The following is a 71,107-nucleotide window of genomic DNA, read 5'->3' on the forward strand; positions in this document are numbered from 1 at the left end:
AGTCCTGAGCAACCAGGCTTAGTCCCACAGCTGGCCATGSTTTGAGCAGCGGGCTGGACCTGAAGATACCTTTCAAACTCAGACATTGTATTGTTCTGAGATTTTCTACAGAAACCCCTGTTAAGTCTAATCAAAATCAGTATCTTTTTAACTGTGCCAGTTCTGATAAAAGTTACTGCCTTTACCTACAAGCTATGTCTTGCCTATAATTTCCAAGACTAAAACCCACAGACATTTCATCGAGTGGCAGCATCAAATGTTTACACCTACATGTGTCGTTACTACGAGTGGACTCATTCAATCCATCCCACAGACCTTTGGYATTTGAAGTGAACAAACTTACAGCAGGTATCATGATCAGCCTGGGTGTTCACTAAGAATGGTRGGGAATCCATGGCGGGCAAATAACCCAAAAATGCTCTGGCAAAATCAAAACCCAGCAAGTCCAAGCATTCCATGCTCTGCTCTATGTTCTGGCAGTTTTTCTAAGCTTTTCCTTTTCTGCTTTCATGAGTTCTAGTTGTGCCACTCTTTCACTTTGTTCAACTAAAGGCTGACAGCTGGAAGTTAATGTTTAACTAAAGCAACCTTTCCAGAAGAAATGTCAGTATAATGTAGTGAGAGAATTATCYAAGGTTAGATAAACTCATGGGGTTATCAGACCCAAACCTTCACTAACTCCACCATTTTCCAAAAATAGAAATGTTTGATAAATGGGTGAAYGTATCCAAAGCCTAGATCATCCTGATCAGAAGGGATGACCCAGGCTTGAAACAGACACTACAGGTGCTCTACTAGCTACAACAGAAATCAACACACCAGCAAACTGTTTTAAGAGCTATAAACTTTAATTATAACAGAGAAGTACATTCAGATGATACCTTAAATAGGGCTGATAGTACAGGACAGCCACACCTTGGGCATATCATAGCTCAGATGAAGTTTTTTAATGTGGAATTGCTAGCAGGCTCTCACTGAGGACAATTTGTTAAATCCAATGACTCTTATTACTATCTAAGTTGCACGACATTTTGCAAAGAAGTTGACATTTCATACAAAGACTCCTTTTAGGTTTCTATTCACTGTTCTTCTTCCCAATTATGTTAGCAAGCTTTCCTCCTTTTCTGGAATTCCTTCCTACACTAGATTGTCTGGYTTGCCTCACTAATGTTTTCTACTGMAGCTACCACATACCAGATGCTCTGTGAGTGCCAAGGAACCTTCTCATTCATGATCCCACACCACAAGGACACTGGAAAGCTTTCAGAATGAGGCTGTGCTTTTAAAATTATCTATGTTAAAGAGATCTAAATAAATGCTACTGGAAAACTGTGTGGTATTGCTCTGTTGCCACTGTTTGGTTGTGGCAGATATTGAGATAATTTGAGTGGGTGGTGAAAATAATTAAATAACTAGCACTGTATGGCAGAACAGGTGTAATTTTTATTTAGGTTATCTGAGTTGGGTTTTTTTTTGCCTGGATTAATTTTTGTGTTCAACTCACTGTATGGTAGTACCTGCTCCACTAGYTGGCCCACAGTAAAGAGGAGGTATGGACCCAGAAAAAATAGCAAACTGAATGAGCTTAAAATAGATTCGAAAGCACAGCTTTAAGAAAATTATTTTTACTCTGAATCAAGGCTAAGCTGTTTGTGGACTTGCAGTAACCTAGAGGGAAAAAAGGYGTATCTTGAAATACAACTGAACTCCAAAGATTCAGCTTGAGCTGAGGCAGTAAATTGGTTCTTTCACTTGTTTCTAAGGGTAAACTTCAATTTMTAAGTTACTTTTGTTGCAAAATCTTCCAGAAATCTGAGCACAAGAGTACAAAAATGCCAAACTAGTCATGTTCCCTTGGGAGCAATATGGTTCATCTTAGCCATTATCATCTCATAACTCTGTTAGCATTGCTCCTCCGAATCGTAAGTTACACTTCAAAGCAATTAACTACTGATAGAAGCTCTGAGAATTGAAGAAATATCTTGCCTTTTCCACACAGCAAATCTCTGATCCTCTGAGAACACAAACTAAGCATGAATCTACTTTACACTAGGAGATCATTTTATCTRAAGAATGTCACATTCAAGGATCAATATGTCAGATTGCTGTCTGAGCATGTAAGCTACAATTGAATATTTGTGTGAGATTTTGTACTGTAAGATTTACTTGCCTTCAGGCCACAAAGCTACAAATATTCTGTCAAAACTTCCATTTATTTGTGTAAGTATGAATGCATGTAAACTTCTCAAGGAAAATTTGTTSCAGAAAAAGCAGAGATGGCTGGGATGTAACTTCTCTGAAGTGCAATTCAGCCAAGGAGATTGGCATAGCAACTAAACTGCCACAGAGCACATGACAGTGTGATCTTGGATATCCATTAATGCATTTGTGTTTCTTAAACCACAGTTCTATGCTAAGAATGAGCTTACAACTTAGTACAAAGAATGTCACCTACTGAATGTGATTGCCAGGAATATGTAGAGTTTTTCCTTTTACCTGGGATTCCTCAGCAAAGCAMAGGTCAGGTTTGCCCCAGTTCCTGTTGTAATAATGGTCTTTATCACTGCCTCTGAGAAGAGCCRGCGAGCAAAATTGATCATTTTGGAAACCTAAAGAGAAATGTGCCCTGGTTGTTGGCAGAAAATTACTTTGAATACCTGAACCTTTTTAGTTAGTTTTAAAATTAAAGAATCAGTTTATGAAATCTGTCTGAATCTTGGTGTGAGACACATTGGCATATGTGTGTTACATAAGTAATGTTTGAAAACATAAACTGAGCTCTAAACAGGATCTTGATAATGCAGCATCTCCAGGACCCTGTACTTTTGTASTGAGTGTATTTCTCAACAAAAAAAYATTTGGACAAACTACTGGTTACAGGATATCAGTGAGTTTGCTCTCTCATATTTGTTGCCTGGCCATTTCTTCTCATCTTCTCATCTCCACTTTTCAGGAGTGGAAAAGTTGACAACGCTGAGTTGGAAGAGCTTTCAGAAACTCCTAATCGTGATACGAGAACCATGAAAAACACTGGGGTCCCTTTCCTTGCTCTGCAATTAAACTGGAGGAATAGCGTAAGCCGTCGGATAAGCCGTTAAAGCGGCAATCGTCAACGCGGGCATCTCAGTTGAGCGCCTCCAGCTCAGCATGGCACAGAGGCGAGGCGAGGCTCACCTGGTGACAGCTGACTGACCGGRGCACCTGGCCAGGCCCCGCCGCCCACACACCCGCACCGGCCGCTCGCCCACGCTGCTGGGCCACGCGTGAGCCCCGCGCCTCGGCCCGCCGTGGGGAAGCAGCTAGCTCCGAGGGGAGGGGACAGGAGGGCAGGACCTGCCCTGCACTGCCCCGCGGGGCCGAGCCGGTGCCGTGGAAAAAAGTTGAGGCGGCTTCAGAGCCGGGCGGTGAGGRCCGGGAGCGCGTGTGGGTACCTGGTAAAGCCGGCGGCTTCAGAGAAGAGCAGCCCCAGTTCAGTACTTCCTCCTGCCGATAAGATCTTCGCCAACGCTCGTCACGGGTGGCGGCCGCCGTCGCTGCCCTACTTGAATCGTTTTCAGACTCCTCCCGAGGCGAGACGGGAGCGGGAGAGCGGCGAGGCGGGCGGGAGGAGGCGATGCGCGGGGCCGCGCCGCTCCACCCGGCCTCCTCCGCCCCGCGCAGCTCCGCTCCCCGCGCTGCTGGCACGGCCGGGGAGCCGCGGCTGAAACCGGCATGGGGACCCTAGGCAAAAGGAGAGAAAACCAGTGAGTTTGCCGTGCTGTTCTATGCTCCCGTCGCCCCTCTCCCTGCGGCGGGTACCGGGGTCGCTGTCACGCCGCCGCGCCCCAGAGTGTTGCGGTGCCCGCTGGGGCGGAGGTGCGGGCGCGGCTCTGCCCGCGGTGGGGCTGGCAGRGGCTCCGTGGGGTGCAGGTACTGCGGGGACCGGCGGGGGCCCTCCCCCGCGGGACAGGGAGAGGAAAGAAGCGCGGGAGGGGGTGTGCGGGGGAGGATTTTGTTTCGTCCTTCGGGATGCCGGTGCAGGCGGGTCAGCGCGGGACGGAAGAGCCTCGCGTTACGGTGTCGGCTGAGCGGGACCCGCCCCGGCTCGGTTACCTGCGGCACGGCCGGGGGCACCGGGCGAGGGGCCGGGAACGGGGCTGTCCCCGCCTGGCCGGGGAATGGACACCTGCTCCGGCGTCAGTCCACGAGGGGACGGTCACTTATTTGTGGTGTCTTCCCCACCGCCTCAACCGTACAATGGAAATGCAGGGCGGGTGTCCACCCCTGCCCCTCAGTCCCCTTTCCTCTGTTTGCCACGTYGGCTGACTGCTCAGAGAGGATCTGTTCTGGGGAATGGCCAGAGGTGCCACCGACTCAGCTTCGCCTGTCTAGAGCGGCGAAGTCGGCCAGAGTATTACTGTCAACTTTTACTGGGGTGTGGAAACTTCAGGTTTTCTCCAGCGTGTTGTCAAGGACTGAAATATCCTCGGCCTTAGCTCCTRCTTTGTTACTACTTGCTAGGATCCTCTGCCCCGTGTTGAAGAGCCACTGGAATAAAGCTAGGAGAGGGGCTTAGGCTTGTAAAAAGAAAACACTGAAAGCTGATCATGCCCTTGTTCTTTTTATATGAGAACAGGAAGTCAGGTCACGAAACTAAGAGGGAAATTGAGAGAAGGGGGGAAGGGAAGAGAACATTTGCGTAGCTATTCTCAGCCTAACTACGGAGGTAGTTGTGATGGTTAATTAACCGGTGATGGTTAATGCTTCTGAAGGGTCAGGCATGTATTTTCGTGAATTTGAAACTACGGAGGCCTGGGATCCGTGTTGGGTTGTAAATGACACCGTGGTCAGTTTCGTGGCTTTCCCAGCATTCAAATGAGATGGGAAGGTAAGGATAAGGCTGGCCATTCACTGAGACGGAGATGAGGTAGGGTCCAGTCTGTTTTCATAAGGCATCATACTTTTAACTTCATGCAGGGGTTCCTATTTGGGGATGTTTGTGAATTTAATTCTATTTTCTGTGTGTAATATGTACACTGGGTGAATTTCTATGCCTTCCCGGGACTGTCAGCTGATTARTAGTGTCTTGCATAGTGTTCCAAGAAAAGTTGTATGAAAGCTTAAGATAGCACCTTAAAGATGCTGGAGTCACTTGTTTAGGAAGACTGTGGAGTGTCTGAAATAAACTCARAGAATCCCCGAAATTTCAGGAGTACCTGAAATAAACCCAAGTTTTATTGAAAYGGCAGTGGTTGTAGTTCTTTTGTGAACTGTATGGTTATACTTTCAAGTCAGATTTTGCAGTGGTTCCTGTTGTTTGTTGGCAAATGTGTTCCACCACTTTTCATCAATACAATATTGTTCCTATTTACTATTTCATACAAAAATATGAACTTGTATGCAAGCAGTGGATAGCTTTTAGTATTAYGTGACATTCACATTCTTGAAATATAAGGTATTACATGATCAAAACACAAGCCTAAAATTACATATGTACTTTATTTCGGTCTCATTTGCAGTTATAATTAAAGAAATTTATTTGCTATCCATACTATTTTAAAACAATGTAATAGGAAATAAGAGTATAAAATAGATGCAAATGAATGTATTTGTTTTAATTGTGAAATACTCTACTGTGAGGGTCTGCTGATACTTTGTTTACTTAATAGTGATTTTCMAAATTGAATTAATAAAGGTAGTCTGGTGTTTTTTAGTGTGTGTAATATTTGATTACAGTTGTTTTTGTTTCTGCTTTACTTTTGGTGGGCACACAAACATGTGGTGGTAGACATTGCATGGCAGTATTCCTGTTACATAGTTTGAGGGGTATTTATATTTGTGCTGAAATTATTTTGTAAACATGACTGTCCAACAAGGAGACAAGACTTCTGGTAATCTTGACAGATTATTCAGGGTGCTCTATAACCATGTGCTCTGCAACTGACATTTAGCAGAAAAAAAGTCACTTATTGAGCAGTCCCTTTGGTGTACATATTAAGTGGGAGGGTTATGTCTTTCAGCACCCTAACTAGAAGGAGTTAATTGTCCTTTAGATCTCTCCTCCTTTCTCATGCACTGTAAAATTTGCCAGTCTGTCTTGTATTTACTTCATTATTGTGCTTTCTTTTAGGCAACCTGCCCAAGCATGCAGCACTGCCCCTGAATCAGCACTGGAGCTGCAGCACACCAGCCACTGTCCCAGCCTCTCAAATCATACTCAGGTCATGATGGTACCATTGGGGCACCTAGCCAAAGGGGCCACTTTGGAAGACCTTCTTGAAACCTGCATTCAGTCTTTTGGTGAGTGTCTGGAGGTTTTTACAGTCGTATTATTTTATTTCCATTCTGTCTGTGTTTAAATCCTTTAGCAGTGAATTACATTGATTTATTGGAGGAGTAGAAAGGTGTTGACTGAGAATTGTCTGAGCTACAGGTGACTGYATTTTTGGTTGATGGATGTGTTTATGTGTGTAATATATGCCAACAGATTAGTGGGACAACTGCGTTTTCTTGAGGGAACCAGACAAATTCCAAACATCTGTACTTCTAAGAGCTGTCTTGTTGTTCCTTCAAGTACTGATTTTGTAAACTTTAGCAAGTAATCATTATATTTTGCATATTGCATTCTCATAATGTGTATAAGCAACATGTTCATATTAAACATTTTAAAACAAGAAGGGTTATTTTTTAACTAGGTGAGGTAGCACTGGATTGCTTTTCCCAAGATCAGTATAGATGTAAAGTTGCTTCTCTATAAAAGAGAAAGAATCCAAATAGAAATCACAACTGTATTTTTTGAGCCTATCCATTATCCTTTTGTCTTTTTACAATAAGACTTGAAATATGGATAAGTTAACCATTGCCCTAGTTTCCTTTTTCAACTTTTTCATTAGTAAATGTGTTTATATTTACTGTTATTAAAATATGTTACTGCTGAAGACACTGAAAGTTATTCAGAATAATTTGCTTATAAGTAGCACATCTGTTTGTTAATACTGAATCTCYCAGTGCTGTGAGCTATTCTCAAAGTATATGTGACAAAGTCTTAGTTTCAGAAGTAGTCCTTAGAAAATAAAGGTACTTGAACACCCACTCAGCTCTAAAATAATTACCTGTATAGTTAAATAGTAACACATCGTGCTGATCTACTGGTTCAATGCATAAATACTCTGTAAACAATGACTAATCTTTCACATTTGTTTGRAACGATTTTCTTTTAAATTTTAAGACTTCTAATCAGCATGTGCATAGAAATGCTTGTCTGAGAAAAGCTGGTGAAACATGTAATTGTAGGTTATGTCTTGTTTGTCTTTTGCTTCTTTTCTTCTCCAATTCATTATTGTRAAGACTCTGAACTGCTGTAAAGCCCTAATTCCTCAACAAATGTTGACTGATATTTTTGTAAGTTTCAGTTCAATAGGAGTGGGATAGACATCTAAAAYAGAAGATCTCCAGGTAGTTTTAATATTGTGACTATTTGACCAATATTAATGTCTCCATATTTATATGAAAAAAACAGTTATATAAATGTAGCATTATAAAAATCTAGCAGAATTATTAAGGTRATTGATTTAAAGTAGTGTAGGTGAAAACCTAAACAGGAGATTATTGTTGGCTAATTCTCTGTATCACARTATGGACATGCTTAGGTGCTCTCAGATTCCTGTGCATCAGTTCATTAAAAGGACTAAGGTAACAAAGAAAAGCAAATGTACCTGTCTGGTTCAGCTACATATGCCTGTGAATCCTTCTTAARAGTTTCATACCTCAGGTACAAAATTTATTGTAGTCTGGTAGAGACGTACAGTTCCTTTTCTTGAACCTTGACAAGCTGTACATAGATTGAGCAAGGTGRATTGCAGTGCATCTCCAAACATCATTATAACTCACTAAGGGCTGCTCAAATTATRTTGTGTGCTCTGGAGGTTTAGACTCTTCATTGGACAATTCTTAGTAGTGTCTTTGTTTGTACATCTTCCATGACATTATTCATGTTCCTRTGCTATGTTGGAATTTTCCATTACGGTATTTTAATAAAAATACAACTGTTAAAACTGTAGATAATCTCCATGATGAAGTTCATTAAAGAAGGCTCTTGTAGCTACCAACAAAAACAGTGCAAAATTCACTGAGTTCAAAATGGGTGCATTATTGTGGGTGCCAATAAAGAAAGAGATAAGAAACACTTTAACCTGGGATTTTGAAGAGGGGTGGGGGTAGGGAGAAAAATGGTGGGGAAAAAAGGCATAGTTTCAGAATAATTACAAGAAATCTGATTCAGCACGTTTCTTCCCATGCATACTACTGAATAATTCTATTTAGACTAGGATTATATCTTCAGTCTTGGCTGTGCTGGCCTATAGTATTTTGTAAATTATTCTATAAAGTCATTATAGTGATTTGAGCAAGTTTTATTTAAATGTTTAAAGTACAGAAACCCCCCAAAACATTGTACATTTGAAGTTTGCTTTTTAGAAAAAGCCCTTGATTCATTTTCTGTCTAGTCTTAAGGAGATCTAGCATTACACTCCACTTGCTAATACTTTGTGTACAAATACAATTTCTCTATAATGGTTGCAGCTGAATTTACATTCCTGGACTCGGTTRCACAAGTTGGGAAAAAGCAAATAGCGTGTAAGAGAGGCTGCTGTCAGCAGCAGTGTGTAAGGAGAAGTTGGCAGCCTTTTACTTTAAATGCAKAGAATATCACAAGAAGGTCTGAGCAAGAAGTATTAATTCACACTTACAGATTTGAATAACACAAGCATAAGTAATTTGTCTTACAACATGGATTAGGAGAAGAAAGGAGAAAGGAGATATGATAAACTGAAATTAAGAGTGAGACGACTAAACATTGCTGCAGTATTGTAAGTGAATTCCAAGATGTTTTGTGGAAAGATTTTATCCAGAGAGCCAAGTTAATCTAAAAGCTTAGTCAGTGCAAGTTAACTTAAATTCCTGCTTTGGGATGATTATTGTGTGCTTTTTCACCTCTCCAGCTTGGACTGATGTATGAAAGTCATGTGCCTTAGCAAAAGAAACAGTGAGGCTCACAGGAGGTGCTCTGAAGTCATGTAGATGGTCTCTACCTCTGRGAGAGTGGCATTACACCAGTATTTATTCCATAGCATGATGAGGAGATGCTAAAAATTGAGGTTTCTTCAAGTCCCATGAAAGTTTGAATCAGGATGACTAAGATCAATCATCCTGCAAATGAGTTGCCAAAAGTAAAGGCAACAAAAAAGTGAGGATGTAAGCGAAGGCAAGAGTTTGGGGGAAAAATAGCATGATGAGAGATTGAAGGTAGGGAGTGTCTTAGAAAGGAATATTGGTCCTCTCTTAAGAGAAGGTCCATGGAGACTTGAAACCACTCATCAGTTTTAAGAGAAGAGATTTGGTTATACAGGACAGTGATTCAAAACATGTTCCATGTGTCTCAAAAGACCTCACATTTTGGTTGCTACAGGATGGTGTTACTGCTATGATCTGGATTGACAAGAAGAATTGTAGAGCACAAATAAATGTATCACATGTGATTGCTTTAGAAAAGAAGGGGAAGGAAAGAGAAAGGAGGAGAGTGCATGGAGAAGAAGAGCAGGAGGTAGGGTGAAATGATCCAAAGAACTAGAAAATAGAGTAGCTGCAGAAAGGTTAGATTCAGAGCAACCTTTACATCAGAGATATTAATTCTGAACAAAAAGGTCATAAAGAAATAATTAAAAGTAGATTTTTCCATTGGCAACAAGATGGCTGAAGTTGTAAATTAAGGGATCAAAGAAATAGTTAATAGATCTTGGCTTGGAATATGACAGTTTCAGGAGRGACATAATTTATTCTGGAGGAAATCTTCATTATTGACTGTGATTCTAGAGTGTAATTTTGCATAGAACAGTGACTTTAACCCCCTGCATCCATTGTTTTTTCCGCTATGTAGTACATAAAATGCCTGGAAAAAAATGTACTTTCGACAGGCAGACAGTTCTCTGAACGTTGATATGACTTAGTCTCCTATTTTGTTGCCAGTTGTAAAGGCACTTATTGAAACCAACACAGCAGGGACTGTTTTGCTGACAGTTCAATAGAACACAGGGAGCAGAAGCTTGTAGCACAGSCCTACTTTTATGTCCAGTTCTTACAGTAATCTTTGTGAGACTGCATAAGTGCTTAAYATATATTTAGTTCAGAAGGTGTTACAGATCAGAGAGAAAAAATGTATTGGCAGAGTTCACTTCACTGGATACCTTAATTTGTTAACTTTATATCTGCTAAATGTTCATGACATTTATCACCCTAGGGTATCCTCACGCTACAGTGAACTTGAAGTTCTCACTGTGTGTTGTGAAGTCAGTTTCTAATACAGAAAATTTTCTTTCTTTTTTTTTGTAACTTCACAGTGTGTGAGTGCATGGTTAGTGCAGTGGTTAGTGCAAGAGGTCCCTGTTTCTTTCCTTTGACTCTGTCTATTTTTATCATATAAATGTATATTTTTTTAATCTAGAGTAAGGTTTAAGGACACTTATATTTTAAAACAAAGATACCTTTCAAAGATTCAATGAAATATTTTAACATGCATTCAAGCTTATAAAMCATGTAGGGTCAGAGGTCTTTTTCCTTGCCCATGCAACATGCTTGTTGAAATTATTTTTACAAATGTTTAAAGACTCCTTTTTAATCAGGAAAAGGTGTGTTCTCAGCATAGTATCAATGTAATATCTYCCTCTTTTGTATGCAGTAAAGTCCTGAAATGTTACTTAGAATCACCTAACAAACAATTCCAAGGGTGCACTTGAAAGCCATCACTTATTCAGACGCTTCTGTCTTCCTCAAAACAAATCTAAGCATTATTTAAAATCTGAGAATTCCCTAAGTGCTCAAAATGTTAATGTTATGAAGGTATTTCTGTCCTTAACCTTTGAGAGCAAGATCTTACTCTTTGCCTCTTACATTTGAGTGCTGGAAGTATGTATACTGTAGCATGTGGATGACCTATGCTTATCCTACAATTCCCTATGCTTATCCTACAATTCAGACACTTCAGTTAAAAAGAAATCAAGAAATATCATCTTCAAATGCCTGTCACAGTATAGTCTCCTTGTGTTTGGTTTCTTAAAAGAAATGTAAGTAAGGGACTTTAGGAAAGCAGCCAAAATATTTCTGAGAGCTTGTACCAYAATTCTGTGTGAAATCTCATCGAGGATAAACTGTTTGCAGTGGAGCTAATTGTTTCTACATATATGTCAGTTTTAAGCCATGGATGGCTTAAAGGGAGTTGAAAATTATAACTTCAAAGATAATCAATGTTCTTAATAGAATTTCTGTGAAACTAATGCAGTTTGCAACTTCTAATGGCCATAATAGTCATAGACAGCTAGGTCTAAGAGTAGGTTGTGATGTAAGTGGTTGTGCAGTGTTTGATCCCTGCTAAACCAGCTTGTTGCCTCAAGGTGGGATAAAGTGAATGTTTGTAAACAAACCTTAGAAACACTGCAAACTGCATTCAGACTAATCTGGATGAAAGATGCCACAGAATTGTTTTGATAGAAATCAGAAATCTCAAAAAGGTGCTGGTGGCCTATTAGGTGTAAGCTGCCTGAAATGGTACAAGTTTATCATAAATCACACTTTCTACAATAAAAAATAACTACGTWATTCACTTTTCTAATTATGTGAGTTGGTAATATTTTAATATTGCTCATATCAATATCGTGCAAAAACATATTGAGTCTTAGGAATTCTTTGAGAGACAGCTACATATCGCATCCATCTTACCAACAACATAACAGGCAAGTAAGAGTTCACTCTTTAGAGCTGTAGCCAGCTGTATTTTTCTGTATTTTATCCTCTAAAATACAGGAAAATTGAAAACTTTATCCAGTTTTCCCCATTTCAGTTGTCTGGAAAAACCCACTATGCTTATTAACATAAATACATTCTTCCAGTCCAGTTCAAATGTGAAATTAACTACTAAAACAATCACAGTTCAGTTACTGAATGTATCTTTTTATCAAATTTACCATATAATAAATTCTAATACAGAATTCTGATTCAAAGGCAGTAAATTCTTTTAAGGTGTATGCACAGAATGCAACTATGGCCATTTGCTTTTTTTCCTGTTAGGTTTGYCTGAACAATCATTGGGTTTTGTCTCATTCTGCACAAACTTGCAGGGTTCTACTCCTTGCTCTTGAAGCCTGGGCTGTATATTGAAGTCTCCAATCCCCCTCAAAGTGGTTAAATTTTATTCACAATGCTGTTCTGTATGAAAATGCTGTTGATCATTGTATGTTAAGTAATCTGAGCGCTGTTTGGTCAAATACAGTGCAGAAACCTTAGTATTGCTTGGCAACAGAAACTATGTTAATGATCAGTTAATGACATTGTGGGAACAGAAGAGTCATTACTGCTCTGTAGAATGCATGACATTGTGGGAACAGAAAAGTAGTTACTGCTCTGGAGAATTCTAAGTGCTGTTTAGCTAACTATTAAAGTTAATTGTGATTGTATCAAAATGAAAATGATTTCTCTTTTAACCTGATGTCTGTGAAAAAAATTTCCCAAAGAAAAGGAACTTTGGACACCTTTATATACATTATAAAGTTCTRTTTAGTGAATTTGACTTTTTTCGGCATAATTTTCCAAAGCCAAGAAGTAAGTAATAYGACAAAATGAAGAAAACATAGACTTCTTTCTTTGTAAAGCAGTCTCCTTTTTASTTATATTTACCACAGGAATATGACTGAAAATTCTGTCTTCATGCCTCTGAATATAACTTCAGGAAAAATCAGTATACATTTTATTTAGCAAAATATTCTGATTGGTCATCACCAGCCAGCCGATACCCAGACAGTCCCCAAGCAACAGCAGCCCTGACAAACTTGCAGCCTGTTTTAAAATGCTAAGCATTACCTGATACGACATGAAATATCCCACTGCTCAGCTGGGGTCAGCTGTCCTGGCTGTGTCGCCCCAGCCTTCTCACTGGTGGGGCAGTGTGAGAAGGCATCCCCAGCTGCTGGGTWAGAAGCCAGTTTGCCATAGTCTGTAAACACGTTCCAGAAATGTACCTGGAAGTTAAACCTAGGAAGCTTAGGTATGTAAGTGAAGCAGGAAGTCAGGAATATTAGAGCAGGACTGGAGATGGAGCTTGCAGCAGTAATGAAAATCGAGGTCAGGAACTGGGACATAAGCAACCTGCAACTTCTTCAAGTCCATGAGAGGCAAACAGCTTGGTGTCTGCTAGTCTGACAYGGTTTGAACCTTTGGATGGGACAGACTTGGTGCTTCCTTGGATGTGATGATGAGCTGCCCAGGATCCATCATGTGGTTAGAGGGAAGCTTGTTGTAAAACTGCAGCTGTGGGCTGTGTAAGGGTTAAGCACCCATCTGGGTTCAGTGGTCACAGGGTGGCCTCAGGAGTTTCTGGTTGTGTTSTGGGAGTCTGTTTTGTCCTATCCATCAGTGCTTATGCTGGCACAGCTGTGTTGCCAAGCATTGCACTTGAATTATTCAGGAGTTGCCTGCGGCTCAAAAAATGCACATGGTTCCAGTATCATGATTTAAAGCTGTGGAAAAAGTCTTCAATGCTCAAATTATGTTTTGTAGGCTTTGGAGAAAAAATACTATTTGATTAAAAAGTTTACATCTAAATTTGCTAAATCAATATTTTAAATGTGCTGTAGAACGATGTGTGGCGTGCATTCATGTGTGCAAACTTTTTATCTTCTTCTGTGTACCTCATCTGAATTTCCAAGGCTAATGGAATGCTTTCCACCCACATTGCATTTGGTTTCTCTCAAAGTACATTTTAATTTCTGCAAATCATCCCATTTCCCTTTGACAAGAGCTTTTATCTCCTTGTTTTCATATCAAAGAATTACCCACCTAGAGCTCTTTCTGCAAGATGTAGCTTTGCAAAAACTGTTTCTGAGAGAGGGTAATGGTTTTCCCTTGAGATTTTTCTCCCCTAATGTTCCCTACCCTCACACAGAACRGTCTTATTATTCTTTTTGGATGCATATTATGCTCACTTTTGTCTTGGATATATCTGCATTGTTTATGAGTATATGGAGGATCAGGAGTGGGTTCACCCTCCTCTATTCTGTAGGAAGTTTAAAGGGAGTAGACTCAAAGAAACACCAAGTTTATGTGATTTCTTCTAAAATCTGTGATTACGTTGCTTGTTTAGGGTGCTGTTAGTGCAGGATTGATCACAAAGCAGTGCAGTTCTTTCAGGAAAATACTGTTTTGTTCTAGGTTTAGTTTTGCCGTTTTTCTTCCTAAGATTAATTACTTGTGTAAATATATTTATGTATAACTCAATAGCTGAAAGCATGAATAAACAATAAGCCARTTAAAAAAGACACAAACCAAACCAAAACTGAAGTGTAGTTCCCTGAGTTTTTTTGGTGCTGTCCCCTAAACTTCATGTCATGCTTGTTGCATGAGGGGAAACACCACCATCCTGTACAGAATTAAATGTAAACTGGAGAGCTCAAGGCTCCACCTGCTTTCTGCTGCAGCTAAAATTTTAAAAAAGCATTCTATTACCTAATTACTGTGTCATCTTTGTAAGGACATTCTTATTAAGTTATATTATTTCTGGAAGATTTTAAGTACTTAAGATAATGATCTGAAATAAAGAAAAAATCACTAAGGATGTATACAAAGTTCTACTTAGAGTAATCAGCTGTAAAAACAGTATGGTAAAATCCTTCATATGCAGCACTTCTGCAGAAAGGGATCTCATTGTGAAGATGGACTTTAAAACTGAAAATGGTTTAATGATACTCTATCTCTGCAGAAATTCTTTAGTGCTTGCACAGAGGGATAGTTGTACTTTTATATTTTCTTTAGATACATTATACATTTACACTTATATTAAAATATATGTGTATATAAAGGTATTATTTAAAGGATATTAAAAATTTTGTTCTAACTCTAGTGCTAAGATCTGTTCTCAAGTACTATATTCATGTTTGCTTCATGATGGTGCAAGCTACAAAAGGTTCAGAAAACAACAGCAGAGTTGACCAGAGAGCAAGAAAACCTGGCCTCTGAGGAATAAAAAAGGGACAAATTTGTTGTTTCTTAGCTCAGAAAAGAAATTATGGAAGCAACAGAGAAAATATATTGGTAAGGGAAAGAAATTTTTTTCTGCCTGCTGGAGTTCTGTCTTCAGCAGCCCAAGTTGCCTGAAATATTTGATTTGACAGAAAGAAGAATCCTTAAATGATGGAGAAGCTCAAGTGTTGGAATAAGTCACCTACAAAAGCTGTGAAGTCCTCATGACTTTAGGATTTTAAAAACGAATTAAACTGGCTCTGAAGCATGATTTTGAGAAAGCTGATTCTGCATTGGAGCAGCAGAATAGAATATATTAGCTCCTAGCCCTGATATCTGCCATCAGCTGAGCTTTCAGCTGTCATTGAAAGGTTAGTTTGAATCTGCTTGCTGACCCTCAATAATGGAGTCATAACTGATAAGCAGAATGGTGGCTTCTTGCGAACTGGTTTCTGTCCAAATACATTCAATTTAATGAAGACAGTTAGAGGATGATCTCTGTTACACAGTATCCCATTCCAACACTGAAGTCATAAGCCTGGAGTCAGGCAGCCACCATGTGTTGCATAAGTTTTAAGCTAAAGCAGAACAGTGTTTCCTGTTTGTAAAGGGAATTTCCAGTGACTATCTACAAAATACTCATGGAAAATTTTATTTAGTTTTGGTTGCTTCTGGCCATTTGAAGGCTATCATGCAGTACTGCACTTCTCATGTGGAGCAGAGGCATTGACTTAGGGCTGAACTCTACTATGTACTCCCACATATGTCTGCGTATTTCATACATGTCTTTGAGAATTTGAGACCTTAAGAACGTAAGTTCTCTCAGTTTTCAGATCACATGTTGATTTAATAATCTTTGCAGACATTTATAGCACCATCCCCACACCATCTTCATTTAAACTACCAGAAAAAAAAATTGCTAGTTATTGGAGAATKCTATGTAGTGCATCAGAATAGCAACCCACAACTTTCAGCTTTGCACTTAACTTCTGGCAATTGCTTGGTGCTTTCTTGCACTGCATTGTTTTTGGTGCTGCTTTTTGATAACCAGTGCAACACTTAAGGGAGTTTACAAGAAGTTATTCATGTTCTGAGTAGCTTAGTCACTGATCATGTGATGTCAGTGCTCTGTGATTCACTTCTGATTAATTTCAAATTGTACTCTAGGTGATACAGTTGGAACCTGCTTATGAAATGAAGACGTTGCTTATGAAATAAAGGCCTCTTAGACCTAGAAAGTCTAACTTTTCTTTCCCGCAAAATTCAGTTTGGTTAAGACATCCTTGGCATTCTTACTATTGCCTTAGCATTGCATTCATGAGCGTGAGGGAAGGTCTCAGTAAAGAGATCTTCTCTGCTGAACATATTTTTTCTGTTAAGTGTATTTACTGTAGATTGTGGCCATCAGGACATGGTGAAAAGCAGGTAGTTTGCTCTTAAAGCCTTACTTAATGACTTTTGGGTAATTTTTTTTCTCTAAAGTATTCAAGGACCAAACGATGCTTAAGCTRTTTCTGAAACAGGGATTATGAGGAGTCACTCACTGGACCATACAGTGGAGTGGCTGATGGGCCTGGATTAGAATGTTCTTACCCTTGTGAGTTCTGAGTCCCACATAAGAAATGGAACTTCTGTAATTGTAGTTTTTCGTGGCTTTGTGTTACTACATAGATCATAAATCACTTGCCATTATCTGTCACTGGGCTTTCACTCATGGAATTAAATGCTGGAGAAATATATTCAACTCTCACTTCCTTGTCTGTTTCAGAGGATATTTATTAAAAATCTTAGTGCAATAAGGAAATTTACAGGAGAAAAATATTCAACCASTTGGTTATTTGTATTTTGCTGCAGTGAGACAAAGCTAAGGCTTAGGTAGTAATTTGCAGCTTTCTTTAAGGTAGATTGACTAACTGAAACACACCCATGGTACTTAATTTAGTATTCACCCGGTGGTTTTGCTCAGTAGGCTGTGTGGTTAGAAGCAGGTATATAAACGGAAATGAAAAGAAGTTACAGAGTTTTGAAACAAACTGCTGGGGGCTCAGGAGAATGCTACAGAGGCATTCAGAGGCACAGAGGCATTCTTGCAGCACAGTCAGGAGAGCCTTCTTACTTGCTCCACCATTTGCACAAATATGCTTTACCATAAAATTCTGTGCTGCCACAGTTCCATGCAGGCTTGCTGCTCAGTGCTCAGCTTTACTGGGAACCTTTCAATTTCTTTTTGCAGTGTGTTTGTTTTATTTTTTTAAGCCATCACTAATGCAGTGCTTTTATTTGTGAAGGTGAGCCTTTCAGTTGGATGAGAGAGCAGATAGCCCAAAACATAGTATTGCTTTAATGTGTGCAAAATGATTGCATGTCATTGTAATGAAGGCTATCTCTGTTGCAAGATAATTAGATCTGGATGTGGGGAAGCATAAATACACTTTTATTATGCAAGAAAATATCATAAATGTGTTGACCTAATTACTAACAGTAGGCAGAACATACTGTTTTTCTCTGCACCTTTGTGAAATGAAAAAGCTAAAACAGAAGAGAGACCTTCTAGAAGACAAAAATTTAATTGGGAACCTGGGACCAAGTGGTACCTGCGTTATATCATAGCAGTGGATTTTGGAATACAGTGAAAGTGCTAAGAGAGAGGGAGTGTTATTTTTTGTCTGTTGTCTGGAAATGGTCTATACTGAGCACTCAGGAGATATTCTTAATAATGCACAGACCCATTTGGCTTCCAAGTTAAGCATACACTGAACTGCTTTCCTGATTAAACAGGACCTAGTGGATGGAGTTTCTGGCAAAGTTTTGTCAAAGGATGGAAACTGATACAGGCCTCTCTGAGCAAGGCTAAAAATAATTTTACTTTTCCAGAAGACTCTCAAACAGTACAAGATGCCAGAAACTAAAGGCCTGAATAAGTATTGATTCTTGATGTCCCAGCCTTCCTCTGCAAATTTCCCACGTCTCTGGCTGAATAATTTTCTGGTTTGCCCTCAGTGCCCATACTGTAATACTTAGGCAGTTTATATCTCAGAAGGATTCTTTCAKGAAGGAGTGAAACTATGTCAGAACACAAATAAGGAACACATAAACTTGTAGCATGAGCCAAAAGGCAGATCAAGAACTTCTTGTTACTTGTGGTCTGTACTGCTCTCATTTATGAGGCTGTGGGACAGGCAGACTTTCCCCTTGCCCACATCACTGAAGGGGGATACATTTGGTGTCTTCCTGTAGAAGGGCACGGAAATTCTCGCCCAGTAACTAACGTGGATTATCTAGTTTTGCAAATGGGCTAAGATTAATGTCCCTTTCTGGTGACATGCACTTTAAAGCKCCTTCTCCGTGCCTCCCCTAGCAATGGATGCAATTTCATATGCTGCAAAGCTGCTGTTTCACATCCCTCTTCCATTTTGCCATATTGTGCTTTGCCTCTGTATCTTGTTCCTGCTATTGCTTTTTGAAGTGGTAACTCCATTTATCCTCATAGAGCTTAATCTATTTTAAATTATTCAAAAAGATAAATTTTCTTTTGTGTTTGAAAGGGTGGCAAATTTCAGTTCAAACTACTTGTGTTCTCTTATGACAAGTTGTGGAAGAACATAGTTAATGTTTACAAACACTTTCACTACTGTTTGTTGCAGAAATGGAAACTTTTTAAAGTGTTCTGCCGCACTTCATGTCCCCGATCTTTTCAGAATATGGAAAAAAGCCCATAAGATTCCAAAGAGATGTAGTCTAGAGACCTCCTTCAGCTGAAATCCTTGTAATGTGCAGTTCAAGCTGATTTATAGGACATGCCCAGGTTAACCMGTGCTCTGGATTTCCTGCATACATTGTGTCTCATTCCATGTGCAGCCACATATAGATGTGTGTGTACTTCGGTGTTGTGTCTCATCTGTACAAAAAGCCTCAAAACACTTGAGAGTATTGCTCCTGTTCTGTTTGGTAAGTTCAGTCACACCAATGACTGACTGATATGGATTGCTAACTGAATTCTTTTGCTCTTCACTTCAATGATTTGTTTCCAAGTTTATATTCGTATGCCTAAATATTCATTTAAGTGCATTGCTAGGCTTAGATCATTACATATAATTGTCTGGATATTCTGAGTGCTTTTGAGACACAGGTGCTTTTTTGCTTGCCTTTTTTTTTTCTTTTATTTTTTTAAGGGTTTTCCAAACATGGTAGTGAAATATAGTAGTTGTTGTACGGCTCTCCCCAGACAGGTGATGCACTTCCTAAATTAGTAAGTTACTGCTTACTCTTTGAAATAGCATACATGAACAGACCTGATTAGAATTAGGATTCTGAAAAAGCCTGTTGCAAAGTGTTTGTGAAGGTGCAGCAAGATTTCAATATGAATAATCCTTTTTATTTTTCAGATTTAGAAGGAAATGCATGTCAAAACAACCAGCTGCTAAAAATAATTCTGGCCATGCATCAGTTTGTCATCTCCTCTGCAGACATGCTTCAGAAACTCGTTGATCTATATCCTTTGTAATCTTCACCTGCTTTTGAGGTAATTTGACGGCCTGACAAGTTTTAGATGGGTGAGTAGAGGATATTTAATCTATGGCTGTATTAGTATTCCACTAAGTAAATTGCATTCTTGTTCTTTAAAGGTTTTGGTTGTATAGTGTTTTCTTGTTTGGTTTAGGGTTGGAGTTTTTTGTTTGTCTGGTTTAGTTTGTTATATGCAAAGCAAAAGATGAAAATCCAATTCAGGTTTTAAGTAGGATAAATCACCCTTTATTGGATGTGGAGGGAATATGTAGCAGGTGTTAGATTAATGTAGGCAATCCAGTTAGGTACTGTGAACCTGGGCCTGAGTTTCAGATGTTTGTATCTCTGTCCACCATTGAGTGAAAGAGCAAAGAACAAAAAGAACAAAACGGTATCATCTAGATATGAAAATTTTCAACAAAAATTATTTCTCTCATACACAATTAAAAATTGCTGAAATGAATCATAAGCTTRTCCTTTCTATTTGTTCCCGTTTTGAGGTGACTGCCTGGTGACTGTGTTTCTGGCTCATTAGATTTTTCACAGTGTAGCTACTAGATTATATTTCAGCCTTTCTCTGAAATTTTTAATTGTGGAATATGTTACCTTATATGGCTCCTTAGCTTTACTGAATGTTTACTCTTAATTAGATGAGCACAGTATGGGAAGGACACATATCATGCTAAGGATCTCCATCCAGTTTTGGTACAATTTGATTCAGATAATCCTTTCCTCAGACTCTGTGTCTTACAGGCATCCTTGTCAGCAGAGCTTTAGTGCAGCCTTGCCTGTCGGTGTAGCAGGGCTGTCTGTTCTGCTTCTTCTCCAGTCACAGATGTCGCATCAAGTGTGCTAAGCTATGGCTGTGATGTGGTGTCACATTTAACTTAGGCTGGTGGGCTCTTGGAAAATGAAACAAAGTCAGTGCTTGCATTTTTTCTGAAATGAAACATTTCCTGCAATCAGAAAAGCAATTCAGACTTTTATCAAACTTGCATATTTTGTTTGGTTTTTAACTCTGTGTATAGCTCCCGTTAAAGACATTGAAAGTTAAAGACAATTTTGAATAGATCAAGTAGTCTGGGCTCTTGCATTCTGCAAAACCTTGCACATTCTAGTTTCACCGTTTTCCATCCCCTGAAGTATGTGAGTGATTTCAGGTGGCTACATGTTCTTTATAATTTTAGACATTCAGAGAGAGACCATTAAAAATATTTGGGAACTTACTCAGACTTCATCAGTTTTATCRTCAGCCTAAAGTAAGCACACCTAAAGGGTGGATGGTATGTCTCCTCAGCTGTGGTCGATTGAGGCTKCAGTTAATTTCCATCAGATTGTCAGTGGATCCACAAGGTATTTTCATTAAATTATGTTTTTCAGACCTGAAAATATATGTGCCACCTCCATGAGAAGAATCAAAACATGTGYAATACATTGTCAAAATTTTCCATGTCTTCAACAGACATTGGCTACAATATCAAAACATGTTTTAAAGAGCTAATAGAGTGAAAATATGGGTGTTTCTTTCAGTTGTCTGAGCAAGTCAAATGAAAACTGTTGCGTAGCTAGAATGGTGAGGTTGCTATGGAAAGGTGTGTTACATTTTGTCCACCATTATATACAACTGGTTATGTTTAAAAGAAAATAGCTTTTTTATGTATTTTTTTTAAAGATCCAGTGAATCGTAATTGGCTGAACAGGATTTCTCCATAAATGCAGTGATTGATAAATTTGGTATTACTATTTCAAATTTTAATGAGATGTGTCAYTGCACAAGTTTTATGAGAAATTGTGAGGCATGTGGCAAAAAACATGTAGAAAACAGAATTGCTTCACTACTTAACACTCCTCACTACTCTGGCAGCTGCCTCAGTATTACTCACAGTAGTCATAGTTGCAATAAATGTTAGTAGCAACCTTAGGATATATTTTGTAWATACTTGTGTAAAACCCTAATCTGATAAAATATTTGCCATCAGCAGGATGATTCTTATTGCTTACAGGTTGGGAAGTATCAAGCACATTATATTTTGCATCATATGTGAATGGATGTGGTTTTCCTTAACCGCTTTCTACCTATCTTAATGCTTTAGAAAATAACTCTTCCATTGTGTGTGTAAAGATATGCTATTTTGTGAGGTAAGTATATTCTTGGTTGGTAGCTATTAGTCATTAGTCTGCAGTCATCCATCTGACATTTATAAATATGTTTTTGCATATCTTAAATTGACATTAAAAAGAGAAACAGGTATTCTGCTTCAGCTTTTAGAGGTTCACTTGAGCAGATTTGCACAAAAAGATCCAACTGGCTTTGAGCAGATCTGTTTAGGGCAGTGCTAGAGTTGCTGGGTCACAGTTTTGAACTGAGTCTATATGAATCTGTATCTTAAACATTTGTGAAAATTGACAGTGCTCAGGAATTGATAGAAGTGAGTCTAATATTATATGGGCTGGGATGAGCTTGAGGGTAGGAGGGGATATGGATGTGACCTGAACTGACCAAAGGAATGTTCCAAGCCATACAGGGTCATACTCAGCAATAAAAACTTAGGGGGTAGTCATTCCAAAGTTGTTGGGCATCTTGTGTGATTGCCTTTGCRCCATTGCTGGTTTTTTTTGTTTTTGTTTTTTTTTTTTTTTTTTTTTTTTTTTTTAATTTTAGCATTTTTGTTTCCTTGAGTTATTTAAATGTCTTTATATAGGCCCACACATTTTTCGCACTGTTGCCCTTACTATTCTGTACTCCATTTCACTGCAGAGGAAGGAGTGAACACCTTTCACTCAGGAGTGAACACCTGAGTGGGTACTTGCTGATATCTAAATTTCAGCCTAACTGATGTTAGAGCAAAACTTTTTTTTTTTATTTTGTTTGTTATGTGTGTGTTTTAATTATACAATAGGTATTGGATTACAGAATTCTGGATTATGTTCAAAATGGACTCTAAACTATCCACGACTATGAAGGAATTTCAAGAACTGGTTAGAGCTAATGGTGAGGAGTTACATTGTCGTCTAATTGACACATCTCAAATGTGAGTGTCGAAGTCTCAGTATAYTCAGAAAACAAATTTTGCTCTGAATTTCCTTTATTCAAATGTAATGCCTCTCACAGTCCTGTGTTATCTATCCTTAGAAGAATTTATACTTCATTGCAGATGAAATAGCATTATGTAGTGGAACAGAATGCCTTTCAGCAATGGTTTAGGTTGAATTTAACTGCAGTGTAGACTTCATGCTGATTCTCTATGACAGCTAAGTTTTGCTCTATCTAGGGAACTTAGAAAATTTGCAGATGCCTAAAAATTTTACAAGATCGCTTGAAATCAATGAGTAAGGGGAATACAATTGGGTAACAGATGAGCTTTAAAAAGTGTGTTTATAATTTAGCAGCAAAGGTGAGGATATAGTTTATTACCTTGTCAGATCTTGATGTTATTTAGATTATTTTGGTTAYAAAATACTTGTCCTGTCAAGAATAAATCCTACAGCTACGGATAGTTCTTTCTCGGGAAGACATTTTCCCTGTCTTGTGAGAGTAAGAGAATTCTGTAGAACAGTACAACAGACACACAAGTGTCAGTTCGTACTTTGGAAATGCMGGGTCTAAAGCTGAGCAGAATTTGGCATACATACATTTTGTATCTGGTGATGAAAGAGGATATTTAGRTTTTCAAATTGAAATAAATTTTAATATTCTGTGGGTCAATAGCAAAGGGGGGCAGTTCATACTCAGAGGCTGCTCAAGGAAATCAAAGAATTATTAAATAGAGGAGCACTCRGTGTGTTCAATGAAGACAAAAGATTTAGATAGCTATTCTGGAAATGCAGTACTGACTGCAGAAATTATATAGAATCTCATGCTGTTTACAAGACAGTTGTATAGCACTTAATGTGCTACATCAATACAATAAAGACTAWCAATAATATTTTGTCATAATCTTTAATGTATGAAAGGAGTTTGCTGTTTAGAAATYCAAATAAATCACTTTTTATTGCAGTAAGCCATGAAAATAATGTTGCCTCTGACTTAGGGAAAAAGAAAAATTTTGCTCTTCAGTAAATAACTTGGGGTAATTGTGTTTTAAAAGAAATTCTAGGGATTGGTCAAGAAAGCTGACACAGCGTGTAAAGGCCAACACCAGTAAGAAACGGAAAGTCTCGCTTCTTTTTGATCACCTTGAGCCAGAGGAGCTGTCAGACCACCTCACCTATCTTGAATTTAAGTCTTTCAGAAGAATATCAGTAAGTAATTTTATTTATTTATTTATTTATTTATGTTAAGCAAAGATTGAAGGAAATAGAAGATATGGCAGAGAGGAAGTATTACAGGATCCACTCTGCCGTGTAAGATTTTGGGCATGTCGAGTTTATTTCCAGATTCTTTTTTATTTTACTAGTGTTGAAGGTGGCCAGTGGAACTTATTCTGAGTAAATACCCTTCTGCTACAACCATTTCAGAGAGGGAGAATGAACTTCAGCTGTGGAATAGGTGGGGGAAGATCAGTTGGAAGGAAGAGGAGTAAACCTTCTTCCAAATTCAAGATCTCCTTCCAGAGAATTTCTTTTTGTTAGGACAAGGGATGTCTTTGGGTGCAGGAACAAGCAGCATCCTCTGACTCAAATCAGTAATCAGGCTGAAATGGGATGAAGGAAACTTGGAATATTCTCCTAGAATGCTAACCTTCTGTGGCTGTAGGAAACAGTGCAGCGCAGTGATTAATGGATTGTATTGAAGATGCCCTCTGGACTCTGCCTGCCTTTTTGGAATGTGCATAACAAAATAAAGACTAGAGATAAAAAGGCACTTTAAAAAGGCCATTTTTAGTGTAAGGGGGGTAAACACATGTTACTAGATAAGCTTTCAAGTATACGAACAATTTTAAGGATTTATCTAATTAATTTTTTTTAAATTTGATTTGTTTTCTATGGAATGTTTGTAGCTGATAAGATGCAAACTTCCCTATGTACCTTGGCTTCACTTGCATCAGTGTATGCTACAACAATACCTCTAGTCAAACCTGATACAGTTCACACATGGAAAAGTAAATCTTAGAGGCCAAAATCTAGGACGGTTGCAAAGTCCGTGTGATAATGAGAGTAAAAGCAAAGTGTTTTTTTCCTTTTTTTTTTTTTTTTTTATTTGCTGTTGCTGTTATTCAGTTGGTTCTGGTGGTTTTTTGGTAACACTGCAATTGAACCTGAACCCATGCTCTCACTAGATGGTGGAAGATTTCACAGTGGTGTTTTAGTGTACTTTATTTTGAGCTGACAGTTCGTGATTGTGTTTTGTGTTCAACTCAAAAAGCTGCAGAACTGAAGTCAAGCACAGATTGCTGCCTGTAGGCAGTAATAATATGCAAAGCTTATATAACTCATCATTTTCAAAACCTCTTTGAAGATAGAAGGTAATTAATGACTATAACAAGTATGATTTTCGTCAGAATGCCAGATGTGTCGTGGAGTTCCAACAATTACATACATGCATATGATACCTGCGTATTTTTTATGTAAACTGAGTTTACCAAGACTTCAGATGAGAAAATATTGTTTAATAGTTAGCCTTATTAGCTAAATCTTTGTAGAATAAGCTCATGATATGCTAAGACACAGAATCCTTTCGTTATTCCRATGTGACATCATATACTGGGAGACAGACTGAAAATGATCTGCTGTGTTATTTGTCACTGAAATAACTAAAGGTTTAGTCATCCGAAGGTCAGGAGGGAATACTTGATCCCCTGAACACATAGAGCACGCAGCAAAGTCTTATGTGAGATACCATCCATCTTACAACAAATTAAAATGCAGGGAGTGGTGTTCACAGAGTAATGACCGAAGCTGTGCTGCTGCTTGGAAAGTATTTTAATTGATAGTCATAAAGTACAGGGAGGCTGCAGTCTTTTGTAAGAATTGGATTCTGCATTCCTTTCGAGGCTCTTAAGTTGGCCATTGCAATAATAGATTCTTGCATTATTTAAGTACTTTAATTTCTTTACCAAATCTGCCACTAACAATCTTGTTACAGTTTACCTCATTAATAAATTTGTGCACCACAATTATTTCAAAACTTTTAAGTAGCATGTTAGAGATTAATTTCTTTGGCATTTAAAAAAGTTCTTTTCTGAAGCAGGTGACTGCTGGGAATAAAATATAAACTGATTCATAATTGTACTGAAACTGCTATGACGTCCATAATTATGTAGTCAGATATTGAAAAATTATCTATCTGCATGGARTAGTTGCTTAAATTTCAAGATCCAGCCACACCTGGCTGGAATTCAAAATTCAAGGGTAATTGTAATTTAAATACTATGTAATCTCAGAGACAGCTCTACTTATTACTAACATTTCTTCCATTTTTAATTTGACAAAAAATCTAGAGCTGTCTGCTGTCATGTCTGCTTTTGAAGTGCTAATAGCTCTTATTAAACAGATGGAAACAAGTTACAAAGTTGCAAGAAGATGCAAGAGGGGAGTAAGAAATAAACAGCCTGAAAATTTATGTCMTTTACTTAAAGATCAGTCCCACATATTCCTGTGGAAAGGAATAGATGTCTGTTACAGCTATGGGTGTTTTTGGCAAGATGCTAGTATTAGTGGTCATAGTAAAGAAAGGATGTATAAATCCTGTGCTGCATTTTCTGATAATTCTAATTCTTGKGTTTTTTTGCTAATGGATAAATCAACAGAATGGATAAAAATTGCATCAACAAAATCAAATGATTGCTTCTCTTTAATCTTAATGGAAGAATGGCTTAAAAAAATCTATGTGTCACAGGTAGTTACTGAACAATTTTACATTGCCTTGATGAAATAAAAGAATCTCGCAAACTGTATTAAAAATATTAAAGAATCTGTAGCCCTCATTTGTAATGGTCTTATCTCAATTTTGTATTAATCTCATCAAACCTGCTTTTTGTATTAGTGTAGTTTAATTCAAAAGTGTGCCCCAGCTACATAAACTGAACCCTGAACTCTCTTAAACTATCATTGAGTTAATAGAATACAATTTAAATTCAGTTTAATCTTCCCTATAGAAGACTACAGACTCAATGAATCTGTGGAGCCACTAAGGCTGGGAGGAAAGTCCCAGTTCTACACATCCTAGAGTTTATAAGAGCCAAGGCTCCTGAGATATAGCAAAAAGATTAGTCCAAGCCTCTGCTTTGARCTTAACAAAGCTTTTATAAAAGAAAGATTTCAGTTTTATGGATATTTAARGTGTAAAATATATCTTTTACATTTCATTTGAAAAGCAGACCTCTGCACACAGATCATGAGGTATATGAAACTGTATATGAATATTCATTTACACTTCTTTTGCTTATTTAAGTTCTCAGATTATCAGAACTACATTGTGAATAGTTGTGTGAAAGAGAATCCAACAATGGAAAGATCAATTTCTCTTTGCAATGGTATCTCTCAGTGGGTGCAGCTAATGGTTCTCAGCAGACCAACCCCACAGCTTCGGGCTGAAGTGTTCATCAAGTTTATTCATGTTGCACAGGTAAGTTAAAATCTGACATGTTCAGTGTTTATYTTGTCTGTTCCTGATGCAGCTGTTTATTTTTATGCTCTTCCCATGCTGCTACTGCAGGGAGAGCTGGGAGAGCTGGCACGGGTCTCCTCGTTCACGTGGGCATTTGTGTGCRCTGTCGTACCAAGTACTCAGATGTTACAGGGTCATGGCACCAGGACTTTCTCATGTCAATTCTCAAGAAATTGTTCTCACTGAAAAACTAGACTTGCTTTTGGAATAGCATGTTAGATTCCCAGCTGTGCCTGTGAAGCTTTCCAAGGCATGAGCCACTGTCATGCYTTTGGCTGTGATTAGAAGCATTCCACCAGAAACACCTTTAGGGATAAAAGCAGGTCTATGGTCCTATTTGTATTCTTTGCATACTAATTCAGCTGCAGTCAAAACCAAGATAATAGCCAGTGGTAGACTGTGGGAAAAGGTATTTTGACTGTACCTGGAAACTTATTATTTGACTTAATAACAGTAGGATAAATCCATGTTACACCCAGTAAAATTACAACTGATTACCAAAATACATGAAGTCAAATGGCACAAAGCTTGTAAGATAATAGAGGAAATTAAAATTTGGGTSTGCACACTGAGCAATCAGAACTTTTAAGTTATAAATAATGATTTTTTTTATGCCAACACAGAAGCTCCACCAGCTGCAGAATTTCAACACATTAATGGCAGTGATAGGAGGTCTCTGTCACAGTTCTATTTCCAGGCTCAAGGAAACAAGCTCATGTGTTCCTCATGATGTCATTAAGGTTAGTATTGCTTCTCTAAGTTTTACAAATTAGATAGATAACCTTTAACTTTTTTGCCACTGCACACACTAAAAGCAACTTGACTTTAATGGATAAGATGGAAAGAAAGAACAAAAATTTCTTTGGTTTTGGATGGTTTTTTATTTGTCATTTCATCTCCTCCTCTCCAGTTACTCCTACACTTATTGCAACCCCACCTTTTTTCAAGACTTGTACACATTCTCTAAGGTTTCTCCTTTAATCTCAGATGTGATGAGCTGCATCTTCATTTACATGCAGTAATACAGAATAACACTCTAACATGAAAACAGAGAACTGGATTCTAGAACATTTGAAAACAAAACTGTTGTCATCCATAGCAACGTTGACCACCCTGAGTCTGTAAAATGCTAGCATAGAGCTCTGCTCTTGGAGTGGAAGGACTGGTTTTGGTCATCTGATCTTTCCCTTGACAGATTTTTTTTAATTCAGACGTGAACAAACGTAGCCCTAACACACACGTAGTACAGTGGAATGTTAGGAATCTATTTTAATTTGCAGTTAAATTGTTGTTAGATACAAATTAAAGCTACTAAAATGGGAAGGAAAGCATGTTTTTAGCAATGCTTCTTAAAAAGCCTTCAAATGGTTTCGTAAGCGACTTCTTAAGAGAGTAAGATATTTTTGGAGGGGCCTGAAAAATTTCATAAAGATATCTAATGAGCTTGTTTTGATCACAGTTTGATCAACTTAAATGAAARTGCACACCCGGAGTAAAGACCTGAAGTGTACTCTTCCACTGGAAATGGTTACAGCTCTGAGAATCTATAAAATCAGCTAGAAAGCTTATTTTAGAAAGAAGTTGTTTTTCAAATTTTGTCATTTTAAGGATTGCATATGTGCACATCATTTGAGTAACTTTATCAAGAAATTGTATGCCAGTGCTAATAGAAAGCAGGTAAAAAAAGTGACTCTAGAGCACACTTTGAGGTTTAACTATTTCAAACAGTTTGTAAAGGTTACAAACCAAGAACTCTTGATAGGAACTTCCCAAAGAAAACATTGGTCCATTGATTTTATGRGTCAACTTTGTGCCTGTGTAATTTTTAAAGATGGAAAATATTTATACCGCTAGAATGAAGATTAATTTGCCTTTATAAAGAAACCCAGTATTTTGTTTCTAATTCATTTCCATGGAAAATGTTTTTTTAAAAAGACAGATTTGCCACCTTGAACCACRGTACGACTTCTGATCACACTGCAGTGGGATGATGGCACAGCATAGGGTTTGTCTGCCAGGACCTTCCCAGCAGTTCCAGATGGTGACCTGAAAGTCAGAGAATGCATTCTACATTTTAAGCTGAAGTTGGCTGCTTTTAGGAATGTCAGAGAGATTGTGCTGTGCTTACACATTAACTGCATACAGATCCYCCTGATTGGAGAGAATCTTGTTTATTTTCATTTGACTAAACGGGGAATGTAAGGAGATCGGCATTATAGATTAGGCTGTAGATTAACATCTATAATTACATATGAGTACCTAATTTATAGGTATAGGATGTCTAGAATACCTAGATTTCATTTGAAGTTTTAAAATCTTTTTCAAGAGTCATTGTGAGTAAACCCATTAACAATAATATGGAACTTCTTGTGCTATATGACAAAAACAGAAACAATAACCAGTGTTGATTATTTTTGTTTTCTTTTTTATTTTTAGGTGTTTAATGAAATGACAGAATTGCTTTCATCTTACAGAAATTATGATAGTTACCGACGTGCTTATAATGAGTGCAGTAACTTTAAGATCCCAATCCTTGGGGTCCACCTGAAAGACTTGATATCTCTTTATGAGGGCATGCCAGACTACTTGGAAGACAAAAAAATTAATGTATACAAACTATATTCTCTGTATAACCACATAGATGAGCTGATACAACTCCAAGAAATGCCACTTCCCCTGGAGGCTAATATGGACCTTGTTCACTTGCTTACAGTAAGTCTGTTAGATAAGATAAATGCATCCAATCARAAATTTCATATACCTGTCAAACAGCTAAATAGAGATTTGCATTAATTATTTATGAATAAATAAGATTGTAAATTTTTTTCCCCTCAAGGGTAAATGTGCAGGAATAGAAGAGAAAAAAATTGGTGATACTGATTTATCTGGCAGCAAGGGAGAGGTGCCAGATGAGCAGTATGCTTCCAGTTATTTCCAGAAGGGAAGGAAATGTTTGTTTCTGTTTCACTGTAGTAGTATGCACCCTCCGTTTTTTCATAGGGAAAATTTCTTGTGTTGAAAACAAAATCACACAAAAGTTCAGTCCCTCAAGATACTGTGTTTCTAGCCAAGTTTCTTCTGCTGCTTAAGAAACTGTCTGACATAAGCATTAGTCAAATATGGTTGTTGTATTACTCTCCCAGTCATACCTAATCAGTGCCATGCTACTAAAAAATGGATACAACCCAGGACATTGCTAAAACAATAGCTTCTCCTAGTAAGTTAAAATGCTACTTTCTATTAAAATAGTAAATCTTCCTTTCTTGTTTCTCAGTTTTGCTTGGCCTTAACAAGTATCTYATCTTGGAAAAACTAGATAGTCCACTTCCACTTTCTGGTTATAAGCCCTGTTTCAGGAAAAAGCCAGTAGACAAAAATGCTTATGTGCCTCAGGTTATTTGTTCTCCCTGGGAGCACTCTTCTATGAAATTAGGCACACATGCCCAGGGCCTGAAATAAAGCTGAATAAATGTGAAGTGGTGAATTTCTTACTTCTTCCTTCTATTTCTTTTAAATGTTTTGCTTGAAATTATTCTAAGTATTCTTTTCTTTTAAATAAYGTTTTGTAAAAATGACTATTACAAATATATAGAACTGTGGCCATAATTTCATGCAGCTATCTACATATGACAGGAAATAAATGAGAAGGAATATTTCATTTCAGTGCCGTAACTTCTGAACTCCTAACAGATTTCCAGATAACAGTCTGGAATGTAGAACTGGACACATTTCAAATCACTGTGAATACCTGTGCAGCTTAAGTTTTCCTAGGTGTAATCTAAATTAAAAAGTAATGCACCAAAAAAATATGAATGCACTCCTGTAACAAGTTTATAAAGTAGTAGAGACTGTTCTGGGATTAAACAAATTTGGTTTTTTTCAGCTGTCTCTTGATCTTTACTACACAGAAGATGAAATCTATGAACTTTCGTATGCACGAGAGCCACGAAGTCACCGAGCTGCTGTAAGGGCCTTTACAGATTCTTAACGAAAGGAGGGTTTTTATGAATGATTTTAATCTAAAAAAAGGAATTAYTTTTAGAAGAAAATTTTATCTCTTGCATTCAATTTATTATTTTATTTTATTATATGCTGAATTTTAGCTTTACAGATTTAAGTGAAATCTGTTAAAATATAAATTGCTTGGTTGATGCTGAAGCCTAAGTAAAATATATGGCAAAGTTGCTACCATTTCAGGTTTTATAATACCAACATAAAGACATATGAAGTTTCTTTGTAGAGACATGACATCAGTCTCAATCTTGGCAATTGATACTGTTTTTATCAATTAGAGAATTCTTATACGATTCCAATGATGAAATCCATGTTTTGTGGTAATTTTATTCTTGTTTTATAAATTTGGAAAAGATGGTGATTTTACAGGGCTGTCAGCAAACTATGACAATTTAAGGGAATGACCACTGTTTTGAATGGTTTCAGGAAGAGTTTAATCTGAAGCACGATGTAATTATCAAAAGAATTAYGTTGGATCCAACAGGTCATTTCTGCACTTCCGTGTCACATGGTCCACTGTCACAAATGGAAGAAGTGTAATACTGAAAATTGTTTCATGTGGTACTAACAAAGTTCCACTCGGTTTATTTCAGCCTTTGACACCGTCCAAACCACCTGTAGTTGCAGACTGGGCCTCAGGAGTGGCCCCAAAACCTGATCCAAAAACCATCAGCAAACACGTTCAGAGGATGGTAGATGTAAGTAAGGTTGGCCAGTGTASTTTACATTTTTGTAATCTGTTGTAGTCTCAATCTCTACGTATGAGAAAATACAAGAATGGGATTTCTGTCCTCACAAACAGGTATTTTTGCCTGCCTGTAAATAGGAGCATTGGCCTATGAGACACATGGAAATTCCTTCAAGTGCTAAAGAGCCAGCAGGAAGTGTGAATGCTGGTTTGTGCTTCCAGAGTCACTCTTTCAAGGAGCCAGGAGTCCATTTCCACCAGGGTCTTCAACACGTTATTGATGCAATCTGACTGTAGGTCTCTCAGTGGCTTTGTTACAAGCAGCCATTGGGATTTTTTTTTTTCTTTTGGGTCACCCGCTTTAGGGGAAACTACACATTAAGGTGATTGTCCCCAAAACAATTGGGGATAGAGAGGTAAAGAATTTGTCTTTGCTTGCCTGCTTCATCTCTTTTCTTTCTAAGCACTTCTGATACAGTGAGGCATCCTTCGATAAATGCTGTTTTGGAGTATATTTCTAAATTTGATCTAGGTGTGCTCCTTGCCTTAGGGCCAGAGACAAACAGCAGTGCATTCCACAAGTGGAAACAGGTGACTGCCTGACAATTCTGCCATATAACTGATTTTCTCATAACATTGACCTGATAAAATAAGCTAGGCAGCTACACTGATTTGGCTACAGAAACCATCACGGAGAGCACTGACTGAGAGCATTAGTACAAGTTGTATACGTGGGCCTGAACGGAATGGTCTTAGAGCAGATGTAAAAAACAGCTGTCATTATGCTGTGAAGCATCTAGTTCAGCCTGTGTTGATTTATCTATATTTTCWTGCAAATCAAGAAATCATAATACTTCTGTAGTCTTAAACAAAGAAAGCAGACTGCTGCAGTGTTTAATAGACACTGGGAGAAGATGGGAGAGGAAAATCCATAAATAAWGTGGAGGCTTTCTAAAGTGATAATGAGACCATCCTTATTATAAACTATTCTGCCATTATCTTGCACAGTCTGTCTTCAAAAATTATGACCATGATCAGGATGGATACATTTCCCAGGAAGAATTTGAAAAGATTGCTGCCAGTTTTCCATTCTCATTTTGTGTTATGGCTAAGGACTGGTGAGTACCTGCTTATCAACTTTGCAACATCTGTTTTGGGAGGGATTTAGAAGATTTTGTGTTTAAATTGTATTTTATCATTAGGGTGGTAAAAGTGTCCTCTTCAGGCACAAATAGAAGTGAAAACATAACTGACAAATCATTTTCTGAATGTGTTGTGAATGGCAGCTTTGTGGGCTTAGAGCAGTGGTAACCAAGCTGATTTAAAAGAAAAAACAGACAATAGAAAAAGAAATTTTTCAAATTATATTCAGTATATACTKCTAAAGAATTTTCCTGTGATAAAGCTGTCCCTTAAAAATAGAGTAGTGGCAAATGTATATTTTGATAAAATTTGGAAAATTTTTCTTAACATATTAAAACATGGAATAAAAGTGATTATTCCAAGAAATAGTTTTGAGATTGCTTCACATATGCAGATGTTCAATTTATTCTGACAGTCTGCAGTTTAAATGTGTAGATAAGCTTCTGTATATTTGGGAAGCAGTTGGCAAGATTACAAAGATCACTTCAGTTTTTTTTGCTCAATAAACTATTGCTATTACAAAATATGAAGAAAAATATGTTTCATTCTGTTTATGCATTTAACAAAATATATGACTCACAAACAATTTTTCTTGTCTATTTCCAGGGAAGGTCTGATTAGCAGGGATGAAATAACAGCTTACTTTATGAGGGCCAGCTCMATCTATTCCAAACTGGGACTTGGCTTTGCTCACAACTTCCAAGAGACCACTTACTTAAGGCCCACTTTCTGCGACAACTGTGCTGGATTTGTAAGCTTTCTTTTTAGTTATGTTACCATTCTCTGGAATTATGCCTTTTTTATCTCCTAATTGCTTTATATCATACACAGAAATGGATCTRTATAAAACATCAGTGAAGTTATATAGAACACCAGACTTGGGCCCTCTGTAGCTGTTTAAGGTACCCTTTACACCCCCCTTGCCATTATGTTTAAATATGGTTCCTACCTGGCGGAGTTTGGTTGTGTCACCAAACACAAGACTCAGGCCAGACTTCCAAATCCAGAGCCTTYAACTCCAAGGGGCTGATAGAACTCATGTCCTCATACAGACATGGCATGCCCCCTGCYTGTGGCACAGAAGGAAACATCTGCTCCAATTCTCCATCTGCTCCAGCTCCACAACTTCCCAAGGAGCTGTCAGATCTGCTGATGTATTCAGTAGACTAGCTCAAGATATTTTGTATGTCACTGAGGAACACACATAAAATATTCTATTTACCTTATGCTAAGGCAGTAAATAGTTCTCTTTTGACCTTATGATTAGAAGTGTAAGAAAACAAGATATTATGCAAGAGCTCWGATCTTAGAAGAGTGGAGCTTTTAGTGTATTTTTCATCTGGAGGTATCAAACATGCAGAGAAATATATTAACACATAGGCATTCTGTTTGCTTGAATTTCAGCTATGGGGAGTCATTAAACAAGGATACAGATGCAAAGGTAAGGTACTTAATACTTAGTTAATTTTAATCCATAATTGATAGTGAATGGTACAATCCCATGGTCACCCTGAGATCCATTGCTATATCTAGACCCRTGTAATCTGACCTTCCAGGGAGGAAAAGACTGATTCAAGAATAGTGTGACAGATGGATGGTCCAGAAGAAATGTTTTTCAAGGAACTTGTAACTGACAGCTCTAATACTTTGCAAGACATGACTGAATTCAGAGGGTTTGGGAACAGACCCTTGGACACAAACATCACCACTTTGTGAATATTGTGCAGCACATTATCAAAATCTGTTTTGCAGTTTTCTTCCTCATACTGCTTCCTCATCTGCTTTCTCTGCTGCTCTTACAGTCAGAGCACTGTTGTGACTGAGTGTTGTCATTTTGTGTTTTCATAACTAAGAGGAGTTGCATATATAGCAAGGGGATATTGTCGGTTTTTACAGCTGTATGCTGTTTTTGGATACATGCATGTAGAGAACACCAAAGAAGGCTTCTTGCTTCCCAGGGAGGCAACAATCACGTAAACATTGTTTTGTTCACAGACTGTGGAATGAACTGTCAYAAGCAATGCAAAGACCTGGTTGTGATAGAGTGCAAGAGAAGACCCAAAATTTCCATTGCGGACAGCAGCCCAACATCTGCTCTTGCTTCAAGCCTCTGCCCAGCAGGAGTCAAAGAACAATTCCGTGGTGAGAAAAGATTACATTAAAAAGATCAAAATATGTAGACACTCTTTCTTTACTCCTTTTTCTTTTAAAGCTGATTTGTACAGAATCATTTTAGATTTTATAAGTTAGTGTTTGATCAACATAAAAACTAGAACCAGATGTACATAAGCTTGTATCAAGTAACACCATTCTTGCTCTAGACTAAGGATGGGCTCCCTTTCTGGGAGATCTCTTGTCATGCTACACAATATATGGTGCACAAATGCCACAAAAATGAGCAAATCTTCTGCCAGACTTTCATGAGAACTAGATACCATGACATGAAGAGCTGACAAGTTTCCTTAACTCGTTCACCTTGTGACAGCCAAGCCTTGCTTTTTAGCAGCGTTGTGACTACTGCACTGCTACAATTCTGACTGAAATTTTAATGTGGAGCTTAAAAGTAAATTTTCTTACATATCTGTGTGCTTGGATAACCAACAGCTAATTGTCTTTATTTTTGCARCTTCAGTACCTGAATCTGTAACTCCCTCCATCCATCTTTCACAGGATTGGAAATGAAAAATCCATACCTCTCTGATCGTTTTTCCTTGTATCAAACAAGCTGTTTAAATTTTTTTTACTGTGTATTACCATATAGGCTTCCAAAGAAAGAAGTGTTGTCCTTGAAAAACACCAGACTACTTCTGCTTTTCTTTTGGTTTTGATGTTCTGATTCTCTCCATACTCTTTCTTTGAATTTCTCTCCTGCTCTGTATTTAATGTTCTTCAAATCTGCTTCCTGCCACTTTGATTATCAATTTTTTTTTTTGTTGTCTTTAAGACTCATACTGGATTCCACCTTAGGCTTCTTTTAGCACTTACGTGGAGCTCAAGGTGACCCATTTCTTTTGATATTAACTATGTGCCTCTCTGTAATTGTGTCTGAAATGGCTGCAGCACTACATAATAACCACCTCTTACCCATACCGAAGTTTTTCTCTAGCTGACCTCTATGCCACATCTGTTTTCTTCTTACCAATCCATATTTATGTTACTGAGACAGGGCAAAGAGTTGTTCCAATGACACCTGAAGAGCAATGAATATAAAAGACAGTAAGGAATAAATGTTTTATTTATTAAAATCATGTTTCCTTGCTATGCCTCCTGTTTCCCCTTTTCTGRGAGAAGATCTTGCCTCAATTTACCGTATATATTTTAAAGGACAAGAAGAAGGATCATTCACCTTTCCTAATGGAGTAGTGGAGCACAGTGAAGACAGCAAGGACCGAACCATCATGCTCATGGGTTCCTCAGCTCAGAAAATCTCAGTGAGACTGAAACCAGCTGTGATTCATAAAAGTACACAGACTGATCCTGTACTGCTGGCTGGTGATGTATGTCGTAAGCGRAGAGAGAAGAAAGAACACAGAATTCCAGAAAATCCTTATCTCCAGGCAGCTCCAGCATCCACATTTCCAAGCCCAATTCTAGGCCGCAAAAAGGCATTTGTTAAATGGGAAAACAAGGACTCCAGCCAGAAAATGAAGGAGGAGCATCACAGCTGTAAACCCTCATACCAGGAACTTGAGCAGGTACATGCATGATGGAACAAATTCTGTTTTCAGGTATTTCAACRGTATGGTCAAGTGGTTGATGTGTGGGGGAGTGGCTGGGTGGGAAGGTGCCACTTTACTCCAGTGTAATTAATTGCAATTAAATAATCTATAAATGGGGCATCATAAAGTCGTAGCCACTTTAACTTCCAGCAATCCTTAATTTAAATTATGAATTTTAGTGCTAATATAGGGCTTTGCAGCCCTTGTTATAATCACACTGATCCTTGTCAACTCTAGAATGTGAAGAGTTGTTCAGTCACTCAGGACAGAATGTTAGAAAGTTACTCCATAAAATGTGGAGCATAATTCTGAATTTCCTCCTGATTTTGGTGGCCTCTGCTCCCCTGAATGACAAAAYACATGAGGCTTGGAGGGTAGGGAGCTCTGCTTTTGTTCAACTGACAAGTGTGAGTACCACCAAGAAATTGCGTTGTGAACAGACACGATGCCTCTTGCTAGATTTTAGCTACATCAGCCCCGTTGTGTCTCCCTTTCCTCTAAAAGTCTTCTGACAAAGTAGCTATTCATGGGACTGTGTCACGTCAAACATGGCCCAAATTCAGGTTTGTAGAAACACCTTTCTAGACAGATTATAGAGACTATTACAACTGCCTGGGGGGATCCAGTAATTACAAGGAATGAAATCARACTTATTTTCATACTTTTTACTCAATATTTATCACTATTCTGTGATGAAACAACATGGAGGACCACAGTCTGATCTTTGAATGATCACTAGAACTTTCAAAGTATCCCTTGCTGCTGGTAAAGCAGCATCTGTTATGAAAGAGACAGAGATTAAGACAAGAATCTTCCAGTACAAACCACTTCCCTTTCAATCAACAGTACATTCAATACAAGGATGTGAAATATGGATGTAATTTGTAAAATCTCATTCTTTAAAATGTCCCATTCATGTAAGTCCCATAATTTACATTTGTCCTTGCTCCCTCATCAGACCCTGGCCTCAATTACTGAMCAGCAGATGATGTTATAAATTAATGGCTTAGCTTCTGGTACATCAGTTTCTCCAATAGTAGAGCAGCAAAGTGTGAGCTGTGTTGTTTCCTCAGAATACTGTTGTTATGAGAGGTGCAGTGGAGGGCGGATAAATGCAGGTTGTGGACATGACAGCTACTCCAAAGTTGTGAGAGTATACACAAAGGATAGAACAAGGACTGTTCAAATAAGTTACTGGTTCTGATAAGAGCTACACTAATTTATGTTTATGGCAGTCAACTTAAATATACAATCAGACAGTCCTCAAACAATTACAGAATAAAATAAAACTCTTTTTTTGTTTGTTTGTTTAGGAAAGGAATATTTTAAAGGCAGACAATGAAGGTTTAAAGATCCAACTGGAACAGGCACATAAAACAATTGAATCTCTTACAATCCAGAAAAGAAACCATGTAGTTGACAATCTACAACACAGAGACTGCTCCTAGCAGATGAGAGGAAAAATCTCCTATGGAAGAATGTAAGACTAGAAGAAGAATCMTGATAAAGCTGCTTTACCAAGTGGACTGGAGAGAGAATCTGAAGGATGTTAAGCAGAAATGTTCTYTTTATTCAACACATGTCCCTATTAAACATGCACTCCCAGATGTATAAAATCATTCCTTTGACCTTTGAAAGTAATTTAACATTATGTGTGCAATGAAAATAGTAACTGCTGGATTTGCTTTTAAAAGGAGTAAGAGTGTTGCTGAAGTCTCTGTTCACATTGAAGACCATATTGATTCCCCAGGGATTTGACTGCCAGCAGTACACCTTAGTGTGTGAGTGTTCTAACAAAGTAGCTATTCATAAGAATGTGTAACCTCAAATTTGGCCAAAACTTAGTTTTGCAGAAACAAATGTTTTATAAAGATGGGTAAGCAAAACTGCAGAAATACCACATTAAGAAAAACAGTTCCTTCCCCTTGGAGCTGAAACCAATTAAAACCATGAAGTGAACAGTCATTTTTAATTCCAAAAACTAACAAGAACATTAAAATAAGTAGTTAAGCTTATATTTGATTGATCCTTACACTTTAAGATAAACTGACAATTTTTTTAAACTTTCTTCAGAGCTTTAGAAGCTCTGCTGCTCAAATGCTTACCTTTTCTAATGTAAGAGAGGTGAGACTATACAAACTTGACATTGAATACTGCTTCCATTYTTGTGTTCCATGCCATGACTTGGAACATTTAATTCTACTTATTTGGTTTAAGGGATCCCCATACAGTAGATATGGGACAAGGTTGATTATATTTCTCATGTCAAAACAGATGCTCTTGTTCTGTAGAACCTTTAGAGCCATGAGGGAAACTACAGCAATCCCAGTGCAATAGCTACTGTATTTCAGAGCTCCTAACAAGATTTCTCCACTTTCTCTCTCCTAGATTTCACATGCACTTTAAGTAAAGAGTCAAGATGAGTGTGCTCTTATGTCTGTAAATTTTGTATAGTAAAAGGTGTGAAGGAGGTAACTTAAAGATACAAAGTGTACATATTGTTAAGAGACAACAAAACAGTCTTTCAAGTTACTGATAAATCTACTTGTCAGAAGAGCCAATTTTAAAATTGCATTTGCATTCCAAGAGAATCTGTATACTTAACAGTTGTGTAAAACTTGCTTGTATTTATCAGAGATTTGTCATCACACATACAGACATCAGAAACAAAGTCTACTTAATGCTCCTCAAAACTTGTAGATTAAAATTTAGTCAATTACAACAGCATCTGTGCTTTGTGCTCAAAGTTGTGTAAATATACATTCCATCCACAATTTAGTCATTATCAAGAATATGATTTAGTTTAGTGATTCTAAATTSTTGTTTTGAAATTGATTGTGCTTGCAACTCCACGTATTAAGCAAAAATAAATGAAGGGAAAGAGTAGAAGTAGTAGATTTTCTGTCGCATTACTGTAAATATCTGAACTGCATAGGAAAAAAACAGAAGCTCTGAAGACTGCACAGCTTTTTTGACTCATACACTAAACCTGAATTATTAACAAGTAACATGGAATTGCACATTGATCAGTGAAGCAATCAGAAATGCTGTCAGGTCATGTCTGCAAAATTGGTTTGCCATTTTCTGTGAATTTCTTGGAATTTGTCCTCTATTCAGGTAACCAGAACAAGGTGTATTTGCATTAGGCATTTAGCACATAAAAGTCTGTTTCTACAACTATAAAGCAAGATAAAAGTTGAATATATTTTCACTTACTTCAAAAATACCCCAAAGGAACAGCCAAGACTCATTAATCTTGTTGTACAGCCAAGGTAACTGCTCATTTAGCTGTGGTCTAAACTCTGGATTTTAACATAACTTGTGTRTATACCTATACTGTGTCTATGATGGAGGGTGGAGATCATGAACAAAATCTCAGAATTAGGGAATTTTCCTTTTAACATCAGCAGCTGGGCCAAAGGCTGCTGTGTAACCAACTACTGAGCACTCAAAATTGAGTTAGCACATATTTGTACAGTCTTAAGTACTAACTTACTGTTTCTCTGTGTTGTCTACTTGTTCAATCTAAAAGGCTTAAAAGGGATCTCTTTGCAGGAATGTCTTACAGAACAAGGGTGCAGTGCTTCATGTGTGAAAACTTCCTGCTGCAAAGAAGTAATTTGATATATGGATAACTTCAGAGCTCCTTAAGTATCTTCAGGTTCTCTGTTTGCCCAAAGCCACTAACATTAATTTCCTTTCTGTTTTTCTTTAAGTGCTGTTAGTCCCTTCTTCTGGGACTTTCTTTTTCCTGCATGAAAGACTAATAGCGGAATTTGACTACAGGAAAGTTGTTAAAACTGACARTGCTACCCAAAAAGAATCACTTGCCTCTGTGTTAACCTTCAAGCTGCTTTATATTAGAAAAAAAAAAAAGACACAATTAAAAGTGCTCTTTAAAAGTCAATGATATTGAAATTTATCCTGTCATGGCTAAGTTAAATGAAAACACCTTTTCCTTCTCTAGTTCAGCTGTACATACAAGACAAAAGACACGCCACCCATCCCCTGTTTATTTCTTAAGCGTGAATTCTGATTGTTTAAAGATAAAAGTAAATAGATTGATTAATATCTTAACAAGGCAGGGCTACTGTTCATATTCAGGTTAAATACAAWTGCTTTTAGATTAGCTTATATATGTTTTTGGAAATGTGCTTTTGTTCTAGTATCTGTTATTTTATTGTAWCTGATCTCTATGGCAACTTGAACAAGTTTTAATGCTGTCTGAGAAGACTGAAAAAGTGTACAGATTGTAAAGATTTTTATATAAATTGTAAGATTTTGGTTTAATATTTATAATAGGAAAAATATTAAAATTGTGTTTCATGCCTCTGATTTTGTGTCTCAGAGAAATGTACACTACCAGTATTCATCTTCCATGACTCTTACCTGAGATGCTTCTGCAGCATTAACCTACTACCAGTCTCCAGACCAGCTTCACCCTCTCTGAGCCTTGGAAAGAAGCCTGGGAAAACTTAGGAAGCTAAATATTTGTAGATTATTTGTTTGGTATTTTAGTGGTACAGACACAGTACAGACGCTGTTTTCCTACTCACTATTCCAAGTACTACAAAGCACCTTTGTAATCTTTATTATCATAGTATCTGACTTTTGTTAAGAATGCTAATTTGAAAAGATTTTACAGCACAATAGTCAAGTTTAAGTAAGTCTTCTACTGCATCTGCTAATGCTGCCTATGGCACCCTAAAGACTTGCTGTTTTTTACCTTTTAATAAACCTCAAAACACYATATCCTTAATTTGTTTTTATATGGGGAATAAACATTATTTCAGTTATCTTTTATCATGTAAGGGAAGACAACAAGAACTGAAACTTTTACTTACGTGGCAGATCTGCTCTACAGTCTTACACACACAAAACAAGTTGTCATTTTCTTTATAGTTACAGAAAATAAAAAAACTTGAGAAGTGATTGGAGGATATTYCCCTAGTTTCCATAAAGACAGAAGTGATCATATAGATCATATTGATCACTATGCTTTTTTTTTTTAAATTAAGATAAAATTTAACTGAGATTCCCTATTAATCCCAGACAATGTATTAGGGATATACTGATGACATACCTTGTCTGTTAAAATTTTCCTATATAGTTATCTACAGCCTTCTTCATTTTGGTCAAAATATATGATATTTTTCATTACCATAGAAAATAAGTTTCATCACAATTGTAAATCACCAGCAGGATTTTTTTCTTACAAACACAGGAGGAACATGAGATAATGAATCCAAATCACAATACACAGGTGATGAAAATAATTTCAAATACAGTACTTTATTCCTCAGTGTTTACAGCTGTTAACAAAAGTGTCTCTCTCCATTCCTGAAAAACATCCCTTACCTTTTTTTTCAGTTCTTAACAAAACAATATTCATTTAGGTGCGAATAAACACAAAAATGCTCACAAATACATATATRAAAATCTTTTACTTACAACAGAATTTTTGAAAATGTGTTTTTTCAAAACAAACAAAACTTGAACTTTAAATTAGTCACTCTCATGGTGTTATTGCATTGTTTGAGAAATTAAAAGCATAGTCTGACAAGAGGACAGCAAAGAGTACCTCCATGAAATATGGTGATGCTTACTTTAGTTTTCAACTACTGGCTTCACATTTTGAAATTACTTAAAAACTGAAGGGGCCATATTAAAAAAGAAAATCTCCAACCTATTCAAATTTCCATATTTTACATGGTCTACAAACATAAAATTGAAATATAATACTCAAATAATTGTTAGAATTGAAGTGGGCATGTACTTGCTTCACTTGATTTACTGAATTCAGAACTCTCCTGCCTACTAYAAACAGGATGGACTGATGAGTGTAAAAACACCAAGGCACATCCACATCTGCAGCTACAACAATCCAACTAAATCGTGCAACCTTGCAGCCTAAGACTAATGAAACCTTTAGGCATAGGTAAGTTGTTTGTTTCCAGAGTTATTTCCATGATGAAGCCACATGCTTGATGGCTGATTACTTGTAGAAAAAGTAACRTTGGGATGAGCAAACAGAATTTTATCTTAAGGCTTTGGTTGTTAAAAACTAACCAACACTTCACTCCAAGGCCAGCAGTCCCACTTGGTATGTCATCAATTTGTGAACTATTCTTTGCTCCCATGTGACCCATGACAGTCCCTCCATGCAGACTGCAGAGGCTGCCGAGGGCTTAAGCCAGTAAGGAGCATAGAAAAAATCTGGCAAAGGAAATACAGTGCTAGCAGTTGGGTGACATTAAGCCATTATTCCAAAAGTTCACATCCCAGCTAACRTGTTCAAGCCAGGAAAACTGCCTTTTTGTCAGGCACCTGGTRGGACCCTAAAGCCTGGATAAAGCTGTACCTATTACAGCAGAAGCAGCATTCTCAAGGGAACTGATGAGAGAGGAAATAACAGGCAAAAAACTTTTTAAAGATCGAAATTCGTTTTTGAACAGAGCTTTACATTAATGCATGAAATCGCCAATGGAATAGGAYGTTACGTATGTTTATGAACGTAAAAAAACATCTTTAAAGGTTACCAATGGACACCAATAGCTAATTTGTGCAGAAGGAACTTGTAGCTGAGGAACATAAATTCAAAATCAAATCCTAAAGTTCAACCTGCAGTTAAGCCTACAGTTACAAGTGTTTCAAGGCTGGTGTGCTAATCAACAGACACACCAGGTTAATCAGATGCCTGCCTGAATCTCTCTGTAGTAACCTGACCCTGATAAATGCTGTCATGACTGACACGCTGTCAGACATCACCCCCTGTTCCACCTCTGTTCTCAGGAACAGCCTCACAGCATGGGAGATCTAAAAGATACAGGGTAGGAGAAACTGTCTTCTTTGACTACTCTAATTTCTGTCTACATGTATTTACAGACATAATTGCATGACAACTAACTCCAAGAGTAACGGTGTATGTGAGGGAGAAAGCACCCACACCATAAAGACAGGGCTTCTTTTAGAGTGGCAGAGTAGGAGAGACAGAAATCACTGAGGAAAGGCAACTGCTGTATGAGGTGTCTTACTAACTAGGCAGCTGGTGACTCCCAAACACAGAGCAGGCAGGGGAGAAGGGGGAAAATATAAAAAAGGGGGAAGAAGTAAAGGGGAGAAGAAATGTCATGTTCTTTCTTACAGAGCTCAGCTTATTCAAACTTTGTCTCATGGCTGATTCACAAGGATATATATGAATTCTTACCAGACATAATAGCTTCAGGTTTCCTGCCCCATCTGAGCTTCAAATATTCTTATGAAACACCAAAAATGGTAAATGTATAAAACGAAAATAAGATGCTGCCAAAACTCACTATGATTCTGAGTTTACAGTACACACTCTGATCTTTAGTGTCTGATACCTCATGAACACAAAAACAACCTTATTTAATTTGTGTAGAGTACTAATTCACAATGTTACTTTAATGTGAAGTTCTGCAAAAATAATTTAATCTAATTGAATAATTTTGACCAAAGCCTTAAGGATTTTAACATTTGAAATTAAAACTCACTCACATGACCCACATSAAAACTGTACATGAAGAACTAAGAGATGAAGAGAAAAAGCCTGAAAGCAGCATTCTTTTAAAAGTGGTTTCATTTAGTTCTTAGGCCTACTTTGCTTTTTCTACATAACATTTTGGAGCAGGAGAGTAGACATGCTACATGAATAATTAGAGAGGTCTGACCATTCATATATTTTTGTTTGTTTAGAAAGGGTTTTATTCAGCAGAGACTTATTTTAAATAAAATGACATAATAAAAAACACCATATAAGCAGTACGAAAAACAAGGACTTTAGTCATCAGATTTTAGTATAAAAGTTCTGTTCAGTTAACTAAAAGAACTCAGTGAGAACATCAGTTGGTCTAATGAAATGATTCATATGGTCTCATACTTAATTCTAATCTAAACCCAAGTCAATATATCTAAATTCCTAATGCCAGTAAACACCACCACTATATTTTGCCAGTTACTCTTAAGATTTACAGTACTTCAGTATCTTCGGTATCCTCCCCCTCCTCTTCCACCATATGGATCATTATAGCCTCCCCTGCCACCATATCCTCCCCTACCACCTTGGAAGCCACCTCCACCTTGGTAGCCACCTCCACCTTGGTAGCCACCCCCACCTTGGTAGCCACCCCCACCCTGGTAGCCACCCCCACCCTGGTAGCCACCCCCACCTCTTCCACCACCTCTGAAACCTCCACCTCCTCCTCCTCTACCCCCTCCACCTCCCCAGTTGCCCCTTCCACCACCACCACCTCCCCAGCCACCTCTTCCACCACCTTCTTGTCTTTTTTGCCATGGAGGCATTTCGGGAGGAGGTGGTTCAATCTCTGTTGGTCTGCCTCCACGGTCAGGGACTCTCCCCATCAGAACCTATAAGGAAAAACAGGTCATTTTCAGAGTTAAAAATCAGCAGTGATAACTTGAACAGACACGGGGTCTTCTCCTGTGGACAGAGAAATGCTGCCTGCTGTTTTCAGGAAAAAAGGCCCCTTAGTGCAGTGCCTGACAGYAGAATCACTGTGTCTTGTCCTTGTAACATCACAACATAACTGGAAATATTCTCATTTTTCACCTCTAAAACAGAAATAACTAGGAAATAATAACAGAAATAATTAGGAAAATCTGTAAATACAGGATCAGTAAAAACAGGTTTAGTCACCATTTGAATGGTGAAACTCCTGTCACTACTCAGAAGCTCCAGCTTTTATCACACTCAAGAATGCAGCACAGTGTTGGTTCATTACTGTGGCCATACCAGAGATGCTGGTTTACAAACCAAACAACACAATTCTGGCAAGGTAGCCCAGGAACTGATACCACAAATACTTACATGTATCCTTGAGGTGTGCAGTTCCACTGAACTCAAGAAGTGATTTACACACACACAAACACACATGTACACCCCCACACTCTTCCCTCTCATCTACACTACCCTGTTTCATCCTGTTGCATGACTGTCCAGCAAGATTAAAAAAAAAAAGGTTTCTGCAATGTCTACTGGAATACTGCAAACCTTCCTTTCTTAAATGGGAAAAATGAAATGAAAGTACCAAGCAGAACCAGTGTAATTCCAGAATTACTTTGATAGGTCTGTAAATTCTCATGTCTTTCATCACATGCCAGAAACAAGGAGCATACCTTGTTGATAGCACAGGCAGTTTTCTCCCGTGTTGATCCACTGCTTGTTCTTATGATCTTGGATAAATCCTGGCGAGCAGCAAGAAGGTGAGCTAATGAAATGGTCGACTTTGGAGACAACGCATAGCGCTTGGGCTGATAGATTCGCGCTATTTCATCTGTCTTTACCTGAAAGGGAACATCAAACACAACTTACTTGCCAGGCATCAACACATCAACAGACTTACTATAAACCATGTATTGGTCTCAGTAAGTTTCACTTTGAACACAAGGGCCAGAAAACACAGACTACCTGACAAAACGTAATGTCAGTTATCACCAATTCGCTTTATATTGGTGGAGCTATTATATAGATAGTGCTGCTGATTGTGTATAATTGATGMTGAAGCTTAGCACCATTATGAAAGAAACTCCTCTATCCACTGCCAGCAAACAGWTTCTCTGATGTCTTCCAACATATCTACAACTTGAGGAGTCCATACTGCTCTGCCAAGAGCTTTACGTAACCAAATTCAACAGACAGATTCTAAACGTGATGAAAACAGAGCAGCTTCAAGGTAAGGTCAAACTGTGGAAAAAAAAGTGAAAATGTATCAATGCAGCATTACACACAAGCCATGAAAATGTGACGCTGAGAAGACGAGAATATCAGTTTTTTTCCAAGCATGCTTTGATGCTTCATTTGTTCAGCAAAAAATAAAAATAAATATACTTTCTGGGAAAATCTAGAATGCTCTTCAGAGTGAAATAAAACATTTGATATTGACTAGACCAGAAATAGGTGCTAAACCTTTACAAGACTGTTTTGCTAGGTAATTAGTCCATCACTTGTGAACCCATTTCAGTCTGCAAACTTACCCCTCCTCGGGACTGAACAAGTTACAAAAAATCTAAAAAAAACCCCCAAGATGCCACATCATCAAAAGCAAAGAAATGTATCCATATCTTATTTAATAGTGGGGGAAAAAAGGCAAGCTACAAATTTTAAAAAGACTACAATTTGTCTCTTGGCTTAAAAAAACATCTCTAAATTACATCAATGCCAGAACATTTTCAATCCCCAAAACCTTCTCAAAGGTGTTATGAACATCCTTCAAGAGAAATAATGTAAAAAAGGAGATTGAAAATAATATGTAATTTTGATTTAGTATGTAGCATGGTTATTTCTGGAACTGCACATATTTCACATCAACAACCTTTAAAAGGCAAATGAATCATCTGACTACTTTATCATCAAAAATATCTTTATTATTCTATTTCATAAGGGCATTCACTGTTTTTCACATTGTTTGAATGGAACAATAGCAAATGACAAAGTCTGATTATGTTAGTCATCAGTCACATCAACTACATTTTAGAGGCACACTTCAAATTTGAAGATAAATAATTGTATTAGCACAGCTGTAAGGAAGTAGGGACATCTTCTGGTTTCTCTGAGCTAAATGCCCCTTTTTCCTTTCTTGCAGCACACAAGCATTCACAACCCCTTCAGAAATTAAATAGTGAGCCATTACAATGCAGCACAGCAGCATCTAGACTCATGTCTTCCAGTGAGACTTAGTGAACTTCATGAAGTTGGTTCTGCATGTGTCAAGGACAAGTTTGTGATGCCACAAAGACTTGTGGCAATCCATACTTCCAGTAAACTTTCCAAGCTTTAAGATTTATCCATCTTAAGCTTTCCACAGAAAGGAAGGAAGGAAAGCTTAAGAAGGAAAACTGATCTTGCCACTCATAAGCAAAAACACTTGCCTCCAGTTTCTCACATCTTCATCAAATTACAAACTTASTGTATCTCATCTCCCTACTCTTTTCGATACAAGCAAGATATATCTCCAGCTCAGAAACAACATGACTACTTCCTAATATACACAGTTCTAAGAAATAGAACTAATGAAATTATCACAATTAAAACAATACCAGCAGAGAAAATACAAAGGAGTGCTTTGGAATTTTTAGTGATCTGAAGAATTACAAGCAATTGTGGGATATTCTCACACAAGCTGTTCAAGTGAACAGCAGTTCATCCAGTAGCACTGAACCCACAATAGGCAGCAGTCACTGCAACCTCACAGACTTTATGAGCAATCACTTTTGACACTCAATCCATGTAAAGGCCCAGTGTTTGTCTTACTTTTGCATCTTCATGGGAGGTGCTGAGGTTCCCTCCTCGGCTTCATTGGAGGGTGTTAGATACAGAAAACAGGGAGATGGGCACTTTAATTAAAGTGAGAAACCCCAACAGAGGATGCTACAACTTCTAATTTTGAAGCTATAAACAGTCACAAAGGACGGACTATGCTCSCTGGTTAAATCCTTCCCCTTCCTCAACACCTAGGATTTGGATATTGCCACTTAGGATAAGAAACAGGCCAGAAAAAGTTAACAGTAAGGGAAGTGTATGTACATGGTATGCATATTGTCTAGGAAGACGTGGGAACTATAACAGACTCCTACCTACAGAAAGCATAAAATACATGAAGTTTACCTTTGCTCTATCAGACCAGCCAAAAGACTGAACAGTCACATCGAGCCTCTTCATTAACATCCGCCGTCGACACTCATACTCACTACAGAGAGCATCATTGATTTTTTCCAATCTTTCCTGCAGTGTTACAACAAGAAATTCAAACACTCAAATACATAAAGTTATAGAAGTCAATTCAAAGTTAACMCCATTCATCAACTAAGATGCCTATCCCGAGGCAACCACTACAAACTACAGAACATCTGTGTAATGGTACAGTAGTATGTATATACAAAAAGTTTTGAAAGTTAATATTGGATGAATAAACACAAGGTCTTTTTTCTCATGTCAATTCTGGAAGGATCTGATTACCATTGTTAGTATTTAGCAACTGAACTTTAGTATTAACAAAAACAGTGACTGTAAAAAGGGCAAAGTTAAATGAAGCTGTATGCATTAACTTTATTCATCCTGTTAAATACTGAAAAGAAATAGAGAAAATTCTTTACCACTTGGTCAGAGTTCAAAGGATTTGTCAGCAGTGATTTTCCCACATGGTTATTTTTAACTTTTGAGAGAATGTCCTTTATCTGAAACAAAACACATACATCTCAGAACACCAATGATATTTAGATTAATGTCAGCACAATTTTTTACAATCTCATTTTGCTACTCATAAGATCAAACACAGCACCTTTGTTTTAGCAGACTCATGAAAACATATACTCATCTTCTGGCTTATGATCCACGTTAAAAAGATTTCCTGAATACTTTTATAAGATGACCAGCCTCTAAATATTTGACCAGCCCCAAAAATATTTTATGGCACATCACTTCTCCTCCCAGTAATAGAACAACAGCTATATGGCAAATTTATCAAGTTCATACAGAAAGTGGGACCAGTCAAATTACTCATTTTACATATTACTAAGCGGTGTAACTACAATAATTGCAAGTTTGAAGTTCTGTTGCCAAATGCAACACTGGGCTGCAAAAATTCTGGGGAAGGGTGCTAGTAAAAAAGGCAGGAGATATGGACAGATATAGTCATTCCTTCTCATTAATTTTATTATAATCCTCTAATTGGTTCCAGTTAATATTATGTTTAAAACTTTTGCATTCACTTCAAATCAACTTGCTTATACTTCCTCCACTAGTTCTTGTCATCAATAATCAGAGATCRAACATGCTCTCTCTGCCTTTCAACTACCACTGCATTCTCCTCTCTCATCACAAGAAACCTCTACCTCCTCTTTTTAGTGAACTTCCATTGGCAAAGCTCTTCTAAAACCATTAGCACAAACATCCACAACTTTTTSTATTTTCTTTACAAAAGACACTGCAGGGTTGTCTGTCCATCTTGCAAATGTAGACATTTTTTTAAATCTTACTGAAGCATGTACATGGTGCCTGTCATATTTCACTCCAAAATGTAAATGCATCTACGCACAAACTATAAATTAAAACAAATATCTGAGGAATCAAAATCTAAAGTTAACAATCAGCAATAGCGTAAGATCAGTGCAACAGCCAGAAATGATCAGGTCAGTAATTAGTATGGAAGGAACGAACTGCAGATGAATCAAAAATTCTTTTGGGCAAGAGAGATCTAAATACATACCATTGAGGTCAGAAATATTACCTCAAAGGTTCTAATGAATCGAAAGGAAGAGAGTATTAAAAAAAAAAAACAAAAAACCCAACACAACAAAATGAAAAATCCACAATGTAATTTACAGTTTGAGTGTGAAGGAAGATCTGAAAGCCAGTGATGCTGAATACTAGAAGTTAGAATTATTCTAAGTCTGCAGCTGCAAGGACAACTGAGAGGTAAATGCGACACTGGGCTCCACATACAAAAGCCACACATTCTGCCATCACAAGTCGATCAACGCTGCATACTCCTGATTTCCATGAAGTGAAAAGCAAAAGGAAGTTTAAAGAGAACAATTAAGGAAGATAACAAAAATCAGAATCAGAAGTAAGAGCAGCTAAATGAAACAATTCTTTATTGACTGAGAAACTGCCCCCATATTTCTGCAACCTTTCTTTCTAAGTTTAAGAGAGTAGCTATGTAATTTTTATCCAGTACAGCTTTACTAATCAAGTAACAGTCAAGGAGGAATCTCGTCACTGATGAACTGTCTATGCTCATGAACTGATCTATGTTTGTGACACACTGTAAAGTCATGTCCAGATTTCTGAATCTTCACATACTCCTCACTCCCATCTGCAGGGATCACAGGGAAATCCTACTACTACATGGTGAAGTAAGTTGAGCTGCCTTACATCTGCAGAAAACATTGTCCAGCCATGACTGATGACAGAGGTATGAGCACAAGAACTCTGACATACACCTGTGTGCCAGAGGACAAGAACACAATGGATGTGAGAATCTACCTTATAACCCATATTCCTACACGTAACAGTTGCCCTAGATTGAGAAGGATATGCAGGAGTTTAAAAAAATACACCACAACCTAAAAAGAAGTATGCACATGTAACTGGGAACAAAAGCAGTGCCCAGTTAAAGAGCAGTGAAAACATACTCAGATAAATGTAAAACAAATTGTAATAGCCAAATCATCCTAAAGTTTTTACACATTCAGTGCAAAAAGCAAACCAAGTAATTAAAACTAGATGTAGAGTAGTATTTAACACTATTAGACACACTGTGTAATCAATGATCTTAGTAACACTAAAAATTTAGGTGATTGTTTTGGAAGTTCACAAACCCTCTAAAAATAAAATGAAAACAAATAAGCTGTTGGATCTGCCTGAGACAAAAATACCAACTTCAAAACCTGCTGCATAAAAATACAGTTATTCTACTGTTACCAAACAAAGTGTATCTTTACTTATTATGACATTTCTCATTTGTTTTGTAATTTTGTACTTACTCCTGTGAAGAAATTTAGCTCGCATTTCATTACCATGTTCAATATATTTATTAATTATCCTTGTCTGCCAAAACAGAGCAGTAATTTTTATGTTTAACACCTTTAGCACAGAAAAACATATTATATATATTATTATATTATATGGGTTTTCAATATTTTAAAAAAAACCTGACCTGGGGAGAGGTGTCATTTTATTAATTTAAGTTAAACTATCAACACTATAAAGAAATAACATTGCCTTAATTAGTCATAAAGTGTAGTGCACAGCTGCAGAGAGATCACCTAAAATTTTAAGCACAAAATATTTTAAGCCTCTCTTTCATATACCTGCAGATAAATTCAGTACTTCTTTAAGTTTAAATAAATTTTTGTTTGACCTTGATGTCTGATGAACAGGACAACTCTTATGTCTTGTTCCCTGCAATTACATAAATACTTACTATCCAGGCACCATTGCATCTGTAAAGTTACTACAGAGTAACAGTTAAATGTAATTTAACTTATTAACTTACATATGAATAAATTCTAGGATGCATACACAAATATTTTTAAAAATATTCCTCTCACATTTCACTTACGTGTTTTGATACCATAATTTTGATTTAGTTTGTACAGTAACCCTTTAAGAGTTTCTTTTCATTCTACTGATATGTGAAAAGCAGAGGACTACTTTTCATAATGCAGGCAAAAAAAAGTTCAAGAGTCTTTTGAATAATATTACATTAAGGAGTTTTTCAAATAAACAATATTAGAATCTCACTTTGTGATTAGGTGTGAAATTCACACTATCTTGATTGGAAAACAGCCAGATGTGAGCACTGTTTACAAAGCACAACACTGGCATAAACTTTTCTGAATCTTTCATCAATGTTCTTTAAGAACTTAGAGAGGTTTTGGCACTAGATTTCAGAATGACTCCTAGACTCCCCCCTTGTAAATATACTTTATAAGGGAACAGCATCTTAAACAAGTGAAAAATTACTATTAGTTTTCCAGTACCATAAAATAAAATAAAATAAAATAAAATAAAATAAAATAAAATAAAATTAGTGGTAGAAGCCTGTAATACTGTTAATTTATCTCTCACATTTTCTTATTTATGTTGATAACCACTACCCTATGTAATTACAGGAGATTGTATATTTGAAGTTTGAGCTACTAGAAAAACTTTCTTCAGTTTTCTGAAGAAAGCAATCCTGATTTCAGACTAGTCTCTTAAATAAACTGGAAAATTATTTAAAACAATAAATGTTCTAATGTTCCATACCAAAATACAGTGTGTGATCTGTCCCTTTGGTAGGTTGCTGCTGCACAGCCAAACTATTCTCAGAACTACTCCCACAGCTACTGACAATGCTGAAGATGCTAGACAAAGAGTAGACAAAGAGTAGACATGTTGAAATGCTGCAGATACATTTGCAGATACACTAAATAGAAATATTACATTGGTATGTAAGTTTGTATTGTGAATAATATTAAACAGCAACAGTCCAATTTTATCCAGAATCTAATTAAATCAAAATTCATAAAGTATTTGGAAAAATAAATGGATCATTCCAAATGAATTTTTGAGCATATAATAAAAGTAATAAAATGGTGGTCTGAAAACAAATGTTTACAAAGCCAATGAACTTTAATCAGTGGCACCACCTTTCTAATGCAGCTATACCTATAAATGTAGGTCTCTAACTCTGTAACCTATCAAAATCACTCCAAACTTGTCCTATATGAAAGTAGTGGATGAAAGACAAGTAAGCATACAGCAGAAATTCTACAAAATGTCCTGCGAGGTAGGAAAAAATATTTTGTTTATAAGGAATGAAACACCCAGAGAACAAATTGCATTTCATTTGGAGTAACAGAAGATGAATGAACCAGTTTTGCCACCTTTCTATACTCTGAAGTGAGTATAAGTGGTATATCCACTGTGGAACTGACAGATCTGAAAACTACTGAAAGATAGTTCAGGCAGCATTATTAAAAAAAAAAAAAACCAAACAAACAACCACCAAAACCAAAGCTAAAACGCTTTTAAGATTCTCTTCATTTTAGTACTGTAATAGTTTATAGAAACTGGGAGAGCAACAATACACACCATTCAAGCCTGTGCGCCTATCTGACAGGAAATTTTGGACTTTGCAAAATACCAGGTGTCCAATAATTCAAAGAAAATGTTCCAGTATCACTATAAGTGTGTGAACAAACTGGTGCACCAGGCTGTCCCACTTCAGAACTGGAGCCCTATCCCTATAATGGGATGAAACTAAATCTGTACCTGTAAAGTGAAGCAAGGAATTGAGCAAGGAAGGCCACCAGCCATGGGTGCAGCCTATAAACTCAYATGGATGTAAACATACCTAACACTCACAGGGGGAGATCAGCAGAATCAGGCCAATTTATGCCCATTAGTTATTAGCTGTAACTGACATTTTCGTTCTCAGAACAGTGCTAAGAGTTGTTTCTTCATCTCTTCAAAAATACTTACTGGATGTGAAGACTTCCTTAGAACTGAAGAGATCAAGCACAGTTAACAGTGCAGGAATTGGCATTTCCATTTGCACCTAGGTGGGGCCTTTTGTAACTGACTCTATTAAAGGTTTTGCCTAGTCACACTGAAGACAGATGTAGGAAATTCATGCAGGTAACAGGCCCTCCCCAAAATCTCTGAATGTTCAACTGCCCACTGGCTGATAAGAAAGYAAAATAGTAGCACAATCATGTAAAATTATTAAACTTGCAGACTCAGAAGCAGAGGGAGTTTTTATGCTACCCTTAAGGTGCTATCAGTGACTCTCTCCCCAAACACTAGGGAGAGATGAAGAGCAAAACTTTTTGCTGTCTGACAGAGAGGATAAATTCCACCTCAAGAGCCTATCTGCATTCTGCAGCAAGGAAATCAGACTAAGGATCACATCAGTGAAATCAGTTAGAACCTGGAGGGACACAACAGAAAGAATTGTCTTGCTGAATAAAGTTTAAGCGGGCTCATTCACTGAATACTGGTAATTCAGGCATTTTCATCCTCCTCCGCAACTAAGGCAATGGCGCCAAMAAATCCATACTTGCAATTAAAAAATTAATGAGCTAWAAAGAATTTAACTTAAGTTTTGGAYATTAAACTTAAATACAACTCAGAAATGACTACAGGTATGCACAGTCAATTATTACCCAAAGTCTTTTGCTTGCTGCATCACATTTGAATGGGTGAGAGGAAAACTTACAACTTAAACTTGCATGGCGAAGTATGTCTGATCAGGTACACTGCAACCTCAGGCAAATGCTGATATATTTCACCTCATAACTTAAAACACTAAGCTGGCTTTAAGAATTAAAATTCTTTTGCACTTGTCAGGGCTTTTATGGGTGAGACTGCTGGGCCCAGTGAATGCTTACAGAAATAGTGCTTACAGTTTAGCAGTAGAACACATAAAAGCCCATACCTTTTGTTCCACACTGGTTAGCAAGGGAGGAATACCAGAAGATGAGGAGTTTGGCAGATTCAGTGCATCACAAATAGCTTGCACTTCCTGAATAATTTCATTGTGCTTTTCTGAATGGGAGCCTTTAATTTTCTTGCTGTGTAGAATCTTTAAAGCCTGAAGTTCTGTACTTAGAAATACTAGAGAGAAAAGCATCATAATGGCAGATTTAGAGACAAGTATTTCTGCACCCACATTCTCATATACAGCTACAATATATACATTTGTAAAATAACTACGCTAAAAGAAAATCTCATATTATCACACTGGYTCCTGCTGTCATTCATTTGTCCAAGTACAACTTAAACTTGGACAGTTTCTTTCAATTCTGCTTTCAGCACCTGCAGCATTTCTGTTCAAGCTGCCCTGCAGGAAGCAAGGTCTCAGTTTAGGTGAGCTAGAACAACTGGATCAAGAGAGGGATCAGAAGGTCTCAGTAGACTGTACCATGCTTTTAAAAGAAATTTTAGTTTCTGCTAAAACAGCTTTCTAATGCTGTTCTATTTTTCATTTTGSACAAGTGAGCCGATGCATGCTGAGCTAGAATATAATGATCGTACACATAAATTTAAGATGTGTAAAACACATTATGAACTTTGCAATAGAAATTGTACAGTAACTATAAAGCATGCATATACTGTATTATAAATGGGAAAAATGATCATTACTTACACAGGAGTTTAAGACAATCTTCTTTCTCTCTTAATCTGTCTTTGATGTCTCCAGATACTAGTGACAAATATGGACAAGCCATTTCTCTCAGAAAACCACTGATCTCAAGCTGGAAGCTCTCTACGTCTTTTACACCTATGGAAATAAATGCACAATTAATGGCTTTTTACAGAAACATCAAACTGCAATCTCATTTTTATAATTTATACACTTAAATCTGCAGATTTTAACAGCCCAAAGATTAACCACTTACCACCCTAATAACATTTAAACATGTTTAAGCACACAAGCATACATACAAGCAGACATGCCTTCTGTTAGCATATTGTACTTGTGCTTTGAATGAGGTAATGCTACAGCAGTCTCTGAAGACACGAACACAAATGAACATCAGTAGGAAGTGAACAGTCTGTGTCACTAAATAGCATGTTGATGTAATTATTTTTCTGATTAAGAAGTTACAGGAGTCATGAACCCATTATTTTCAGTGATTAATTTTTATTTCTACTACCTTTTTAGTGAAAATGTAAGTAATATAAAATCTCATCCAAATTCCAGCACTGGACAAAAATAATCAGGCAGCGCTACCAAGCACCTCATGTATCCACACACTGCTGACAGGAAAACTGCATTGGAACAGCCTGAAAATATCCAGCACTGCAATTTACACCATCAAAATATGATTACAGGCCTGAATGTACCTTTTATATTTATGTAGATCTAAACCCACCCCAAATCACTTTCTTTTTTCCTTTTGGAACAGTCTTCACAACACAAAACCTTAACCTAAGATCTACAAACACACCAACATCACCCTGAGTTTGGCTGCCTTTTAGCTGTCTTGTAAACTTTAACACTGTCATTCCACTATCAGCTGAACAATACGGGTCTAAATCCACTGAACAAATACTAAATTAACATTCATATACCATCTGTTGCAGTGATGCTTTCTTCCATATTACAAAGTGACTTGATTTGGGAACCTAACCAAACGCAAAGCTCAAAAAATTCTGGTGAAGACAATCCATTTTCTGCTGCTTTAGTCAGGGCCTCCTCCTCCAACAGGGCACCCGTGTACCTACACAGACATATAAGTAATAAGAAGTAAGTGCACCATAAAATGCATGTTTTAAAATTMTTTTACTCTAAGCTGGTTAGTAACCACACTTAAAGGAATTAATCTTTCTGTGTTAATTTTGTCAAGGAATAAGTCAGACTTTTAAACACATCAAAATTTATTGGCCACTTATAAACAAAATAGTTTGTCAGAAAATATGAGGCAGGCATTTTTGCATGTGAATGKGAAAACAGACTTTGATCTCTCAAAACACGCCTGGCAAAGAACTCAAGTATTAATTCAAGTGCTTAGTCGCATTTCCTCCTAACATTAASAATTCACTGTCCTAGAGTAGTGGGAATAACATAACTAAAAATTAAATTTCGCACCRTTTGTGCCCGGTGCGATCCGAAGCACATAGCGGGAGGTGGGAAGGCACCAAGSAGATGCTGCCCCTTCAGCCTCCAGCGGCCGCCCCAGCGCTGCCCACCCCTGCACCCCACGGAACAGCCGGGCCCCTCTGCCCTCCCCGAACCACCGCCAGGACGAGCCCACCGCCCGCTCCCGGCCCCGCCGAGCCCCCGGCACCCGCAGGAACGCGGGGCCCGTCCCTCTGCCGATCCCGCCTCCGGCCCGGCCTCTCGCCCGCGGCGGCGGTGCCCCGCTCCGCGCCCGGCCAGGCTGCCCTCGGCCCCCCGCTCCTCGCAGGGGGCGCCGCCGCTGCTCCCCGGTTACCCCAAGGCCTCCAGCGCGTCCAAGATGTCGCTCTCCATCCCCGGGCCCGGCGGCAGCTCCCTCATGCCGGCGCCGTGCCGCGCGGTGCGCGCCTCAAACCGGCCCGCCGCAACCCGCGCCCGGCGCCGCCGCGTTCCGCCGCTCGGCAGCCCCGAACGGGGGAGGCCCCGCGCTGCCCCCGCCCCTCTCCCGCCCCCGCTCGCAAGGACCGTGCGGTCCCTCGGGGATGAACCTTCCACACAGCTCGGCTCTGCCTTTCCGCCCCTGCTGGGGAGTGCCGGGCCCCCTCGCCCTTCCCCGGCGGGGCTCGTCCCCTGGCCCTGCGGCTCTGCTCCGYATTTGGCCCCAAACCCCTGCCCGCCGCAGTCCCTGCTCCGCTCCATGGGGGTACCTGGACAAATACAGGGCCAGGAGAGACCACGGGCGCCCTTTTGGGCTCCGGACATGGCTCATGSCAGGGGCAGCCCGTTCTGCCACCCTTAGCCCAAGCCGCCTCTGGGACGTGGTTTAGAAAAGCAGGTGTTGAGGCCTGRAGCTCTGCAGTCATTCTGGAATCTCTCAAAGTGTGAGATTCTGCCTGAGATGGTGCAGGCCGTGTCTCCAGGGCACCTGTAGTCCTGATTTTCCACTGTGGGTGTCTCAGCCCTGCTGTGCTGATTTTTGCTGAGGTAGAGTTAACTCTTCACAGTGGCTAGTATGGGGCTGTGTTTTGCATTTGTACCGAAAACAGTATTGATAGAGATGTTTTTGTTGTTGCTGAGCAGCATTTGCACAGGGGCAAGGCCTTTTCTGCTTCTCATACTCTCACAGTACCCCACTGTGAAGGGACTGAGGCATCTGGGAGGGGRCACAGCCAGGACAGCTGACACCAGCTACCAAAGGGATATTCCCGGGATATACTGATCCATGTGGCATCGTGATCAGTATATAAAGCTGGGGGGAAAAGGARTAAGGATGTTTGGAGTTAGGGATGTTTGGAGTGATGGCATTTGTCTTCCCGTGTTTGTTGCCCTGGGGATGGCTGTATACCTCCCAGCCTKCCTATGGGAAGCAGTGAATTAATTCCTTGTTTTGCTTTGCTTGCATGCACGACTTCTGCTCTATGTATTAAACTTTTATCTCAACCCACGACCTTTTAAACTTTTGCTGTTTACTTCTTAACCTAYGCATGTTGTCACTTTTCAGATTCTCTCCCCAGTCCCAGTGTTGGGGTAGCGAGTGAATGGTTGGGTGTTGCTTAGTTGCCAGGTGATGTTAAACCACAACAGTCCCTTTGACCTTTTTAYCAGTGTCTTCTTACATGGACCTACAGAAAATCCTGTGGCTGAATCTGTGATGAAGACCCATAAAGGCATACAATCTYAGTTACAACATAGCTGTTCTTAATGTGTGAAATCTCCACAATTTTGGAAGCAGATGTTTTGAATTATTTCTATTTAACAGRTAATGTGGCTTTATTGAGTGCTAAGCTTTAAAAAGTGGGAATCAGGATAGCCGTGACACCCTCCCACACCCCCAGACAGAAATCCAGAAATTAAAAACATTGTTTATGGCAGTCAGGGGAAAGAAGAGCATTTATGCTGACCATATGTGTCCATCAGTGCTAGTACCTCAGCAGTCTCTTTCACAGCTCTTRTGACTGAACTTTAAAGGGACTTTGTTTCAAATGGKTTAATATAATTTCTCTAAATGAAGGAGCAGAAATTCTGAACATAACTCCTGCTCCTTTTTAAGCATTAACATCCAATTAATAAATTGAGAAAACAACATATGCAGAAATGGACAGAAATAGYCCATTCTATTTTCCTTTATTTTTAAAGCTGTATCTTTATGCTACGCAGAGTGATTCATCACTGTACAGTTGTTCTGTAAAACCAAGAAGTTTTCTTATCAGTCAATAATGCAGGCCAAGARAAAGATCCGGAAACCACTGGAAGTGAAAGTAGCATAACATAATCTATCAAAACTAGAAAGAAATCTGGTGGTTTAAGAGACACTGTGTGGTACAAGTAGGTCTCCCTGTAAATTTTTCTATGTGCCATATATTATTTTGCTAATTTATGTTACAGTACAATACCTAAATTATTAATTTCTTCCACTGTCTTTTGATAGCATTGCATATATATAAATATATGKATATGGATATATGATAGCCTAGCATATGCATCAATCACTGTTTTAATTCCACATGGTGCTTTTGAAAAATCATATTTTTCCTGTATAGTAGAGATGTTCTGTGTGTGAGGAAAAACAAGTTTGAATTTCACAAATTGTCTCTTGACACCCACAACTGAAAGACTATTTCAGATGTGATTATCTGCTTATGTTCCTCTCATAGTGTTACCACTCATGCAATCCATGGCTTTCTCTGTGTCCATTCCTGARTTTCCCATCTGTGGGGGAGTGAAAAAGAATAATGAGCTGGCTAAAATACATTTTGTAACAATCTATGTCCCTGGGTGTGGACTTTACCCCATTCCCTTTGCAAWACACAAACATAAAACCAAACACACGAATGAGAACACCAAAGGAAGAGGTCTCAGCACTCAGCCATTATTTCCCAACAAAAGGCCTATGTGACTTTAGGTAGGTCGTCAGTGACCTAGAGCTTTTCAGTTTTTGTCAGGCTTTCTTTTTCATTAGTCTGCCAGTTAGCCATATCCCTCAGCAGACAGATAACTCTTAGTGCTAGCACGAGGAAGAAGTAGAGGTGCCTAGCCAAGATTAGAAAATGAAGATAGCACTGGATCAGCACTGACTTGMATCAACTTTAAATGATACAAAATGGCAGCTGTCTCTGCATTAGGTGGAGATGGGAATTTTGGAGAAATGTCTTCTGCCAATTTGTATATAATATCTACAATTACAAGTTGCCTGTAACCTTGCTAAAAACAAAATACATCACTCAATTTTCTATTGAGATAAATAAACCTCAACCATTTACTTGAACAAATACGACAAGTCACAAATTGTTGCGTTCAAAACTGCTTCAGAAGTGTTCCTGCTGCCAGGCTTGCAGTGGGTATTCTCAGCCAGCCAAATGGCAGGAATGGGATGGAAGGGTCCTGCTTACTGCAGCAGCAGGRCCATCACCCCCTTGGTCTGCGCTGCCAGCAGAGATGGCTTTGGGCTCTGCGTGGTGGGCACAATCTCTGTGCTCCTAGAAGGGAAAATAAAGCTGCCCACAGATGCACCAGCTGCACATTGCAAAAGATTCATTGCTTTGTCCTTGTCATATGCAGCACAGGAATAAAAAACAAGATTTCTTGAATTCAAACAAAATGGAGACAAGACACTGTTTTGATGCAGTAGAGGTACAAATAGTTTTTGGTACTAAGAAACATTTAGCAGACAATTAATTGACCACTAGAGGGGATCATAGGAGTGGAGAAAGAGTTGAATGTCCTACATCCTCTAATCCAAGCTCGTCTACATGCAATGTTGTACTGTATGTGCACAGTTTAAAAATGATTGAGAAAAGACAGCACTCTATGTGAACCTAGGTTGATATAAGAAGCTTATATTGAGTATAAAATGCAACAAAACCAGTTTTACTTGTTACAATGATACAACTTTTTTACACATATTTTTTCATCAGTTTAACTTAGTACAGAATGTCTGTTCAGCTTCCATCTATAAAAAAATGCTAATCATTTTTTTAACCCATTAAAAAAGGTTCTGTTCTTCAGTCTTGCTGTAATTTAAGCAAGTGTAGCTTGCTTGTTTAAAAGCTAATGTTAAATTGCTTTTAATCCTTCTGTAAATCTGTTCTTATCTTYAAGGATGATTTGGGAGTAGCCACCTCAGGCAGTATAAACCTCATTACATCATTGTGGAACCAGACTGCAACCTGACATTGATCTATATATTTTAATTATGTCACTCCTGCAAATGAAGTATTTGCAATGTGAATGATGTGATATCAACTTCACCGAAGCTGAACAAATTTCCACTGGCTACCAGGACCCTGCCCATCTGGGTACTGGCTACCCTGCTGGAATTGAACCTGACATCCCATCCTAAATATTTGATTTAGAAATCACTCTTCCAACATCTTCCAGAGCAATTCAAGCTATCTGAAGTAGTGACATAAAATTTTTCACTCCCAAATGATTTCTTTGAAGAAACTATGCACAGTAATAGATTCTGCAGAATGCAAAGTTCAGTTTCTTAAAAATGGACTGTTCTCAAACTACTTTMTTGTGGTACATCTCTCTGCTCAGGGCTGGGAGAGATCAGAACCAGACAGCCATCAACACCTTGCACAATGACTGCAAYATTCACACTAGTACCCTTTTTCCACTATTTGTCTCAGAAGATGGTGGCTTTTCATTGTCCTTGAGTTGGAATAAAATGAATAAGGCAGTCTAGCTTTGTAATGTTATAGACTTAATTGCAGATAGATGAAGTTACTCGGTTTTATAATTTCTCTTCGAAGTAGGTGTGGGGCCTAAATACTTCAGTGAGATGTGCTTGCACCTTTCAGCATCACTAAATAAATAAAAAAAAAGCTTCTCTTATTTTCTAATGATGCATTACAAGAGAAGCATTATGACYGTGAAAGAACCTAAATTTCTTTTTGCTTAAGTGGAGTCTCACATGGAATATATTAATACACAACAAAGAAAGAAAGGCATTGAACACAAGCAGCTTTACAAAAGGGAAAGCTGAGTGACTTGTGGAATTGCCAGCACCTTTCACCTCTGTCAGGGCACTCAGTTTAATTGTCTTCTTACCACCAAGATAGTAATTATACTGTGAGGACTAATTACTTCWGAAATTTCTGTTTTATTTTTTTTAAGAGAAAGTGAGATTATTTAGCCCATAGGTRCCCAGTGAACATTTGTTTGCAGAAGAAGCCGCAGAGTGCTGCCATAATTTTGTAGACATTATTCCATTATGAATGAGATTGAAGCCACAAACTAGTGCAAYATATTAAGTGAGCAAAAAAAGACAGACCTGCAGTAAGTCTGGCCCTTGCTACAGCAAATGTTCAGCCTGGCAGGACAAAGCAATGAATATTCCAAGTTCATATTTCTCATTCTTTTAAAAATAAACTGTGCCCATTTTGCTCTTCAGACCATATGGCATGAATCATTTCAGTGAAGCATTCATCACATCATGATTTACACTGACATTATTTCTTAGAAGTTAAGTGGCAGGGCTTCACTGGGAGCAGCTTCATGTGTTACAGCCATTCTCTTTCACTTGTTTAACTGAAAGGTAACTTCATTAATCCCAGCTCAGAACTGGAGTTACAGGAGAGAAACCCAAGCACAAAGTGTTCCTGCTTTTAGGTTTTCTGGTTGAAAATTATTTTTCTCAAAAATGTACACAAGCTTTTTACTTTAAGCTTTTACACTCAAGTATGATGTAGTCATAGGTGCCTGATTGCTGCTTATTCTGTTTTCATTTTAAGAAAGCACAACAAAGAAAAGTCTTATGATAGTTCCTATGCAAATTCAAATTTAATTAGAAAAAGCTGAATATTTAAGTGGCAAAGAAGATACRTGATCAGGAGTGTGAGCTGCCTGAGAGGGATGCCCTGAGGTCAGAAACTGCTACCAAGCCCTGGCAACCTGTGTCAGTAACACAGGAAGGCTGCGGAGTTGTCCAGGAAAGCCTGTGCACAAGGGCACCACAGGCACTGTGCTGCATCCATAGGGAAAATGGGTATATGGATTTGTAGCAGCTCTCTCTTTCACCTCTTAACTCTCTTTTATCACTACCTGTTGCTTTTTTTCCATGTCTTTCCCTCAATTAACTAAATTTTCTGTGTTTTTTTCCCCCTATTAACCCCCTGCTGAGAAATAGTAAGACAAAATAGTCTTCTATTAAGACTATAGTAAGACAAGTAAGACTATAGTCTTCTATTAAGACTAATAGTAAGACAAATAGTCTTCTGCACATAGTAAGACAAAATCACTTCTCTGTTAGTCACAGTCCACAGTGTGACCTTGGGAAATCACTTAAAACTGTATTTTAGGTGTAAAGGAACAGTGTTATTTGGGTAGTAAAGATGGTAGACCAGAATTTAATACATGTAAGAAATAATAGTAAYCATCATACTGTCCTTGACTGATAAAATGTAAAGTATCAGAATATCTGTCCTGATTAAAATAAAAGACAGGAAACACGGAATATTATTAAATTAYGGGAATAGCTTACTTCTAAAAAAAATCCCTGAATAAAAACATAAAGTGGCAAATGTTGGGTCTCAAATGTAAAACTGAGACTTTCAGAGTATGAGACATCCATTCCATTGGGGCTTGACTCACAAGTCATACTTCACAATTTATAGCAAAACTGGATTCTTAACATATTGGAATAAAGATTTTTAACAAGCTTCCATCTGTTAAACCAGYGAACTGGCTTGGTCTGATCATGCTTGCTGTTTTAATAAATAGCCAGCATCATTTTTCAAACCACAGCTTTCAAATTAGTTTGGAGCATTTCAACTTGCACTAGTTGCGGCCAGTCCTGAAAGATTGACGTTGCTTGTACATTTGGAGGAGCCCACACCACAGAGAGGGCCCAACCTCCYGTCCCTGTGGCTTGGAAGAAAGGCATACCAGTGCCATTTAGGAAGGGTGGGCTGAGAAGTGACCTCAGGATAGCCACTTCCTTGACTAATGGCATTGCAAATGAGACATAATTGGTCTCAAACAGGAAGGGAGTGAACCACTAAAGTCCGAAAGCAACTCCCTGTCTGGAAGGTGTGTTTGCCACAGCAAAAAAAAGCTACTCTGTTAGCATGGGAAAATGAACTGMGGGCATATTTGTCTTTCTGCTGGGTTTTTCTTTTTCAACAGCACAAATGAAAATGTCAACAAAGAAGTTCACATGGAATTAAATTCTTGCTTTTACCCTCTCTACCACAAGATATTGAGAGTGTATCTATATTTTTCAATCATTTWATATATTTATATTAAAGGTTAAAGCAAAGGATTAGTAAAATTAAAATGAAATTTTTTGGTCTCAAGTAAAGCAGTCAAAAAACCATCAAAAAGAAGTCATAATAGGAGAGCTGATTTAAAAAAAAGGTGGGAGGGGGTATTATATAGATGACACCTAAGTTTTTTATTAACTCCAAAAAGATCCACTAGCATGAAAGGCTGAACATGTTTGTTACGTGACATGGTTCTCAAATCCTGAGTGATGGGAGTATCCCAAACAGGAAGTGATGAGAATTTGGATGCCGATCACCTGTGTGTACCCTTAGAGTTTTTCTTATGAGACAACAGGAATAAATGAATGGTTTGTTGTTTCTTCTCCATCTTCTCTATTTCTACATCCATGCTCATSAGTTTCTCATCCATGCTTTTGTGAGGTGTTTGATCCAAACTTTTTCTCCTCCATCTCAATCTTGTCCTTATCCCAGTTCTTTTCATGAGCTTTGAGAAACTGCAAAGCATAGGATGTCACAAATGTTCAGTGAAATGGATGCTTATATAATCTTACCTATGTGAAGCAGCTGACATGGCTGAAATAGTAAAAAAATTGAGTAAATTAAAGGAGCCAAATTTGAGCCCAAATTATTGAAATCTGTCAGCATTAGAAACAAATAAAAAAAAACTATGATGTGAACTTCAATGTATGGAGTCTTTCTCTCATGGAAAATTCAATAAAAACTCACATAAATGCCCACAGCCATACAAATATGTGTGTATATATAAAAGCAGGTCCCTAACTTATATTTCAGGCTTTGGTTCTTAGTCTCTCYTTTTCAAATGATTCACCCAGCTACTGCTTTTGTGGAAAGTTCTTAGCATAATTCTCTTGGATTCTCCTAGAAAAAGAAAAAAGATATTTTTAGAAAGCTTATTTTGCTTTGCCTTGAACTGTAGGCTTTTTTTTTTAATAGTAACTCAGCCTTTTGGTTTTCTTTCACCCCCTTCACCCCCTCTGTTGCTATTCCTTGAGAACTGTGGGTGGCCAATGAACCAGTGAACATCCCATGATGTCACTTAGCAACCTGATGTTCATAAATAGCAACAATCATTTTTCTAATGGCTATTTTTCCCTATCAGAAAAAATCTTCAGACCCATTCCATTCTGACAGTGCCGAATTCTTCATCTGACTTCCAGTACATTTATTGYTTATGCTTTCCTTTTTGGGGGTCCRATTTCAATGRTAATATCATGACTGATGCTATTAGGATKCTTCTAACTTATTTCTGATAATGACAGTAACTGTTAGCACCATTGAAGCTCTTTAAGAATATTCTCTCCCTTTTTCTAAATGCCTACAGTGCATAACTGTCAGATGCTCTCAACATACTGTTGGTGGGATGAAATCTGAAGGGTCATCTACAAATTATTTTTTAAATTTTAAATGTCTTCGGGAAATGCTCAGGAAGCTTAGAGATTGATCAATTCTTTCAGAAAGGATCTGGTAGGTTTCGTGTCTATCCTCTTAATACAGTAAGCAAACAGCTTACCTTCACACGAGTATTAAGAAAGAAMCCAAAAGATAAGATTATAAACTATAGAAAGTAGAATTGTGCAAGCCTTTGAAAAGGATCTTTCAAAAAATCACTTTGGAAATATAGCAAAATTATGCAACCACCTGAGCCCAGCTTGTCCTCAAGTTCTCCGTCTGAGAGCACAGATGAAAAACCAACCCCAAATCGTGTCCGTGCAGCATCAGTTCCCCCRTCCCTGACCATATGGCTGCTCCTCRGAGAGCTGGGGGCTCTGTAACTGAGAAGAGGAGTAGTGTGGGTGTAACCAAGACAGCTGTCATCGTGTGTGCGTGACCRCTTCCACAAATCCTGCAGCTACTCTCTAAATAGTCCTCTCCCTCTCACTGTTTGCATTGGTAATTCATACACCAAGTGACTGAACTACACAGGTAGGGAAAAGTATCTGGTTTCCTTGCTCCCTGTATATTTTTTTTAATTTGATTTATTTGATTTTTTTTTTTTTAAATCTACTACAGAACAGAGAAATAAGGAAGACTGTACTTCCTTTTTATTTCCAAGACACCTTTGTCAATCATGCCTTCTTTCTGTGGATCTGCATTTCAGTTCTATAAAACTGGGGGGAAAAAGACCTCTGATCGAAACACTTATGCCCCAGAACTACATACTGCTCTCACAAAGCTGCTCATATCAGCAAGCTATGGCTACCTGAGCCACTTTAGGCTCAGTGGCTCATGTCTGGAGTGTGACAGCAGAGAAATCACAACAAGCAGTCTTGAAATTTCAACTTCACTGTGTCTGTTGGCAGCCAGAAGGATAAAAAYTGCAAAATAAACTGTCTCCTCTTGTTAAAGGAAGTGAGGACAGAGGTATCTAATCAATAGCTCTCAGTGTACTAAAACCTTTAAACTCAGTTTAACAGGCGAGGCAGATAAAGTGATGTATGTGAAATACTACTGTCTACATTTTCTTCCTGTGAGCAAGCAAAGTTAAGGCTACTGTAATGAAAGACGAATTGATCAAAGCTGGGATTTTATTAAGCAGACTGGGAAAATGAATGAGAGATTATGGCCTTTGCAAATGCATATTTTATTCTCTGCCAATGTAAGATTTTTTTTTATTCACATTTTTATTATTATATACATGATTGGATTACTCACAGAAATCATCACATTCAGGGTGTGCTGGCTGGAGACATGGGAAGAGAAAAATCCTTAGTCTGATTACTTTCCAACATAATTTTATTTGCCTCATAATCCTTTTGCATTTYGTAGTGTGAATTAGAGTTGGAAGACACAAATAAATCAGATACAGATTGTGGRGTGTAGCAAAACTAAAATCTCAAAATAGTTATGAGCTTTGCTCTTTGCAATGAAGATGATTTAGGAAGGAAGTCTATTTAATGCTCTTTGCATGTCAGTAGATGGTGCTCTGCATACTATCTGCACAGACAGTGGATGTTCACAGAACGGTTTTATAGACAAGGATTATTATGTAGCTTTCTCTTAGTGCAATGGAAAGGACTTCTGGGGATAAAACTGTTAAATGCAAGCTACTCACAATTCTAGTTACTTTTACTTGAAAATGTACATCTTGCCTCTTATTTTCTTTTTAACACCTCATTGAGTTCAGTTGTGTTCACAGAGGGGTTTTACTTCAGTAGTTCTGGCTTCTGCAGCAAAATATCAGGTAGCAAGTAAAAAYAAAGTAGTAAATAAGTTTGCTTCACAACTTAACTGAATTTCATTGTAAGCCCCATACACATGTTGAATTTAGATCTATTTAGGTACTTATCTGAGAATGATATTCCTTAATAGTCTTTAAAAACCCCTATTTTAGCAATAAACCTACCTTTAATATATTTTATGTTGGCTCTTGATGCTGACATTCCCGAATTATCATTCTCCTTATTAGTTCTGAACATTAGGTGACACCTCTAACACATTGGTATTATTTAGGACTTCTTTTGCAGGAGCTTTAGCTCATCCTTATATATACATATATATTTTTTAATGCAATATAGGCACCCATTCAGACACCAACCTACCTAGAAGATTCCTGTCCCCATCCCACCAGGCGGCAGGCTGAGGCTTTCTCAGGCAAGCCTTCTTCTTGAAGATTGTCCATTAGGAATAAATCGGTTTCACTGAGAGATTTCTAGAACCAAATCCTCCCCTGCCCAGCTGCAAGCCTTGGAAATGTGCCTTTTTGACACAGCAAATATGTGTTTTAAAGAAAGCAAAGTGCACTAAAGAAATTTGTCAGAGTGCCTGGGGATGGAACAATCACTTAAGAGCAATGACACAGCACTGCTGGGGTCCAAGCCTGGCACTCATAGCCCAAGGGGTTACTCAGACAAGCTGAACTATTGTGACTAATTCACACACCCTCCTACTGGAGAATTTTATGAAGTAAATCAAGAATCATAGACAAAAAATTATGAGAAGCCTCTGTTCTGCGAATCCTGGCAGAGCCCCAAAGCTGCCCAGAACTTGCTGTTTGGTATGATTGCAACTTAATGCACCTKTATGTCTGGCCAATAGGCCAATAGATAATATACATTCACACATGAAACATTAGGCACTGAGTGACTTCAGACACGTTTTAGCATGGAGTAGATAAGGCAACTGAATGTGTCTAAGTGSCTATGGAGACACTTGAGAAGAAAAGAAGTCCTCACTCTGAATTTAGCTCACAATCCCTCTGAGACTCSGTTGGCTGTTAATGAAAAGGGAACACTTCCTGGAAGTATTGTAAAGGAAACCACTTGGTAAGACTGAGAAGTGTAGGGGTAGTAGCTGTACAGAAAGGGGGCAGGTTAATGTACTTGACAGAATTTGACACTTTTTTGAAATACAGATTTCAGTAGGAGGAAATAAATTTTCAAGCAAAAATGTTAATTAAGTTTCTTCCTAGATTCTACAACTGTAGTAAACATTTATGAAGAAATGACCAATTTGAGAATCAAAAGGAAGATTAACAGCTTTAGTTTTTATATGATAGCAGCCAAATTAATTTCTCACTTTGTGGAATTCATCCAGGCTTCTACTCTCTAACTTCAGTGAGTTATTCCAGATTTAAACCAGTGTAAGCAAGGGCAAGTTAAAAATACTTATGCYACAATTGGCCTTGAAAATACATTTCTCCATGATAGACATTAAACTGACTGCTGAGGCAGACAGCATGTCTTGCCCATAATAATTTTGTATTTGCTTCTCTTCCTCAGTACTTAAAATGAGTTCATGACTTCATGACTCTGAGAGTAAATGCACTATATAATGAATACACTTTTTATTCAATTTTGGGGAGAAATTAAAGTAAATGTTGTATGTAATAATACTGCATGGAAAAAGCAATGGTAATTATCTGATGAGGGAGTTAATATGAAGGCACTTAGTTAATCCTGCAGTCTGAGGTAAATGGCAGACAATCATGTAAACCTAATTAACATCATAAAACAAAGACAAACAGCATTAGCCCATCAGTTCTTGGCTAATCTCTTATTTTCGTCAGAATACCACTGCATGGAAATGTCATGGTTTATATACTCAATTAAATATAATTCCATAAATAATTTGTCATGCTTCAGCCAAAGTTAACCCAGGCTTTCAATCCACAGTCGCGCAAGCAGGTCTTAAAGTTAGACCTTTGGAAATAAGTTTTGCATAATGGCATTTCCTCCTCAGTATTCTGATACCTGAGCATTGCACAGAGAGAGGGGGATTAGTGAGAAAAGAGAGAAACCACACAACCATTGCAATAATTATGATATCAAATTTCAGTGCAGACAGTTAAGTGAAAAGAACCTTGCTGAAGCATCAGTACCTGGGAAAAGCTCCTGGGAATGAGTACATTTTCTTTGGATTATATTTTTGGTTTGGGGGAAGGATTTGTGACATTTTCTTTGGGGTTTTATAAATGTATCATTCTGTTGTTTCCTTCCGCTGTGCATTAATCCTGGAGGATTCTACATCACTCTAGATAGTCTTTCCATGAATATGGCACTGTGGCTAAACATTACGAGATGTACTTAGGATGGCAAAAAAAGTAATTTCTTCATAGAAATAATATACAGACTTGAACAGAATATCAGAGGATGGACAATATAAGACCTCTAAAAAACTACTTATTTTTCACAAATTAACTTAGAATTGAGAACCAGTCTCAGAAGGATTTTAGAAAAGTATTGCTTTTTATCTATATAAGCTATCTGAGTTGGACTAAGTTTCAGGTTGCAGATGAGGGGGATTACCAGATTAAAATAAGCACTTGTATGATGAACTAGCATGTTTTTCCTAGGGAAAAGTGTAATAAAGTATTTTTTTAAGAGTATTTTTTTTTTTAGAGTATTTTTATGTAGTATGTATATGTTGCTACGAATAAACAGTTCAGTTATTTCATTATGTCAATGGTCAAAGGGTAAAAATGCCAATATCGGGTGCCAACCCTGAATCCTTGTCCCTCTTCAGTCCTGACCTGACAGTTGGCCATCCCCAGGGAGAGTCAGTGGGGATTTTTCCCATATAAATTGGGAGTGACAGGGAAGACTTATAGAAGAGCAGTTGTCCATCAGCTGGAAATCCCTGTTTTGCTCTGCTCAATTTTACCTACATACCTTCATCTACAAAAGGAAGAGGAACAAAGATTACTGCAATAGAGAACAGCTTTTCTACTTCAAACTCAGAATTTGTGGAAAATATTGGATGCCTTGTCAATGATCCATGAAATTCAATGAGAATTAGCTATAAACTTCAGAATTCTTTGTTTTGCACAGATGTCACTGTGACAGACTTTGATTAAACTTTCTATGCATTTTGTATTGTCATACATTGTTAACCCTATTGCCCTTTCCCTGTTGCCCTTCATGTTGTATTTTGTCTCCTAATGACAAAGCAGAGTCTAATTAGATTTGCAAAAAAAATTACCCAACTATTAGTCTTTATTGAGAACTAACAGAGTAAAGAACTCACTGTTAAGAAATGAAATTAAGAGGGATACGTGCGTGTAGTAAAGAGGTGTCATGGAATGACAGGAAAAGGGCAGCACCTTTAAATTAAGAAAGGAAAATGATGTAATAATGATTAAACCACAAAACAGAGCTCCAACACAGTGAATGAGCAATGAAAATAAGGTAATAAAAAGGAGTACTGAACTAGTTCATGAGACATGTTATTACAGTGAACATTATGCTAGGACTGTTTATTTTGCTTAGCATGATGGCCACCTTCAAGGTTGCTATGACAAATGTGTGAGCGTTTAACGGAAAATGAACACTTTTTTTTTTTTAGCTAAGGCATCCACCAGCTCTCTGCCTACTCAATTTCCTAAATTACGTGCCACATAAATTTAACTTCATTGGCACTAAACAAATGTTAACGTTAACCACTTATGGRTTAAAGCAATTTTTAAAATATTCAGTGTGTTTCTCTGTTGACATTCCTCAATTCATAAATTGTAATCCATGCAGTTTTGCTTGAAGAAAGTATTCACTCAAAATTTAAGGCACAATAACAACACCTAAATAAGAAGTTCTACTAGCTAAAGGGCTGATCCAGAGGGG

The 71,107-nt window shown here is 37.9% G+C and overlaps 2 protein-coding genes across 4 annotated transcripts; one reads left to right on the forward strand and one right to left on the reverse strand.

Moving 5' to 3' along the window:
- The first annotated feature begins 3,375 nt into the window (after positions 1-3,375).
- On the forward strand, positions 3,376-40,570 carry RASGRP1 (RAS guanyl releasing protein 1). 3 transcript variants are annotated; one of them, XM_057376013.1, is made up of 17 exons: positions 3,376-3,743; positions 6,110-6,279; positions 19,425-19,530; positions 21,622-21,684; positions 22,446-22,577; positions 23,634-23,787; positions 26,879-27,052; positions 27,718-27,834; positions 29,531-29,806; positions 30,978-31,058; positions 31,702-31,806; positions 32,805-32,914; positions 33,546-33,690; positions 34,344-34,380; positions 34,935-35,081; positions 36,264-36,667; positions 37,972-38,031. In XM_057376013.1, the coding sequence occupies exons 1-16, from the start codon at positions 3,712-3,714 to the stop codon at positions 36,644-36,646; spliced, it is 2,232 nt and encodes a 743-aa protein (XP_057231996.1). In that variant the 5' UTR covers positions 3,376-3,711; the 3' UTR covers positions 36,647-36,667; positions 37,972-38,031. The 3 variants fall into 3 exon arrangements, with proteins under 3 accessions (XP_057231996.1, XP_057231995.1, XP_057231997.1); XM_057376012.1 differs by having other exon boundaries at positions 3,377-3,743; positions 36,264-36,634; positions 37,972-40,570; XM_057376014.1 differs by lacking the exons at positions 3,376-3,743; positions 6,110-6,279; positions 21,622-21,684 and having other exon boundaries at positions 19,465-19,592; positions 36,264-36,634; positions 37,972-40,570.
- Positions 40,571-41,910: 1,340 nt separating this feature from the next.
- FAM98B (family with sequence similarity 98 member B) lies at positions 41,911-57,245 on the reverse strand. Its single transcript, XM_057376015.1, has 8 exons — positions 57,125-57,245; positions 56,262-56,410; positions 55,333-55,467; positions 54,622-54,800; positions 48,791-48,871; positions 48,303-48,419; positions 45,815-45,982; positions 41,911-45,046 (listed from the first exon to the last, which is right to left on the reverse strand). The coding sequence occupies exons 1-8, from the start codon at positions 57,187-57,189 to the stop codon at positions 44,657-44,659; spliced, it is 1,284 nt and encodes a 427-aa protein (XP_057231998.1). The 5' UTR covers positions 57,190-57,245; the 3' UTR covers positions 41,911-44,656.
- Between the last annotated feature and the right edge of the window lie 13,862 nt (positions 57,246-71,107).

Source organism: Malurus melanocephalus, unplaced genomic scaffold (genome assembly GCF_030028575.1).
Source record: "Malurus melanocephalus ecotype Western Australia unplaced genomic scaffold, MMel_1.1 scaffold_267, whole genome shotgun sequence".
Classification (NCBI taxonomy): domain Eukaryota; kingdom Metazoa; phylum Chordata; class Aves; order Passeriformes; family Maluridae; genus Malurus; species Malurus melanocephalus.

What these genes read in the sequence shown, in the direction of transcription:
- FAM98B (XM_057376015.1), bottom strand. Translation starts at nt 57,189, where the DNA reads ATGAGGGAGCTGCCGCCGGGCCCGGGGATGGAGAGCGACATCTTGGAC. An exon ending in AGATTGTCTTAAACTCCTGT is followed by an intron (nt 54,801 to 55,332) that starts GTAAGTAATGAT and finishes TTTTCTCTCTAG; the next exon opens with TATTTCTAAGTACAGAACTT. An exon ending in CTGCCTGTGCTATCAACAAG is followed by an intron (nt 45,047 to 45,814) that starts GTATGCTCCTTG and finishes TTTTCCTTATAG; the next exon opens with GTTCTGATGGGGAGAGTCCC.